At 43.8% G+C, this 72,089-nt stretch overlaps 2 protein-coding genes across 6 annotated transcripts; both read right to left on the bottom strand.

The window, feature by feature from the left end:
- Positions 1 to 17,547: 17,547 nt before the first annotated feature.
- LOC125523364 (BURP domain-containing protein 17-like) lies at positions 17,548 to 20,637 on the bottom strand. 2 transcript variants are annotated; one of them, XM_048688410.1, is made up of 4 exons: positions 20,477 to 20,637; positions 20,209 to 20,350; positions 18,663 to 19,643; positions 17,548 to 18,493 (listed from the first exon to the last, which is right to left on the bottom strand). In XM_048688410.1, the coding sequence occupies exons 1-4, from the start codon at positions 20,543 to 20,545 to the stop codon at positions 17,733 to 17,735; spliced, it is 1,953 nt and encodes a 650-aa protein (XP_048544367.1). In that variant the 5' UTR covers positions 20,546 to 20,637; the 3' UTR covers positions 17,548 to 17,732. The 2 variants fall into 2 exon arrangements, with proteins under 2 accessions (XP_048544367.1, XP_048544366.1); XM_048688409.1 differs by having other exon boundaries at positions 17,548 to 18,499.
- Positions 20,638 to 25,589: 4,952 nt separating this feature from the next.
- Positions 25,590 to 52,467, bottom strand: LOC125525670 (proteasome activator subunit 4). Of its 4 annotated transcripts, none has more exons than XM_048690669.1 (35): positions 52,114 to 52,467; positions 50,056 to 50,158; positions 49,858 to 49,970; positions 49,656 to 49,778; positions 48,642 to 48,743; positions 48,386 to 48,551; positions 36,260 to 36,376; positions 35,850 to 35,917; positions 35,664 to 35,765; positions 35,349 to 35,565; positions 34,973 to 35,200; positions 34,754 to 34,881; positions 34,541 to 34,658; positions 34,224 to 34,439; positions 33,996 to 34,145; positions 33,824 to 33,900; positions 33,522 to 33,739; positions 33,101 to 33,314; positions 32,910 to 32,989; positions 32,723 to 32,840; positions 32,475 to 32,645; positions 31,985 to 32,153; positions 31,868 to 31,911; positions 31,630 to 31,672; positions 31,406 to 31,551; positions 30,311 to 30,405; positions 29,226 to 30,151; positions 28,099 to 28,353; positions 27,923 to 28,018; positions 27,381 to 27,559; positions 26,943 to 27,024; positions 26,582 to 26,703; positions 26,389 to 26,481; positions 25,975 to 26,128; positions 25,590 to 25,893 (listed from the first exon to the last, which is right to left on the bottom strand). In XM_048690669.1, the coding sequence occupies exons 1-35, from the start codon at positions 52,272 to 52,274 to the stop codon at positions 25,852 to 25,854; spliced, it is 5,436 nt and encodes a 1,811-aa protein (XP_048546626.1). In that variant the 5' UTR covers positions 52,275 to 52,467; the 3' UTR covers positions 25,590 to 25,851. The 4 variants fall into 4 exon arrangements, with proteins under 4 accessions (XP_048546626.1, XP_048546627.1, XP_048546624.1 ...); XM_048690670.1 differs by having other exon boundaries at positions 29,253 to 30,151; positions 52,114 to 52,466; XM_048690667.1 differs by having other exon boundaries at positions 35,664 to 35,917.
- Between the last annotated feature and the right edge of the window lie 19,622 nt (positions 52,468 to 72,089).

Raw genomic sequence — 72,089 nt, forward strand, 5'->3', positions numbered from 1 at the left:
CGAAATCAAGAAATAGCATCAAGTGTTGATGGTTAACAAGACCACTAGTTTCAAGAAAAGGGCAAGAGAAAGAAAGGGAACTTCAAGAAGAATGACAAGCAATTTGCCACTCCCATGAATAAGCCCAAAGCTAGACCCAAGCCTGAAACTGAGTGCTTCTACTGCAAAGGAAATGGTCACTGGGAACGGAACTGCCCTAGATACTTGGCGGATAAGAAGGATGTCAAAGTGAACAAAAGTATGTTTGATATACATGTTATTGATATGTACTTCACTAGTGTTTATAGCAACCCCTCAGTATTTGATACTAGTTCAATTGCTAAGAGTAGTAACTCGAAACGGAAATTGCAAAATAAACAGAGGCTAGTTAAGGGCGAGGTGATGATGTGAGTTGGAAGTGATTCCAAGGTTGATAAGATCACCATCGCACACTCCCTTTACCTTCGGGATTAGTGTTGAACCTAAAATAAATGTTATTAGGTGTTTGCGTTGAGCATAATATGATTGGATCATATTTATTGCAATACAGTTATTCATTTAAGTCAAAGAATAATTGTTATTCTGTTTACATGAATAAAACCTTCTGAGGTCATACACCCAAGGTGAATGGTTTATTGAACCTCGACCGTAGTGATACACATATTCATAATATTGAAGCCAAAAGATTCAAAGTTAATAATGATAGTGCAACTTATATGTGGCACTACCGTTTAGGTCATATTGGTGTAAAGCGCATGAAGAAACTCCATGCTGATGGGCTTTTGGAATCACTTGATTGTGAATCATGTGATGCTTGCGAACCATGCCTCGTGGGCAAGATGACTAAAACTCTGTTCTCTGAAACAATGGAGCAAGCAACTGACTTATTGGAAATAATACATACTGATGTATGCAATCCGATAAGTGTTGAGGCTCGCGGCAGGTATCGTTATTTTCTGACCTTCACAGATGATTTGAGCAGATATGGGTATATCTACTTGATGAAACATAAGTCTGAAAGATTTGAAAAGTTCAAAGAATTATAGAGTGAAGTGGAAAACCATCGTAACAAGAAAATAAAGTTTTTGCGATCTGATCATGGAGGAAAATATTTGAGTTATGAGTTTGGTCTTCATTTGAAACAATGTGGAATAGTTTCGCAACTCACGCCACCTGGAACACCACAGCGTAATGGTGTGTCTAAACGTCATAACCGTACTTCATTAGATATGGTGCGATCTATGATGTCTCTTACCGATTTATCACTATCGTTTTGGGGTTATGCATTAGAGACAGCTGCATTCACGTTAAAGAGGGCACCATCTAAATCCGTTGAGATGACACCATATGAACTGTGGTTTAGCAAGAAACTTAAGCTGTCGTTTCTTAAAGTTTGGGGATGTGATGCTTATGTGAAAAAGTTTCAAACTGATAAGCTCGAACCCAAATCGGAGAAGTACGTCTTCATAGTATGCCCAAAAGAAACTGTTGGGTACACCTTCTATCACGGATCCGAAGGCAAGATATTCGTTGCTAAGAATGGATCCTTTCTAGAGAAGGAGTTTCTCTCGAAAGAAGTGAGTGGGAGGAAAGTAGAACTTGATGAGGTGATGACCCACAAGTATAGGGGATCTATCGTAGTCCTTTCGATAAGTAAGAGTGTCGAACCCAACGAGGAGCAGAAGGAAATGATAAGCGGTTTCCAGCAAGGTGTTCTCTGCAAGTACTGAAATAAGTGGTAACAGATAGTTTTTGTGATAGGATAATTTGTAACGAGCAACAAGTAACAAAAGTAAATAAAATGCAGCAAGGTGGCCCAATCCTTTTTTTAGCAAAGGACAAGCCTGGACAAACTCTTATATAGAGAAAAGCGCTCCCTAGGACACATGGGAATATCGTCAAGCTAGTTTTCATCACGTTCATATGATTCGCGTTCGGTACTTTGATAATTTGGTATGTGGGTGGACCAATGCTTGGGTACTATCCTTACTTGGACAAGCATCCCACTTATGATTAACCTCTATTGCAAGCATCCGCAACTACAACAAAAGTATTAAGGTAAACCTAACCATAGCATGAAACATATGGATCCAAATCAGCCCCTTACGAAGCAATGCATAAACTAGGGTTTAAGCTTCTGTCACTCTAGCAACCCATCATCTACTTATTAATTCCCAATGCCTTCCTCTAGGCCCAAATAATGGTGAAGTGTTATGTAGTCGACGTTCACATAACACCACTAGAGGAGAGACAACATACATCTCATCAAAATATCGAATGAATACCAAATTCACATGACTACTAATAGCAAAACTTCTCCCATGTCCTCAGGAACAAACATAACTACTCACAAAGCATATTCATGTTCATAATCAGAGGGGTATTAATATGCATATAGGATCTAAACATATGATCTTCCACCAAATAAACCAACTAGCATCAACTACAAGGAGTAATTAACACTACTAGCAACCTACTAGTACCAATCCCGGACTTGGAGACAAGAATTGGATACAAGAGATGAACTAGGGTTTTCAGAGGAGATGGTGCTGGTGAAGATGTTGATGGAGATTGCCCTCTCCCGATGAGAGGAGCGTTGGTGATGACGATGGCGATGATTTCCCCCTCCCGGAGGGAAGTTTCCCCGGCAGAACAGCTCCGCCAGAGCCCTAGATTGGTTCCGCCAAGGTTCCGCCTCGTGGTGGTGGAGTTTCGTCCGAGGAGATGGCTTATGATTTTTTCCTCATCGAAAGACTCCATATAGCAGAAGATGGCCATCGGGGGGCCACCGGGGGCCCCACGAGGTAGGGGGGCGCGCCCAGGGGGTAGGGCGTGCCCCCCACCCTCGTGGGCAGGGTGTGGCCCGGTGAACTTCTTGCGCTCAGTATTTTTTATATATTCTAAAAACGTCTTCCGTGAAGTTTCAGGGCTTTTGGAACTGTGCAGAATAGGTCTCTAATATTTGCTCCTTTTCCAGCCCAGAATCTCAGCTGTCGGCATTCTCCCTCTTTATGTAAACCTTGTAAAATAAGAGAGAATAGGCATAAGTATTGTGAAATAATGTGTAATAACAGCCCATAATGCAATAAATATCGATATAAAAGCATGATGCAAAATGGACGTATCAACTCCCCCAAGCTTAGACCTCGCTTGTCCTCAAGCGAAAGCCGAAATCGAAAAATATGTCCACATGTTTGGAGATAGAGGTGTCGATAAAAGTAAAATAATGACATGAGGGCATCATGATCATTCTTAGAACAGCAACTTACATAATTCTTGTCATATGATTTCTTATGCCAGAGTAATAATTCAATCACAATTTCAAGTATGAATCGTAAACTTCATTGAAAACTAACAAACTATAATCTCAGTCATTAGAGCAATTGCAATTTATCATAACATAAGAAAGAGTCAATATATAAGAGCTTTTCAGCAAGTCCACATACTCGACTATCATATAGTCTTTCACAATTGCTGACACTCACGCAATACTTATGGGTATGGAGTTTTAATCGGACACAGAGAAATATAGGGGCTTATAGTTTTGCCTCCCAACATTTTACCTCAAGGGTAATGTCAACAATAATAGTTCATGAAAACTCACATCCAATTAGCCATATATACCAGGATCTTTCCAACATACTGTGCTTGCCAAAAGATAAAATTTAAAAAGGAAGGGTGAAGATCACCAAGACTCTTATGCAAGGTAGGAGATAAAAGTAAAAGATAGGCCCTTCGCAGAGGGAAGCAGAGGTTGTCATGCGCTTTTATGGTTGGATGCACAAAATCTTAATGTGAAAGAACTTCACTTTATATTGCCACTTGTGATATGGACCTTTATTATGCAGTTTGTCGCTTTTATTTCTTCCATATCACACGATCGTATAAAGCTTATTTGCTCCCACACTAATAAGTCATACATATTTAGAGAGCAATTTTTATTGCTTGCACCGATGACAACTTACTTGGAGGATCTTACTCAATCCATAGGTAGGTATGGTGGACTCTCATGGCAAAACTGGTTTAAGGGTATTTGGAGGCACAAGTAGTATCTCTACTTGGTGCGATGAATTTGGCTAGCATGAGAGGGAAAGGCAAGCTCAACCATGTTGGATGATCCATGACAATATAATTTATCTCAGATGTAAGAAAACATAACCCATTACGTTGTCTTCCTTGTCCAACGTCAACTCTTTAGCATGTCATATTTTAATGAGTGCTCACAATCATAAAAGATGTCCAAGATAGTATATTTATATGTGAAGACCTCTCTTTCTTTATTACTTCCTATCAATTGCAACGATGACCAAAACTATGTTTGTCAACGCTCAACAACTTTTATTCATCATACTTTTTTATGTGAGCTCATTACTCTCCATAAGATCCATATGATCTCGTTGTTTCCTTTTTTTATTTATTTCTATTTTCTTTTATTCACTTAGGATCATGGCAAAATAATCAAGCCCTTGACTCAACACTAATCTTTATTATATATAGCTCACGGACTCGATTACATAGAGGGATCATAAAGCAAAACTCAAAACTAGATCATGCCATAAACTTTATTCTACTAGATCAAGATATTACCAAAAGGATCGAGCTAAGAAAAATGGTAAAGATAAAAGTGATGGTGATACGATACCGGGGCACTCCCCCAAGCTTGGCAGTTGCCAAGGGGAGTGCCCATACCAGATACTCAATTCTTCTTTGTTGGTGGAGAAGGTGATGGTTTTGTTGATGGCGTAGGCTTGTCGTCCTTCTTCCAAGGCATAGGCTCACCATCATAGAAGGATGATCAAGTCTCCTGAAACCTCAAATCTGCAGCCAAACTCATCCTCTTGAATCTATATTCATACTCACAGTTTTGATTTTGCAGGTCATAGATCTGGGCTTGGAGGTGCTCGATTTTCTCATGAAGCTTGAAGATGGCATCCCCAATGTCCTTGACGTCCAGCTTGTGGTTTTTGGTGAACTCTGTGATCATAATGTGATTGGAATCGAGTCCACGCTCCACCATCTCCTGACGCTTGAAAACATCTTGCTCCAATGCCTCGAGCCTTGCCTCCGTGCTTCCGGTCTTCCTTGGTCCTTCAACATCACGGATGCGCAACAACCCCTCACGCATCTCAATGGTTTGAGGGTGTTGCAGCACCTCCGTGAGGTAGGGTTTGATGACCTTCTCGAAGAAATGGTCCTTGGGGGCACTTGAAGACGACATGACGTCCTGGATCTGTCAGAAAAACAGCTCGAAACACAAACAGAGGATAATTGCGTGATACGGGAGTCAAAAACCCCGGGAGATTATATAATGAATTTTTACCAACCAAAATACGTATTGTGTACAAAAATGGAGTCCGGATAGCACACGAGATGCCCATGAGGTAGGGGGCGCACCCAGTAGGGTAGGGCGTGCCCTTCATCCTCGTGGAGGCCTCGTGTCCTTCCCAGACTGCTTCTTATTTTTCTATTTTCTAAATATTCCAAAACGGAGAAATATTGCCTTAAAAACTGTTTGTCGGTTTACTTACCGTACCACATACCTATTACTTTTCGGAGTCCGAAACGTTCAAGAAAGTGTCCCTTATGTATTCCTCCGGGGTTACGGTTTCAATAACATTGGTTTCAACATTTATGGGATTATCTGAGATATAATGTTTGATTCTTTGATCGTTCACCACCTTCGGATTTGTGCCTTCGAAGTTGTTGATTTTTATGGCACCGGAAAGATAGACCTCCTCGATAACGTAAGGACCTTCCCATTTAAAGAGAAGTTTTCCTGCAAAAAATCTTAAACGAGAGTTGTATAACAGTACATAATCACCTACATTAAACTCATGTTTTTGTATCCTTTTGTCATGCCATCTATTAACTTTTTATTTAAACAACTTGGCATTTTCGTAGGCTTGGGTTCTCCATTCATCAAGTGAGCTAATATCAAATAACCTCTTCTCACCGGCAAGTTTAAAATGATAATTGAGCTCTTTAATAGCCCAAAATGCCTTGTGTTCTAGTTCGAGAGGTAAGTGACATGCTTTTCCATAAACCATTTTATACGGAGACATACCCATAGGATTTTTATATGCAGTTCTATAGGCCCATAATGCATCATCAAGTTTCTTGGACCAATTCTTTCTAGACCTATTGACAGTCTTTTGCAAAATTAATTTGAGCTCTCTATTACTCAATTCTACTTGACCACTAGACTGAGGGTGATAAGGGGATGCAATTCTATGATTAACATCATACTTAGCAAGCATTTTACGGAAAGCACCATGAATAAAATGTGAACCACCATCAGTCATTAAATATCTAGGGACTCCAAATCTTGGAAAAATAACTTCTTTAAGCATTTTAATAGAAGTGTTATGATCAGCACTACTAGTTGGAATAGCTTCTACCCACTTAGTAACGTAATCAACAGCAACTAAAATATGTGTATATCCATTAGAGGCAGGAAAAGGTCCCATATAGTCAAAGCCCCAAACATCAAATGGTTCAATAACGAGTGAATAGTTCATAGGCATTTCTTGACGTCTACTAATATTACCAATTCTTTGACATTCATCACAAGATAAGACAAACTTACGGGCATCCTTGAAGAGAGTAGGCCAATAAAAACCAGATTGCAATACCTTATGTGCAGTTCTATCTCCAGCATGGTGTCCTCCATAAGCTTCGTAGTGACACTTGCATAGGATCTGTTCCTGTTCATGCTCAGGTACACAATGTCTAATAACACCATCTACTCCTTCTTTATAAAGATGTGGGTCATCCCAAAAGTAATGCCTCAAATCATAGAAGAACTTTTTCTTTTGCTGGTATGTGAAACTAGGTGGTATGAATTTGGCAACAATGTAATTAGCATAATCAGCATACCATGGAGCAGTATGAGAAGCATTTATGACATTTAATTGCTCATCAGGAAAGATATCATCAATAGGTAGTGGGTCATCAAGCACATTTTCTAATCTAGACAAGTTGTCTGCAACGAGGTTCTCAGCTCCCTTTCTATCAACAATATGTAAGTCAAATTCTTGTAGTAAGAGAACCCATCTAATAAGTCTAGGTTTAGCATCTTTCTTTTCCATAAGATATTTAATAGCAGCATGATCAGTGTGAATAGTTACTTTAGAATCAACAATATAAGGTCTGAACTTATCACAAGCAAATACAACTGCTAAGAATTCTTTTTCAGTAGTAGCATAATTTCTTTGAGCATTGTCTAGGGTTTTACTAGCATATTGAATAACGTTTAATTTATTATCAACTCTTTGCCCTAGAACAGCACCTACAGCATAATCACTAGCATCACACATAATTTCAAAGGGTAAATTCCAATCAGGTGGCTGAACAATAGGTGCAGAGATCAATGCTTTCTTAAGTATTTCAAATGCTTCTACACAATCATCATCAAAGACAAATGGTATATCTTTTTGTAATAAATTAGTCATAGGCCGAGAAATTTTTGAGAAGTCCTTAATGAACCTCCTATAAAATCCAGCGTGACCAAGGAAACTTCTTTACCTTTGATGTCCTTGGGGCATGGCATCTTTTCAATAGCATCAACCTTGGCTTTATCAACTTCGATACCTCTTTCAGAAACTTTATGCCCCAAGACAATACTTTCATTAACCATAAAGTGGCACTTTTCCCAATTCAAGACAAGGTTAGTTTCTTCACATCTCTGCAAAACTCGATCAAGGTTGCTCAAGCAATCATCAAAAGAAGATCCATAGACGGAGAAATCGTCCATGAAAACATCACAAATCTTTTCACAGAAGTCAGAGAATATAGCCATCATGCATCTTTGAATGGTAGCAGGTGCATTACATAAACCAAAAGGCATACGTCTATAAGCAAAAGTACCAAAAGGGCAAGTAAAAGTAGTCTTTGATTGATCCTTGGCTGACACAGGTATTTGGGAGAAACCATAATAATCATCTAGAAAGCAAAAATGTGTATGTTTGGATAATCTTTCTAGCATTTGATCGATAAAAGGTAAGGGGTAATGATCCTTTTTAGTGGCCTTATTTAATTTGCAGAAATCAATTACCATCCTATAACCTGTAATAATTCTTTGAGGAATCAATTCATCTTTATCATTAGGAACGACAGTAATACCTCCCTTCTTAGGGACACAATGGACAGGACTTACCCACTGACTATCAGCAACGAGATAGATTATACCTGCCTCAAGGAGCTTTAGTATTTCCTTTCTTACCACTTCTTTCATTTAGGATTCAGCCATCGTTGATGATCACGAACTGGTTTAGCATCTTCTTCCAAATTTATTTTATGTTGACATAGAGTGGGACTAATGCCCTTAAGATCATCAAGAGTATACCCAATAGCAGCACGGTGCTTCTTCAAAGTTTTCAATAATCTCTCTTCCTCATGCTCTAAAAGGTTAGCACTAATAATAACAGGATATATCTTTTTCTCATCAAGATAAGCATATTTAAGAGTATCAGGCAACAGTTTAAGCTCAAACACGGGATCACCCTTGGGTGGAGGAGGATCCCCTAGGATTTCAACAGGCAAATTGTGTTTCAGAATAGGTTCTTGTTTAAAGAATACTTCATCTATTTCCCTTCTTTCATTCATAAACATATCATTTTCATGGTCTAGCAAATATTGTTCTAAAGGATCACTAGGAGGTATGGCAATAGAAGCAAGACCAATAATTCCATCCTTACTAGGTAATTCTTATTCATGGTGTTGTCTACTAAATTTAGAGAAATTAAATTCATGAGACATATCATCTAAACCGATGGTAACAACATCCTTTTTGCAATCTATCTTAGCATTAACAGTGTTCAAGAAGGGTCTACCAAATATAATTGGACAAAAGCTATCTTGTGGGGAACCAAGAACAAGAAAATCAGCAGGATATTTAGTTTTCCCACACAAGACTTCAACATCTCTTACAATTCCCATTGGTGAAATAGTATCTCTATTGGCAAGTTTAATTGTGACATCAATATCTTCTATCTCGGCAGGTGCAATATCATGCATAATTTCTTTGTATAAGTCGTAAGGTATTGCACTAGCACTAGCACCCATATCACATAAGCCATGATAACAATGATCTCCTATTTTAACAGAAATAACAGGCATGCCTACCACAGGTCTGTTTTTATCTTTTGCACAGGGTTAGCAATTCTAGCAGTCTCGTCAAGGAAATGAATAACATGCCCATCAATATTATCAGACAAGAGATCTTTAACAATAGCAATATCAGGTTCAACTTTAATTTGCTCAGGAGGTGTATAAGTTTTAATATTGCTTTTATGAACCACAGTTGAAGCTTTAGCATGATCCTTTATCCTAACAGGGAAAGGTGGTTTCTCAACATAAGAAGTAGGAACAATAGGATCATTATAAGTGACGGTCTTTTCTTCAACTTTAATTGGTGCAACTACTTTTACTTGTATGGGAGGATGATATTTAAACCACTTCTCCCTAGGGAGATCAACATGAGTAGCAAAAGATTCACAGAAAGAATCTACTATTTCAGAGTCAAGTCCATATTTAGTGCTAAATTTACGGAAAACATCGGTATCCATAAAAGATTTAACACAATCAAACTTAGGTGTCATACCTGACTCCTTGTCTTTGTCGAGGTCCCAATATTCAGAGTTGCGTTTAATTCTTTCCAATAAATCCCATTTGAATTCAATAGTCTTCGTCATAAAAGAGCCAGCACAAGAAGTATCGAGCATGGTGCGATTGTTATCAGAAAGCCGAGCATATAAATTTTGAATAATCATCTCTCTTGAGAGCTCATGATTGGGGCATGAATATAACATTGATTTAAGCCTCCCCCAAGCTTGAGCGTTGCTTTCTCCTTCGCGAGGCCAAAAATTATCTATATAATTGCGATCACGATGAACAAGATGCATAGGATAAAACTTCTGATGAAATTCCAATTTCGATCGTTTGTAGTTCCATGGCCCCGTATCATCGCATAGCCTATACCATGTCAATGCATCTTCCTTCAAAGATAAAGGGAAGACCTTCTTTTTAATAACATCTCTGGGTACACCTGTAAGCTTAAACAATCCACAAACTTCATCCACATATATTGGGTGCTCATCGGGATGCTTTGTTCCATCTCCTGCAAAAGGATTAGCTAGCAGTTTTTCTATCATACCCGAAGGAATTTCAAAGCAGACATTTTCATTTTCAGTAGGTTGAGGAGCAACTCTTTGATCTACTGGTCGGGGTGAAGATACCCCGAACAAGCCCCTCAGAGGATTACTTTCCATGGTAACAAGTGACAGTAAATTTCAGCACACTATATAAATTTTTCCTTACCAAATTCCACCTACCAAAGGCGCTTCACTCCCCCGCAACGGTGCCAGAAAAGAGTCTTGATGACCCACAAGTATAGGGGATCTATCGTAGTCCTTTCGATAAGTAAGAGTGTCGAACCCAACGAGGAGCAAAAGGAAATGATAAGCGGTTTCCAGCAAGGTATTCTCTGCAAGTACTGAAATAAGTGGTAACAGATAGTTTTTGTGATAGGATAATTTGTAACGAGCAACAAGTAACAAAAGTAAATAAAGTGCAGCAAGGTGGCCCAATCCTTTTTGTAGCAAAGGACAAGCCTGGACAAACTCTTATATAGAGAAAAGCACTCCCTAGGACACATGGGAATATCGTCAAGCTAGTTTTCATCACGTTCATATGATTCGCGTTCGGTACTTTGATAATTTGGTATGTGGGTGGACCGGTGCTTGGGTACTGTCCTTACTTGGACAAGCATCCCACTTATGATTAACCTCTATTGCAAGCATCCGCAACTACAACAAAAGTATTAAGGTAAACCTAACCATAGCATGAAACATATGGATCCAAATCAGCCCCTTACGAAGCAACGCATAAACTAGGGTTTAAGCTTCTGTCACTCTAGCAACCCATCATCTACTTATTACTTCCCAATGCCTTCCTCTAGGCCCAAATAATGGTGAAGTTTTATGCAGTCAACGTTCACATAACACCACTAGAGGAGAGACAACATACATCTCATCAAAATATCGAACGAATACCAAATTAACATGACTACTAATAGCAAAACTTCTCCCATGTCCTCAGGAACAAACGTAACTACTCACAAAGCATATTCATGTTCATAATCAGAGGGGTATTAATATGCATATAGGATCTGAACATATGATCTTCCACCAAATAAACCAACTAGCATCAACTACAAGGAGTAATTAACACTACTAGCAACCTACTAGTACCAATCCCGGACTTGGAGAAAAGAATTGGATACAAGAGATGAACTAGGATTTTTAGAGGAGATGGTGTTGGTGAAGATGTTGATGGAGATTGCCCTCTCCCGATGAGAGGGGCGTTGGTGATGACGATGGCGATGATTTCCCCCTCACGGAGGTAAGTTTACCCAGCAGAACAGCTCTACCAGAGCCCTAGAATGGTTTCGCCAAGGTTCCGCCTCGTGGCGGCAGAGTTTCGTCTGAGGAGATGGCTTATGATTTTTTTCCTCATCGAAAGACTCCATATAGAAGAAGATGGCCATCGGAGGGCCACCAGGGGGCCCACGAGGTAGGGGCGCCCAAGGGGGTAGGGCGTGCCCCCCACCCTCGTGGGCAGGGTGTGACCCCCTGGTGAACTTCTTGCACTCAGTATTTTTTATATATTCTGAAAATGTCTTCCGTGAAGTTTTGGGGCTTTTGGAGCTGTGCAGAATAGGTCTCTAATATTTGCTCCTTTTCCAGCCCAGAATCTCAGCTGTCGGCATTCTCCCTCTTTATGTAAACCTTGTAAAATAAGAGAGAATAGGCATAAGTATTGTGACATAATGTGTAATAACGGCCCATAATGCAATAAATATCGATATAAAAGCATGATGCAAAATGGATGTATCATGAGGTAATTGTACCTTCTCCCAAATTGGAAAGTAGTTCATCACAGAAATCAGTTCTAGTGATTCCTACACCAATTAGTGAGGAAGCTAATGATGATGATCATGAAACTTCAGATCAAGTTACTAGTGAACCTCATAGGTCAACCAGAATACGGTCCGCACCAGAGTGGTATGGTAATCTGTTCTGGAAATCATGTTACTAGACCATGACGAACCTACAAACTATGAGGAAGCGATGATGAGCCCAGATTCCGCAAAATGGTTTGAGGCCATGAAATCTGAGATGGGATCCATGTATGGGAACAAAGTATGGACTTTGATTGACATGCGCGATGATCGGTGAGCCATTGAGAATAAATGGATCTTCAAGAGGAAGACGGACGCTGATAGTAGTGTTACTATCTACAAAGCTCGAATTGTCGCAAAATGTTTTCGACAAGTTCAAGGTGTTGACTACGATGATATTTTCTCACTCGTATCGATGCTTAAAAGTCTATCCGAATCATGTTAGCAGTTGCCGCATTTTATGAAATCTGGCAAATGGATATCCAAATTGCATTCCTTAAAGGATTTCTTAAAAAAGAGTTGTATATGATGCAACCAGAAGGTTTTCTCGATCCTAAAGGTGCTAACAAAGTGAGCAAGCTCCAGTGATCCATCTATGGACTGGTGCAAGCATCTCGGAGTTGGAATATATGCTTTGATAAAGTGATCAAAGCATATGGTTTTATACAGACTTGCGGTGAAGCCTGTATTTACAAGAAAGTGAGTGGGAGCACTACAGCATTTCTGATAAGTATATGTGAATGGCATATTGTTGATCGGAAATAATGTAGAATTTTCTGGAAAGCATAAAGGAGTATTTTAAAGGAGTTTTTCAAAGAAAGACCTCGGTGAAGCTCCTTATATATTGAGCATCAAGATCTATAGAGATAGATCAAGATGCTTGATATATTTTCAATGAGTACATACCTTGACAAGATTTTGAAGTAGTTCAAAATGAAACAGTCAAAGAAGGAGTTCTTGCCTGTGTTGCAAGGTGTGAAGTTGAGTAAAGACTCAAAACCCGACCACGGCAAAAAATAGAAAGAGAATGAAAAGTCATTCACTATGCATCAGTCATAGGTTCTATAAAGTATGCTATGATGTGTACCAGACCTATTGTGTATCTCACCATAAGTTTGGCAAGATGGTACAATAGTGATCCAGGAGTGGATCACTAGACAGCGGTCAAAAATATCCTTAGTGGAATAAGGAAATGTTTCTCGGATATGGAGGTGACAAAGAGTTCGTCGTAAAGAGTTACGTCGATGCAAGTTTTGACACCGATCTGGATGACTCTAAGTCTCGATCTAGATACATATTGAAAGTGGGAGCAATTAGCTAGAGTAGCTCCGTGCAAAGCATTGTAGACATAGAAAATTGCAAAATAAATACGGCTTTGAATGTGGCAGACCCGTTGACTAAATTTCTCTCTCAAGCAAAACATGATCACTTTTTTGGGTGTTAATCACATAGCGATGTGAACTATATTATTGACTCTAGTAAACCCTTTGGGTGTTAGTCACATGGAGATGTGAACTAATCACATAAAGATGTGAACTATTGGTGTTAAATCACATGACGATGTGAACTAGATTATTGACTCTAGTGCAAGTGGGAGACTGAAGGAAATATGCCCTAGAGGCAATAATAAAGTTGTTATTTATATTTCCTTATATCATGATAAATGTTTATTATTCATGCTAGAATTGTATTAACCGAAAACTTAGTACATGTGTGAATACATAGACAAACAAAGTGTCACTAGTATGCCTCTACTTGACTAGCTCGTTGAATCAAAGATGGTTAAGTTTCCTACCATAGACATGAGTTGCCATTTGATTAACGAGATCACATCATTATAGAATGATGTGATTGACTTGACCCATCCGTCAGCTTAGCACGATGATCGTTTAGTTTGTTGCTATTGCTTTCTCCATAACTTACACATGTTCCTATGACTATGAGATCATGCAAATCCCGGATACCGGAGGAACACTTAGTGTGCTATCAAACGTCACAACGTAACTGGGTGACTATAAAGATGCTCTACATGTTGTTGGGGAACGTTGCAGAAAACAAAATTTTCCTACTCGTTTCACCAAGATCATCTAGGAGTTCATCTAGCAACGAGTCATCGGATGCATCTACATACCTTTGTAGATCGCGTGCGGAAGTGTTCAAAGAACGGTGATGATGTAGTCGAACACGACGTGATCCAAATCACCGATGACCAAGCGCCGAACGGACGGCACCTCCGCGTTCAACACACGTACGGGACGGGAGACGTCTCCTCCTTCTTGATCCAGCAAGGGGGAAGGAGAGGTTGATGAAGATCCAGCAGCACGACGGCGTGGTGGTGGATGCAGGGCGTCACAGTAGCAGGGCTTCGCCTATACTACTAGAGAGAGACGTAACGGGGAGAGAGGGAGGCGCCAGGGGCTGGTGTATGAAATCCCTCCTCTCCCCCACTATATATAGGAGGGCCAAGGGGGGGGTGCGCAGCCTAGGAGATCTGATCTCCTAGGTGCGGCGGCCAGGGGGAGGATTCCCTCCCCCCCCCAAGGCACCCAGAGGTGCCTTCCACCACTTGGACTCCTCCCCCTTGGAAACCCTAGGCGCATGGGCCTAGTGGGGCTGGTGCCCTTGGCCCATGAAGGCCAAGGCGCACCCCCTACAGCCCATGTGGCCCCCCGGGACAGGTGGCCCCACCCGGTGGGCCCCCGGGACCCCTCCGGTGGTCCCGGTACAATACCGATAACCCCGAAACTTGTCCCGATGGCCGAAACAGCATTTCCTATATATAATTCTTTACCTCCGGACCATTCCGGAACTCCTCGTGATGTCCGGGATCTCATCCGGGACTCCGAACAACATTCGGGTTTCTTCATATACATATCTTCACAACCCTAGCGTCACCGAACCTTAAGTGTGTAGACCCTACGGGTTCGGGAGACAAGTAGACATGACCGAGACGACTCTCCGGTCAATAACCAACAGCGGGATCTGGATACCCATGTTGGCTCCCACATGCTCCATGATGATCTCATCGGATGAACCACGATGTCGAGGATTCAATCAACCCCGTATGCAATTCCCTTTGTCAATCGATATGTTACTTGCCCGAGATTCGATCGTCGGTATCCCAATACCTCGTTCAATCTCGTTACCGGCAAGTCACTTTACTCGTACCGTAATGCATGATCCCGTGACCAGACACTTGGTCACTTTGAGCTCATTATGATGATGCATTACCGAGTGGGCCCGGTGATACCTCTCCGTCATACGGAGTGACAAATCCCAGTCTTGATCCATGTCAACCCAACAGACACTTTCGGAGATACCCGTAGTTTACCTTTATAGTCACCCAGTTACGTTGTGACGTTTGGTATACCCAAAGCACTCCTACGGTATCCGGGAGTTACACGATCTCATGGTCTAAGGAAAAGATACTTTGACATTGGAAAACTCTAGCAAACGAACTATACGATCTTGTGCTATGTTTAGGATTGGGTCTTGTCCATCACATCATTCTCCTAATGATGTGATCTTGTTATCAATGACATCCAATGTCCATAGTCAGGAAAGCATGACTATCTGTTGATCAACGAGCTAGTCAACTAGAGGCTTACTAGGGACATGTTGGTGTCTGTTATTCACACATGTATTACGATTTCCGGATAACACAATTATAGCATGAATAAAGACAATTATCATGAACAAGGAAATATAATAATAATGCTTTTATTATTGCCTCTAGGGCATATTTCCAACACATGTGTCTCCGATGGTGTTTGTTGAGTTGGCATAGATCGAGATATCTCTGGTCCCTCTCGGTAATGCACATCACTATAAGCCTTGCAAGCATTGTGACTAATGAGTTAGTTGCGGGATGATGCATTACGGAACGAGTAAAGAGACTTGCCGGTAACGAGATTGAACTAGGTATAAGGATACCGACGATCGAATCTCGGGCAAGTAACATACCGATGACAAAGGGAACAACGTATGTTGTTATGCGATTTGATCGATAAAGATCTTTGTGGAATATGTAGGAGCCAATATGAGCATCCAGGTTCCGCTATTGGTTATTGACCGGAGATGTGTCTCGGTTATGTCTACATAGTTCTCGAACCCGTAGGGTCCGCACGCTTAACGTTCGATGATGATTTGTATTATGAGTTATGTGATTTGATGACCAAAGTTTGTTTGGAGTCCCGGATGAGGTCGGGGACATGACGAGGAGTCTCGAAATGGTCGAGAGGTAAATATCGATATATTTGAAGGCTATATTCGGACATCGGAAAGGTTCCGAGTGATTCGGGTATTTTTCGGAGTACCGGAGAGTTTCGGGAATTCGCCGGGAGAAGTATTGGGCCTTATTGGGCCATACGGGAATAGAGGAGGCACGCCAAAGTTAAGGAGGCGCGCGCCCTCCCATGGGTCCGAATTGGACTAGGGGGAAGGGGCCGGCGCCTCCCTTGCCCTTTCCTACTCCCTCTCTCTTTCCCTCTTTCTTCTCTCCTACTCCGGAAAGGAAAAGGGGAATCCTACTAGGACCTGGGAGTCCTAGTAGAACTCCCCACACTTGGTGCGCCCCCTCTAGGGCTCACCTCCTCCTCCTCCCTCCTTTATATACGTGGGTAGGGGACACCCAAAGGCACAACAGACAATCTCTTAGCCGTGTGTGGTGCCCCCCTCCACAGTTACACACCTCGGTCATATCGTCGTAGTGCTTAGGCGAAGCCCTGCGCCGGTAACTTCATCATCACCATCGTCACGCCGTCATGCTGACGGAACTCTCCCTCGGCCTCAACTGGATCAAGAGTACGAGGGACGTCACCGAGCTGAACGTGTGCAGATCATGGAGGTGTCGTACTTTCGGTACTAGGATCGGTCGGATCGTGAAGATGTACGACTACATCAACTGCGTTGTCATAACGCTTCCGCTTACGGTCTACGAGGGTACGTGGAGAACACTCTTCCCTCTCGTTGCTATGCATCACCATGTTAGATCTTGCATGCGTGTAGGAATTTTTTTGAAATTACTGCGTTCCCCAACAATAGCTTGTGCAAAACGTAAGAGGGAGCCAAGACTTGAAGGGGGGCAAATTAGTAGGAAAGGAGGGGCTAATCTCTAGTTGAAACACTAGTTACTCTTAAAGTCTAGCATTTTCTTCAATGAATGCACAAATTAGGGGGGGAGGGGCATGGCCCCTGTTGGTCTACACTAAACTCCTCCACTAGGAAGATAACCACTAATTTTGAAATTTTAAAATGAGCATAGGGCAGTATCAATGCTTCGCGTAGGACTATATCTGAAGCATGACACCTATACAAAAATCTTGTATGACACTCTATTTAATGAGAATATAGAGAGTTGTCATATCATAGCTCTTAGCATAAAAATCAAGACAACTCATATATTTTCTCTCACGAAGCACATTAAATGAGAGCACATTTAGATAGGCAATAAGATATAATCCATTAGAGGTACAGCTAGTATATATTTTTTGCAAGGGATCTAAGTATATATTTAACATATAGTGTGATACTCCCTCCGTCCGGAATTATTTGTCATGAAAATGGATATATCTTCATTCTGCAACAAGTAATTTGGGATGGAGGAAGTATAACTTAAGATAATAATGCATTGTGAGTGTCTTTAAATGGAAGGTGACCCCATAATTAACATCAACGTCACCAAGACACAACAAGCACACATTTATTTAGTACAACCTCGATACATGCACCTAGAATCGTCCATTTCATGAATGCGCCGCATCTCACACATACCTACACACACGTGTTTTCCAGCCTACCGGGCCGCCGCATGTGCGTTTCCGGGCTCGCCGGCCTGCACCCACACCACGCTTAGCTTGGTGAGGAAGTGGCACACAGCGACATCCCCTGGCTTGACGTTGTGCAGCGCAAAGAACGGGTGCTTCAGGCTCCATTGCGACGTGTCGAGGTGGCACACGGCCAACGCCTCCATTGTCGCCGGCGCCGCGCCCCCATCCACGCTCGCCAGCGTCACCGCGTACGCGGCGGTGGGGTTGGATGTGTGGCAGTAGTACACCGCATACGGGTACGTCAAGTCGTGGCAGGTCACGATCTCCGATGACTTGGAGAGCCTTCGGGCAGCCGTCACGTTGTACCTCCCCCGCAGCGCCGGTGTGCCCGGGGCTTCCACGGGAAGCTTGGCGGCGGAGAACGCACGGACGTTGGACGTTCCGAGAAGGGACGTCGTGAGCTCGCCGAGGGACTCGAGGGAGGTGGCGCATCCTGCTTTTTCGCCGGGGAGCGTCCGTGGGTGCTCACAGGTGTCCAGCGTCCACCGAATGTCTCTAATCATCCCAAGGGACGTTGGCGCAAACATCGCGACGATGTCCGGGAAGCGCTCGATGGAGAATGGAAGGGAGTCGGCGACGTGGCGGGGAAGAAGCGTCGGCAAGGAGTTGGTCGGCGGGATGGTCGGGGTGATCATTGACCCTGGCCGCAGCATGTCGCGGAAGAAGAAAACATCCGCCTGTCTTTTGTTCATGTGGCTATGAGAGTGAACATGGTGGCTCGCCTTTCCTGTTGCTTGAAACACGTGCAATAGTGAGAAAAAAATTTCATTTGAGAAATGATATTTAATCAAATAACCAGCTCTGTTTTCTGGATATTTATCATCACATGAAAAACAGTAAATTAACATGGAAATTCTAAAAATGCACGTTCTTCATAAGTTGTGCTTTCTCTTTACCTTCTATGTGTGCCATATGCCCCGTAGAAACGGTCTTTAGGTCATTTTCATGTTCCGACCTATATGACATTGTAGCTTTGTTTGGATCCACTTCATCTTTTGACCCATATGTCATTGTAAGTTTATTTGTATACTCTGCATGGTTTGACCCGTATGACATTGTAACTTTATGTGGATCTTCTTGTTGTTCTGACATATATGTCATCGTAGCTTTATTGGGATCATCTTCTTGTTGCGACCCATATGACATCGTAACTTTATGTGGATCTTCTTCTTGTTCTGACCTATATGTCATTGTAACTTTATTGGGATCATCTTCTTGTTCCGACCCATATGACATTGTGACTTTATGTGGATCTTCCTCTTGTTCTGACCTATATGACATTGTAACTTTATTGGGATCATCTTCTTGTTCTGCCCTGTATGTCATTGTAGCTTTATTGGGATCATCTTCTTGTTCTGGCCTGTATGACATTGTGACTCTATGTGGATCATCTTCACCTTGATTCAAGACTTCAATATGTTCATTTTTCCCTTCATCTAACCCATATGACACTGAGACTTCTTTTAGATCTCCTTCTTGTGCCACAAAGTCTCTATCTTTTGATCCATGTGACACAGATACTTCTTTTAAATTATTTTCACCTTTTGATTCATATGACAGAGAAACCTCCTTCACATCTTCTTGTGCCACGAAGTCTCTCTTTGGAACATCTTTGGCACCTACCCCATAAGACACCGAGACTTTTTCCGGTCTCTCTCCAACTTTTGCCCCATATGACACAGAGACCTCCTTTAAATTGTCTCCACCTTTTGATCCATACGACAAAGAGTCCTCCTTTAACTTATGTTCAGCTTGTGATGCAGTATGACTATGTTCTTCCCCTTGATCAGCTTCTGACTTGAGTTTCTTATAATATGGTCCGATTTTTCGTAGTCCTTTGACAAATTTGAGATCAATATCGTCTAGAGAGGCACGCACTGAATTCACATGTGGCAACCATGTTGATAGACTTATTAGTAGGTCAATTGTGATAAACCACAAGTCACATAAAATCAAATCCATGCAAAAACAACAAATAAAAAAACTACGGATAGACTATGCTAAATACTACTCCCTCCGTCCCAAAATGTAAGATCATTTTTGACACTGGGTTGCCTCTCTGAATATTAGACCTCTGAACATCAGAGTCATATATCACAACAACGAAATAAACCAAACTCGTGTTTGCGGTATGCATAGACACAAACAAATTGTTTATGCTGTGAATGACAGGCTACATTTAAACCTAATCTGTTGTTGAATATCCGGTCTCTATTAAAAGTTATGTTTAGTTTAATCTAATTCCCATTCCCCCCAAAAAAGGTATACCTTTTACTTTACAACTATATTCGATTTACAATTTTACACACTCGTGCGTATTCGGGAAAAAAAGGAAAAAAATATTTACACACTCAGCTTCAGACCAATTGTGAAATCAGGTCTACGATTTTAGAGAGAGAGAGAGAGAGAGAGAGAGAGAGAGAGAGAGAGAGAGAGAGAGACCTTCTTGTTGGACTAACATGTCGCTGACGGCTGGGGGAATTGGAGTTCCGGGAAGCACCGCCTCCCAGTACGCCCTCGGCGTCACCGAGTTCGTCGTGGCCGCATTGGCGAAGCTCACATGAGGACTGCCTCCTCCAGTAATCTGGGTGCATCACAACAAATAAACAAAAGACCGTTACAAGTCACACACACACACACACACGACGTACATAGGTATGCAATTCGTGTGTGGACAGAAATATTTGATGAGTGTGCCGTATGCACTCACCAGAAGAAGCGAGACGAGTGACAGGAGTACATCCATGGTGTGCGCGCGCTGCAGTGCAATGTGTTGCATCCAGTGCTAGTGAGTGATGGTGTGAAGCAAAGCAGCTGGACATGGGTCCTATTTATAGTCGTGATTGGGCAAGGAGTGGCATAGATTTACTGCTCAACAATCATACATATGCATTTCAAGCATCTTGCTAAATCCATGATTCATGAGGCATGCAAGGGCCAACGTATGACGGCATTGGACGCTGACGACTCAACCGTTTGCTCTCCTATTGTCGTACGTGGTTATTAAGAAAGAGCAGCGTGAGTTCCTCGTGTTCATTTCTTTATGGATATGGAGTATGTCAGATCTGGTGGACGCAAATATGCCCAAAGTGCCATATTACGGACTACAAAAGTCCAAGCCGAAAGGCCTTGTAGGCTTGTCTGGGAAAGGAAATAATCTGTTTGAAATGTGCTGAATATGATTCTACTTGTATTCCTTACATGGTTGAATTGGGTGGCGTTTTACGTACGTATAGTATTATATATAAGAGCATCTCCAGCAATCCTCCAGTATACCATTCCTAATACTAATAGGGTGATACTGAGGCAATCCTCTAGCAACCCAAAAGTTGGTACTTTAAACTGTTTGAGTGGTTCCCCGCAAAAAAAAAAAAAAAACAAAACAAAAACAAGAACACTGTTTGAGTGGTTAGCAGAAATTATTGCTTATCAAGAATAGTACTACTCTAGTAGCTGAATCTAAGAGCATCTCCACTCGCCCCCCCCCCTCCCAAACAGGCCCCCGGGGGGCCTTTTTTAGCGGCAAAAAAAGGCCCAACGACGCCCCTAGATCCTCGTTTATCGCCTGTTTGGCCCGAAATTATAACTGGCAAACACAAGTCGAACCCAGCGCGTCGGGGGGCTCCTGGGGCGTCGGCTTTAGCGAAAAGGCGCGTGGGCCCGTGCTGTCGGCGACACCGGCCAAATTCCCGCCGTTTTCTTCCCCCTTTCCCTCCATTTCCCTAGTGTCGCCCCCTTCTCCCCCGCCCTTCCCGCCATTCTCTCCCCGGATCCGCCCGTCATGCCGCCGAAGAAGTATGTCGCCCTTCGCCTAGCCGCGATTTCGTTCAACCAAAGCAGAGGAAGCCAAGGGCGCCAATGGCAAGACCCCCAGGCTTGTTGAACGCCGAGTGGAAGGCCGACATTGAGCGTCGGGAGGCGGTGACCACAAACCGGCGAAATAGGCTCATCATGAAGAAGGCTAGGGACGTGGCGGCGGCGGAGCAGCAGGGAGAGGTGGCTCGCGCGGGGATGGCGAACCTTTTACCTCAACAGGCCGGCCAGTGCCCCAAGCCGCATGGGGAAGCCAACAGAGCGCCGCGTCACCGTCACCGGCCAACTTATCGTTGCCGCTATGGGGGTACGTGGCCTCGCCTGGCTATGCCGACGGCGGCGCGCATGGCGGCTTCAACCCCAACATCACCTTCCCACATGGCGCGGCACTGCGCACATCCCCGGCCGGCTTCAACCACGACCCGCGTATCCCTCCCCCATGTTCGCGCCAGCCTCAACACCCAGTACAGCCACTCGCTGCCGACTTACTCAGCTTCGCTTGCGCCGTCTCTGCGTCGTGGCGCCCTCCCATTCACACATGGCTCGGCGGCACCGTTCAGCAGCACCGATGCCGACATGGACGAGATTATCACGAGCGGCTCGGTCGTTGCCGCTTCGTGCCCCGGGTTCCACACACAAGACGAAACTCTAGACGACATCGTCGATATCGAGGACGAGCTCGACGGCGCCGAGGAGGAAATGGAGGAAGAACCGGCGGAGGTGGAGCCGGCGCCCAAAGCGAAAAAGAAGAAGCAGGCAGAGCCTCGCCTGAAGTGGACGTCCAAGGAAGACGAGTGCCTCGCTGGAGCATGGAAGACCATCAGCATCGACCCGATCACCGGCTCGAATCAAAACGTCGACACGTACTGGATAATGATCAAGACGGCGTTCGACGAGTGCAAGTTGGTCGACCTGGACTTCGCCAACATCCACATGGACCGCGGCGAGAAGGCCATGGCGAACCACGGGGCGACAATCCAGACGGCCTGCAACAAGTGGCATGGGATTCAAGAGGAGGTCGCGGCTCGCCCGGAAAGCGGCGCCAACGTCGAGGGTTAGGTATGGCCATGGTTCGCCGGCCCAGTTCCTCGCCGTGTACTTCACCGACACTTTGTGTTTGGATGTGCAGATGGTTCGGATGTTCAACATGTTTCGCCAGGACAACAGCGACCAAGAATTCAAGTTCCTTCATGTGTTCACCAGGATCGAGTCGTGCGAGAAATGGACGAAGGCCAGGCTCGCTCTCACCAAGGCGAAGAACACCTACAACCCGGATGCGCCTGCCCCGCCGGCGGCAGAAGGGCGCCATGATGGCAACAAACGAGCCAAGGTGGCAAGGGACGCGGCACCCGCTACCGAACGGTCGTCGATCGAGCAATGCATCGAAGATGCTAAGAGCAACGCCGCCAAGAGGGATTAGAAACCCGACGCGAGGTGGTCGGCGTTGATGATGAAGCAGGACGCCAAGCTCGACCTTCTTAGGACCAACGTCGTCGTGAAGAAGAGGAACACCAACCTGGCGTTCTTGATGGGGGGAGACACGTCGACGATGGACGAGCAGGTGAAGGCGTGTACCTGACGGAGCGCGGCCTCATCTTGAATCAGATGTCGGGACCGTCGGCGACCACCACTCCTACGCCAACGCCAACGCCGAGCCCGAGCAATGGAGCTGCGCCCACGCCGATGCCGAGCCTGAGCACTGGAGCTGCGCCCATGCCGACGCCGAGCCCAAGCACTGAAGTTGTGCCCACGCTGACACCCACGCCGACCTCGGCCAGCCCTGCGGCAGAGGAGCCTACCGCTTGAGCTCCACGTCTATTTGTTCCTATCCTTTTGATCGCCGGACTTTGGCTGATGTTCGATGTCAGCCCTGTGGCAGGATGAACGCCGACCTGTGGCATGATCGCCAAACTGTGTCGTTTTTTGTAGTGGGAAATGGACTTTGAATTTTATATTCGTTTTGGGGGCCGAAACCCGGGGGCGCGACTGAGAACTCGGTCGCCCCAGACCGAAAAAAGCGCCGGCGCAAACGCCAAAACCCTTCGCTGGGGCGAATCAACCTGTGGTTGAGTTGGTTAGGTGGACAGTGGTATCCCCAACCCACCAGGGTTCAAATCCTGGTGCTCGCATTATTACTGGATTTATTTCAGAATTTCCGGCGATACGCTTTCAGTGGAGGGAGACGTTCCCGTCGACGACGAAGCGCCTACGGTGACTTCGTAAATCTCAAGATGATATGCCGGCTCAGTCTCTCGGAGGTGCTCATAGGGGTAGGGTGTGCATGTGTACGTTCATAGGGGTGAGTGTATGCGCGTGTATATGAGCGCTTGTGTCTGTACTGATGCTAAAAAAAAAAACCTTCGCTGGGTGCGCTGGGGGGCAAACTGGAGATGCTCTAAGATTCGTGAGCAGCACAAGCTCGGCTGGCTGACTCAAGGATCAAGTATGCCGATGGCATAAACCGGACACACATGGTCATTCAGATGTCCATTTTCGACTCCATTTTAGCTAAGAGAAAGATACAACTAATGTGTTTTTAGTTCTCAGGCTTTTTGGTTGGCTGTACCTTTCGTTGTTCTTTCAGCCAAAGGATTCTCCTCGATCTGGCAAGAGCGATCTTTCCCCCTAAAGACTGATGACCAGAGCCAAGTATGCTGATTCCTGCAGAAAGTGGGCCTTTTGTCTTGTCGAAAGAACTCAAATTTCTTTTCAAGTGTCTTAGCTACGATGCGCATGCATATCTCCCATTGCCTGATCTAACCATAGTCTATAAACAACACACCATGCGGAACTCGTTGTTGCATATTCAATTTGGAAGGCCGATTGGCTAAGATCTGATAAGGGATACTGCATCCTATCATCAGGCAGCAGGCAGCTTGCGGCGGCAGGGTTAACCGCGATGGAATGGAAGGACCAAGACTGAGAAATAAAGTAACCACAAGAATATATTTTTTTAACACAGTATAATCTCAGATGCTCACATAGAAGCATCAATTGATATAGAGAACGGCGTAAAAAAAAGACAATGCAGTCGATCCCGTTGTTCTAGAACATTCTTGGCATCGGGTACAGCCAATCAGACATTGCAAAATTACAGTTTACCAATGTGTTGCCCTTTGCAGGACATAACGGACCGCCCGAGGTTGGGGCCGGCTAGCATGAGTAGTAGGTAGGCACACAGTTCGGCATGAAAGCAAGGACAATCAGCCGCCGCGGCAATGACAGGATGTCATGTCGGCCATGCATGTGTGGTGACAGAGAGTGACCGGACACCGGAGGGTGCCGGCTACTGTGCAGGGAAGGACTAGACGACAGGCGTGAGCGATTTCGCAGAGCGGGAAATCACGGCGGGACCGGCGTTCTGCTGAAAGCTATGATCAGCTATATGGATGCATATGGTGGTTGGTGGAGCTACGAGAGGCATGTTTGAGTGAACCATGTCGTCTCGAACAAGTGAAATGTATCGCAGAGGGCCTCTTTGATTCGTAGGAGTTTTTCTATGCTGGTGTTTGATTCGTATGATTGTTTCCTATAGGTTTGCTTCTTAATAACTCTTTGTACTACGTACATTCGATAGGAAATTTAGAATCGACTCAAACCTCTTCAAAGAAAAATCCTTTCGTAGCATTCAGATGAGATGACATTGCAATTCTATGTTGTTCCTATTCCCACGTTTTCAGATTCCTACGAATCAAAGAGGCCCTTAACTCTTTGTAGATGGCGCAAATCAATCTATCTCCTAGTACTGCCAAAATGGCACGCTATCCAAACTGCAACTAAGGCATAGTAATGTGAAATATAATCGCAGAAGCCCAGTATCCAAACTAAAACCTTGAATTTTTGCTAAGCAACGACAGGACATGTTGGAGGTAAAGACCACATGCTGCACCAGGCATTACCAATACCAAATCAGCAGACTATTTCGCCTACTATTTCTAGTAGGCGAAACCGCCGTGCGTTCAACTAGCAGTGCGCCTGCGAGTTCTTGCCCGCTTCTGCTATCCCGGTGCTTAGCAAAAATAATAATAACTGCAGAAGCTCATTCCATATATATACTCATTCAAGTCCATATATCAAAGCTATCGCCTGTATGAAGGAAAGCCTTTATTGACGAAACTACAATACACCTTATGCAACTATGGATATATGATCATCACTGGCAGTTCATCGATTGAAAATAACATAAAAGTTTTCTATCACCAGTGCAACTAGTCTTCCTCCTGGCCAAATTCATAAAATCTGCTATCACTGTATTGGTATCAGTCTCTGAATCTAAGCAAAGTACGATGACGAGGACGATGTATCCCGGAGGACCTGCAAGCGCAAATTGAGCAAAACTGTGAGAAATGACATCAACGTGTGCAGCAAACCAGCAATTGAAGATATTGAGCTTGCCTCCAGTTCGTCTTCTGTGAAGGCATCCTTCTGGATGCTCCAAGTGTCGGCGTGTGTCCTCTTAAACTCAGCAACAGCCTTTGTCACAGTAGATTTCACAGGAGACGGCTCGCGGATGAAGTGGGCCAGTAGTGTTACATGACCAGGAAGCCAGCTGCAAAGACCAGGGCTGACGTAAGTGTGGGTTATGGAGCAATAGAACTATCAACAAATCTGTTGCTGATGCCACCTGCTATCAACTCGCTCTGTAAAGAAATATAAGAGTAGATCACTACTCTAGTGATCTAAACGCTCTTATATTTCTTTACAGAGGGAGTACTATGCAACAAATAAGGTACTCTAGTGATCTAAACGCTCTTATATTTCTTTACAGAGGGAGTACTATGCAACAAATAAGGTAAGGCCAGCGAGTACCTTGGCATGTCGTATGGGACAGAAAGCACCGAAGCCGTCAGAGCAAGTACTGCACCATGTATGGTAGCAACAGAATGGCCGGACTTTGGAGTTCTGCAACATGAAAAACATTCACATGTATTAGCCAATTATCTGCTCAACAATCGGTGACACAAAATACTACAGTAATATCAGAATTCAGTACAAAGTTTACCTTCTTCTCGTATCAAGGATACGTTGGGCTTGTGCATATGATCTATCACGGAAATCCTTCGATAGATCTTTATCTATACCCTTCATTAAGCTTGCAAGAACACCAGCAGCATGCTCCCTGACCTGAGTATAGAATGGTAAAGTTCATACAATTAGCAACAGGTATCTTCACTTAGAGGACCTTTAGTAAGAACAACACTCATATGTATCCATTATACCAAGGAAAAGGCTAGAAGTAGAAAGATCGATATTCTTAGTGCTTTTCATGTCAGGAGTACAAATTGTACACATTTCTTGAATAACACAACAGGTGGAAAGAAAATGTTGAGTGAGTCAGAGGCCAAATAAAGATATATACTTGCCTCAACTTGGTTATCCACAAGTAACTTCTCAATTGTTTGCCAAATTTGTGATTTCTCTGAGCCAGAAAGAATGAATGTGTGCCTGTGACAATTAACTTTCGATTAGTTCCAAGACCACTGGGAGAATCACAAAACCACATGACAACTAAGAAATATTAACCCATCAAGAAGACTAGATCTGCAAGTACAAGATAATGTAAGTCTCTATCATCCTCAATGAGAAAAATACGTCATAATACACTTCACAAGTCACGCCACACTACCATAGAAACAGTCAGTGAGCTGTTTGCAGCAATGACCTAGGTTTTGACACTGCCAGTGTAGTATCAAAGGTAAGTTTTTCACACTGAGAATAAAACTAGAGAAGAACACATTGCGGACTAAAAAAACATTTATTCTAATACTGGAAAAATAGCAATCAGAAGAGAGGGTATGAACCTGTATGTAAAGGTCCTGAGATATGATAACAACGCTGATCTGGTTCGCCAGTTGGGATCACTGACTGAAGAAAGGATAGCCATAATAGCTGTTTCAAGAAAAGGGCGCGGCAAAGTCCGCCATTTAAGCAATTCAAAAGCTGACTTTGCAAGCAATGACAAATCTTTATTTGATGTTTCCTGCAAAAACATAACAGGGCAGTCAAATTGTTAGAATTCCTAATTCTAACAATTGCTAGTACCTGTCTCCACAAAAAAAAAAAGATGACCTCCTGGAAGGTTTAAAATATTTTTGTCTTCTCCTCAAAAGAAAATCTCAACTTTCAAGAATTTTAGTAGGTAGGATCAAACTTCAGTTTTTCTTCAGAAAGATAGAAGGATTACTGGACTTCTAAGATATGGTTAGCAAATCAAAAGAGAAAATTCTTCCACTTCATTATTCTTGTTTCTCTCAAAACACCACGAAAAACGAGTGTACAGGTAAAAATTCCTTTCATGGAAGATTGGGTTATGTCACTACAGCGAAGTTACCACAATGCATACCTGTAATGATAGAACAGGGTAGAAGAGTGCAATAATAACATCTAGTAGAACGGAAGATCTCCCAGACTTCAGAGATGCAATCATGAAATGGAAAATCTGCAAAAGAAAAGCATAAGCCTAGAATGAAGCAACGGAATAGTACACGTATCAACCTGGAGAAAGTTATGAAATAACACCGTTTCCATTCTTTTAGCGTCAGCCTCCTCTTTATTGTCCAAGCCATTCACAGTGGATGAATCGGATGCCAATTCAAGTTGCTTAGATTGACTATTGTTCTGTATACTCACAGACAACTCAGTAACTCCATCTGTCAAACGCTTAGACCAATATTCATTTCCGGTTTGTTCTGTCAGGACTCCCGGTGAACGTGCACCAGCTAATCTCACATTCGAGCATGCGACACACATAGCAACACCAATCGCCTCTCTTACCTGGAATCAAAATGAAAGGAAATGGATAAGAGTTTGTTTTCTTTCGAGATAACTATATTTCTTTACACATCTGGGCTCCATTTATTATCAAAAGCTTGTCGTTACTTCAGAAAATTTTGACAGTGCCAATTGGGAATGAGATGGGGAGTTTAGCGGGAATTTATGGTGAGTAGCCATGGCAATTTGATTCTGCCATAACCTTTGATAGGCTTGAATCTGAAATGTGTGGCAGTATGTGTTTATTTCTTTTCATTTTTTTCTTGGTACGCTTGCTCTATCCATATTGCATTTTTTTTCCTCTTTTATATGGGGGGGGTTGAGAACTAGTATGGTTGCGTCCTTAATTTGCAATTAATAATATAGGCTACATTTTCAATTGAGATTATAGGGTTCCACTTGTGGCAGCAGCAATGAAATGAATTTATTAACCAAATTTCACATGCAAAACGTGTTTTGTCAAGTAGCTGAGAGCTAGCAAGGATACATCTGAACAACTGACAATTATGCCAGTCACCCACCAGAAGAGGGTCCGAGCCTATAAGCGCTTTATGTATCTTCTGGTTCGGACACATCTGATAATTATGCCAGTCACCCACGAAGATAGTCCAAGACTTAATATAAGTGCAATCCAGTTTACAGGAACCTAATCCAGCACATAGCAAGCCCGATTACACAATATCATACCATTGATATAGACCCTGAATCCTAGTGAAGGGTGCTCAAGAACATGTTCTATACAACATGCAACACTCAATTAAGTCCTACGACAGAAGGGCAGCCGATTTTGCTAGATATGTCAAGGAAATATTCTTTAGGTGTGATCATAGTATCAACTTCATTAAAGACAATGGAATTAGAAAGGAAAAAGGTACCTCCACATCGAAGTGATCTGACATTACCTGTGCAGATGAGTGACTCATATTGTCAAGCAGTTCGTTGAGAATTGTAACGTGGTACTGCTCCTCTGCTGGGGACATTTTATGTGGAGAAATTTCAATTAGAGCAACAGACAGAAAAGAATATCTCTTGGCAAGTACACTAGTTGCTACAGACTGAGGAACTGCTGTACATAAGCAATCTAATACTTTTTGCCTGAGAACAGGAGCACGAGTTCCAGATCTTTCTTTGCCAGTAACAGCATATCTAATGCAAGATGCCCATTCAGGAACTGATTCCACAGATGGAGCTAACACAACCTTCTGCAATTGAAGCATCAACCAGTCACTCCCAGACTCCAAATCCCCACTGACATCAGAGTGAAGCATGCCCGCCATAGCTTCAGCCGCCACACATTGCCTTGATCTTTCTTTTGAACTCAGAAATTCTTCTAGTGCAGTCTGAAGTGAGGACATTACTGGCATTCCGCATTGTTGTATAAGCCTTTTGAATATCTTAGCAAAGCTGGAATAGAATGTGCCACCGCCCACTAAAGAAATCCAACTAGGGGTACATGGCCATGAGGCAGAGAAATCAAAATAGAAGTAAGTGATTGCTTTATCAGATCCGCTTTGAAACGATGAAGCACCATAACTTGCTTTTGATGAACCATCACTATCAGAAATAATATGTACATGTGAGAGACTGTTTAGTGTATCATTCATGAATCCTTCCTCCTGGATTATGTCATTCAGAAGCCTTCCTGTTGACAAAATATTGCATTCTTCAGGGTGATCTAATGATTGTTGTGAATCTTCCACAGATGCCTTGTGAGGTGATCCTTCTAATAGTGTGTTCAGAGCAGATATTGCAAGCATCCTTGAGTGGGGGAGTTGACTCTTCAAATTTCTTAAGAAATGACCTAGCATAAAACAGATATTTTAAACAATGAAGGACAAACCCATGACTACGGAAGTTCTTTCAGGAATGTGCAGCTGGAGAAAATGACAATGAAAATATGGCATACATGTTCATTTCAATGTTACGAAAAGAAACTACAAACAGGAGAAGCTGTGCATACCAGCAGTCTCTGCCAGGATTTGTGAATAAATGTCAGGCTCACTTCTAGATGCCAAAATTAGCAACAGAAGTACTCTATTAGCCATCAGGTTGTACCTGGAAGTATACAGCTTACAGGTTAAAATAAAATGTATGTAAATAGCAGGGAAGATAGTCATTTTATTCCGACAGAATGGCATGACAGTTATTATTGAGATCAAATTATTGGGATGAATAAGGAATAGTAGATTTCACGCTATTGTCTTTGTAGGAGTGCTACTACATACGGAAAGCTTCTAATGACAAATCAGTTCAGAAGAAAGCTTTAGAGAATTATCAAATTCCTCCAGTTCCACCAGAATTATGAGAACCATGTCCCATCATCCCATCACAATTCACACGCCATGTTGCCAACAAGAAATGTTGTGCTCAAGTAGCCAGCTGCATATATGGTTACAACATATTCAGACCTCCCAGCGTACAGATACACCCTTTTTCCATACACCCTGCATCATCTTGTTGGGGCACGAGATTCTATAATTGTTGCAACAATGCAGCTATATTGCAGTCTTGCAGTTACAGAGCAACGCTTTGGACAAACATGTCAACAGATTTGCGGTTCTTGTAACAACAGAAATACTAAGTTTCGAAGTCAACATAAACATGCATCTCGGAAAAGGTAAGACATATTTAAGCTGACCAGCTTCTAGTACCATCCAAACTGCACAGTGGTCTATATTGAAGTATATGTGGATTGCCCAACCATTTCCATCAGTTCGGACGTATGGTTCTACTGGTTGGTGCATAAAAAACTTAATACGGCATCAGAGCCAAGAGGTCTCAGGTTCAAGTTTCGGCTTCCGCAATTTAGATGAAAAAATTGCTTGCCTTCTTTCTGCCCACTTTTAGGCCATATCAAGCCTCACGTGGAACTCGTAAGAAATTATCTATGGTAAGATTAAATTAGAGAACCAGAAAAAATAATAGAGGGAATTTGTTTGACATATTTGTCAAAAACAGAGAGGTCTTAGGTATTTTTCAAGGTAAGAAAAAACGTAAGTGCTAGATGTTAATACAGATGCCGCAGTTTTTGGCATAGAGTTGGCATATAGCTTACCTCCAATGTAGACTGTTAGTCTCAAAGCCCAAAGCATTAATTTGAGAAAATAATCCAAGAAATCCTGGCCTGTCAGCCAGACTTTGAGAATTCTTGAAAAAAGACCTTGATATTCCAGAGAAACGTATGTTGTATTTCACAAAGAGCTGTAAACATCATATACAGAATATTTAGTGGCAAATATCATGTTTTAGTTTTCTCCGTCTTATGTTTATGAAACTTACCTCAGTAATAGCTTTCTGACACTTTATCGATTCATGATGAGAGCTACAGAACAAGAAGATTAGATTTAGTACATACATATCAATAAGGTGCTCTTTTAACAAAGGATACTGCATGCTTCTCTTTCCTTGTTTGTTGAGTGTTAAATACTCATTCTTTTGTGTATGTGTAAAGAAACAGTACTGGTAGTTCTAAGCTATTAGAAACGATTAGGGAAAACCTAGAGTATCTGCCAATTACCTTCCCAAAATTCCCATGATAAATGAAGAGAGGGAAGCAGAATCCTACATTGAACAATTATGTTAATATAATTAAAATCACTGATATAACTTATATATGATTGTGAAATAGACATACAGTTGTCAAGTGTCTCAAAACAGTCTGTGATGCGAGAATGCTGCAAGAACCAAGCACCACATGTTCCAGGGCTTTCGAATCACGCAAATTCTCAGTCAGGGTAAGAACACAATCAGAAATTAGAGAAGGCCAGCGCTTCAGCATTTTTGTTAGCGATCTTCCAGCATACCTGGAAACATGGTAACAAAGTAAAGTAGGTCACTGATGTATGACCACATAACCCTTTGATCGAAACTTCATTTCTGCTATGGGGTCATGATCAATATCAGCCAGATAAAGAAAACTACGAACAAATCAATATCCACAACTGTGCGTTGTTATATTCCAAAAACAGAGAAAAACAGAAACATACAGTAGTCAGAATCAACAGTTTCTCGAGTTACTATGTATTATGCTGATGGTAATATTCGAACGAAAATACATACTAACAGCCTAAACAGAAGTTGCAAGCTACATGTCACATGTAAATAAAGAGGGAAAGAGAGCTTACGAGCGAACAGTTTCATAGTTGTGTAGTGAGAGATCTAGGAGATCCTTCACCAAATTAACCATGAGGCTAGACGGAGATACATTGGCATTTGTCCGGTATCTGTGGTATGATGATTGTGAACATCTCCACGTATTATGCAAGTGTGCTTTATCGACAAGTGCCCATCTAGGTCTAATAGAAATAAGAGACTGAATTTCAATCGCAATCCATGTAATGGAATCAGACTAGAAAGTAGGACCAATATATACCTCTTTTTGCCCTGAGCATGGAATGGAACAATAAAGTTGCATTGAGGCTCAATGATGGCAGCAGACTCTAATTTCCAAGCTTGAACATGACTTGACCATTCATCATATTCCAAGCTACCTACAGCAGTACACTGTCATGTAAGCAGTCAAAAGTACAGTGTGCAAGTTTCTAAGATAGCTATCATACCATAGTTCACCAAAGCATCAATCACGCGTACTACAAGTGCTAGGAGAATACTATCATCAGTTCTTTCCTTTAATAAGTACCTGTTAAAAGAATTGTGAATGCTGAGAATAAATAAACTTGCAAATGATGAAAGCAAATAAGCTTTAAAATGATTAGTAAGTAGAACTGGGTGCAGTACGAATGTACATTACCTGCATGCTATGTGCACAAGTTCTGCAGCCTTTTCACGCATCTCTGAGCTGCCAACGGTGCTACCAGAAGATCCTGCAATAAAGAAACTGGGCTCTACTACATTGGACCTCCCATCTTTATATGATGGACGCAGTTCAGGTAAGCACGACATTACACCCTGCAATGCAGAATGAATGCGCAATAGCGTTATTTTTAGGTGCTCCTTTTCATCTCCTGCCAAAAGAACAGAATAACAGGGTATCAAGGGGACACTCGGACAAAGAGAACAATGACAAAAATAAGAAAAACAACTTAATTATTAACATAGATTGGTGTAATCAGCTTCCTGTCAGATTAGCATACATGCTTTAACATATGCATAACCAAGCCGGAAAAAAACATACAGGGTTATCTCGTTGGTCAGAACAAGAATATATGTACCTGTCTCAGACTGAACTTCCATCTGGCAAATAGTCAAAAGCTCTTCCACAGCCGACTGAAAATGAAATTCTAACAATTCGTTTGCAAAAGATAGTTCATCTTGACTGGGATCATGCCACTTCGGAGGAAAATTAAGCATTTCAACGTCCCTGTCCTGATGAGCTTTTGAACAACCCCATGGCTCAATAATATTAGCAATGGACTGACAAGAAAATGGCCTATAAAATAACAAGATTTTGTTGGATAACATCTTTTAAAGATCAAATGATAAAATCAGACAGATGTAAATAAGCTAGACATACTTATACTGATCTAGTGGATAAAATGAAACCAGGCTTCCTAGCACAGAGCGAAGGAGATGATCACCAGCTCCATTGACCTGATTATTCCAAAAGGGAATTCATCATTTCAAAGTGTAACATATAATGGGTGACTGTCTGTCGAAATGTATGAAAGATAAGAGGAAATATAAACCTTCCATGAAGGGGCCTGGAATGCAGACATTATTACGTGCTTTAATTCTTCTCTATAGCTCAGTAAGACAGGACCCGCATAACTGATGGATATAGCCAAAACCCTCAGATAGTAGTCCAATGCTGTTTCTAGAGCAGGAGAAAGTGTAGCCTGCATGTGCATACAAGGCAGCTGGTGTGTAATGAATGTAAGAGCTCAACCAACAAATGTTACAGGTTTTGAACGAACCTTAGTAGACATATTGTTAGGAACTTCTCTTCCAACATAACCTGTTGTGGGGGTACCTTCGAAGGAGGACATGATAGTCATTAAGATAGGCTTTACAAGGTAGACTGAAGCCTCCTCAGGATATGAATGAACACAGGCACAACAAAGAAGTCCAACTTCTGAAGTGGCACCAGGAAGGATATTTGCATTGACAAACTTGGCAATTTTCTTAAGGGACTGCCAATTGGAAAATCAAGAAGCATGAGCATGACAGAAAATTCACATGTTAAACCTTTTAGGACAAGGAGGTGGAGCATTTAATTAAAAAAGCGCAATACCTGATTAAATAAGGTTTTTGATAACTTTCCCAGAACTATTTCTAGCATGCAAAAATAGTGAGGGCTGTCCTCGACGAGAAAAGTTCCCGGCATGATTGAGGTCTGGTAACCCTCCGCGCTGCCACAACAAAAAGAGAAAGATATCATTTAGCATGTCCTCCAAAAATAATTCAGTAGTAATGACAATTTAAAAGTTTAGCAACCACAGCTTACATGGCACTACTTGATTCCAGATTCTGAAGCACAGAAAACAGCCGACAAAAGAATTCATCTAGCCAATCCGATAGAGAGGAAGTTTGGAGGAAAGCAGGCACATCATCACTAACACCAACTGTAGCCAGCTATAAGCACCAAACAATGGTTAACTAAATGCTGCACGGCAATATCATAAACCAGTGTGCAAAGACAAGGTTAAATCATATAAATACTTACATTTGAAAATATTGAGCCAATTAATTGCATCGTAGCTACAGTTTTAGGTGGATCGTTGGCATCCATACCAAGCAATGCATTTGAAAGGGAAGTGACAATAAGATCATAGAGTGTATCAATCATGCTACTATCACCAGATTGAGTTGAGCATAAAGAACTTAGAAGAAGCGCCCGTCCAGAAAATGCGACAGATGTGACAGCATTCTTTAACTGGTGGGTGGCAGTAGTCTGTCAGGAAAAAGTAAAGTCGTTAGCTTGCTTGCGAGTTAACTGAAAACTATAAATATTGGCATATTTTAGGGCTCCTGCACGTCGTAATGACATCCAAGCTCAAGAAAAATAGTAACAGGTATGCTGCATGTGTTGCCAAACTTACTGTCTCCAAGGCTAGTTGGAAGTTCGTTGCGACAAACGGAAGCACCAAGGATGGCTCGACATAAGACAGGATTGAAGTTGCAATGGATACTGTTTCAGCAAGAGAATCGTCCTTGCTGTACTGACCACGATCCAGTAATTTCAGCACTACTTTGATAAAAACAGCTCTCTCTTCTTTTCCCAAACAGAACTGCTCATTTTTCTCATCCATTGTGTCACTGCATTGCCATTATTAAATCAGATGATGCAAGCAATAAAATTCTCATGTGGCACAAGATACTTCAAGCTGCAGCATGAGTTAAGATTGATCACTTACAATTGTTCATGTTGAAGACGTCTTTCAAAGTAAAAAACAAGATACCGCAGAAAACGCTCCAATGAGTAGGTCCAGCGACCCCCATTTGATGGATGATAGAATCTAAATGCCAGAAAGACATAAGTTAAAACAAAATAAAGAGCCAGTGCGACAAGCAAAAAGAAGTACAAGGACCAGAAGACAAACTGTTCTAGAAAATTTATGAGCTTCTCAAATTGTTCCAGTGCCAGACTTTTAGGCTTCAAAAGGTACACCTGCAAACAAAAATAAAAGATAATATTAGTCGTATCTTGCTTTGGTTAAACAATGCAACAAGCCGTAATGTTTACAAAATATCATGCTGTAGTATTTTTTTTCTATGGCAAGTTTGTTATATATGAACTAAAACATGAATAGCAGGGATAACTTTATCAGCAGAATACACCATAAATTATTAGCTAGTGACTGAACAAGTGGTTAGAATCATAAGAAAGTTGGCCCCATTATTCATGCATATTTTATGCCGATACCAAGACATCAAATATTAAAGGCTTAAGTGCATAAAATCTTCCACAAGCTGTCAAGAAAAAATAGTTGAAAGGATAAGGATAGCTTACAACAGACTTTGCAATTGCCTTGGAAGGTGATCTGGTCTTACTTGAGAACAAAAATCTTGTGTTCCTAGGCACCTCCACTGGAAAAGGGTACGACCCATTCCCACTGGATATAGGAACCTAGCAACAGAGACAAAAATATATTAATGATTGTGGAAAAGATTATGTAATCCTACTTTAATGGATTTACCATACATAATGCTACTTTAAATCTGACAGCTGAATAACATATGACGAACGTTGTGATATACCAACTGTATGAATATTTTTGGTATTTACAGTAAACAAAATCTAAGTACCAACTAGATTTGGCTTCATAACACTGAAGAATGAATATAAGCTTGACTCGGATTAGCAAGAAATTTGATGACATCCAAGAGAACATTGCACTCGCCTCAGTATTTGTGATGCGGAGCATCCCAAGGTCATCCCCGTGGACCTACCATCGTCTCATCAAGTGCCTACCGGACCCATGACTCGATCACGTGCAAGAGCCCTTGAAACCGAGATGACATCTCTCCTCTCACAATTCCACTTCGATGCACATGAAGCATGGCTACTACCTCATATGGATACTTTGTGCATACTCAGGTACAATGGAGAAGCTAAGGAGCAAGGACAAGAAGAAGAGGAAGATGGACGAGAAGACGGAGAAGAAGAAGGGCTGCCGGAAAAGACCCAGCCACCGGACGACCGGCCGAGACCGGACGTCCAGCGCCTGAAGCATCTGCCGAGTCCCAGCCAGCGGACGTCCGGTCCAGACCGGACGACCGGTGCCCCGACACCCGAAGCAAACGAGCGAACATCCAGTCCAGACCGGACGACCGGTGCCCCTGCACCGAGGCCAATGAGCGGACGTCCGACCCCGACCGGACGACCGGCGCGACCGCACCCAAGCCGAAGTCAGCGGAAGTCCGGAGCCTCCGGACGTCCGGCACCCCCATCATAGAGCGGAACCAGCGGACGACCGGAGGACACCGGACGTCCGGCAGCTCCTGAGACACCGGACGACCGGTCCCCAGCGGACGTCCGGTACCTGTCTGCGCACAGTGTTCGGGCCTGAGGCCCATGTACCCCTTCACTTCGCCCCCATTTGCACTTAGACTATAAATAGACCCCCCATTCATCCTAGCTAGGGTTAGCATTGGTTTAGCTCATTTGAGAGATAGAGCATTGCTCATCCATATCGGATCTACTCCTCGAGAGAGACCGCGACCCCTCTTCGGAGAAGATCCACCTTGGATTCAAGACCTCCTTGCGGAGAAGATCCCCTTGTGGATTCAAGACCTCCTCACGGAGGAGAACCGGTTACCGTGTATCGTCCCTAGTTGTCTGTGGATTCGTGTATCGTTCTATGTACTCAAGGATCTAGCCCATGTGTGACTTATTCGTGTCAGTTTAGTGATTTCCTCTTGTGTTTACCTTCCGTTCATCCTCGTGTTCTTCGTGTTTTTTCCCCGGGATCCGCTCCTTTCGTGAAAGATCGGGCTATAGGGTCTCTACCCTACATCATCTTGGTATCATGAGCCAGGTTCATCACGATTTCGGAGCCCCCTCTTCGTTTTTCTAGCTTGATTTTGTTGTTTTTCGTCCTAATCCGAAAATCCCCACAAAATTAGCCCTAAAATTTTTTCTTGTGTTTTGTGAGTTTTGATGATGTTTTGTTGGTTTTGATCCGTGAATTTGTTGCGTTGCAAGTAGATCTAGCCTTCACCCACCATCTCCACCTCGAAATCCCTCCCAAATTCCCCATATTCCCCCCAAAATCACCTCCCGGATCTAAAATTTCGGTTGACCCCGACCACCGGACGACCGTCACATCACCGGACGTCCGGCGACCCAGGAAGCACCGGACGTTCGACCCGACCGGACGACCGGCGACTGGACATCCGTCCACTACCGGACATCCGCTACACCACCACCGACTTTCCGCAATCTTTGCCAATATCCCAACCCACACCACCACCTAACCGATACCTACTCCGACGATTTTGATCGCCTTTGGTTTTGAGAATTTGAGTTGCGGTACCGTATCCTTTTGTGTTTCGGCTATCTAGGTACGGTTCGACATCGACACCACCGCCGCTCATTTTCGCCACGGACGCGTCATCAACACCGGTCATCAACAACGACCACCTCGACTACGACTTGGTATTCGTGCCACCATTTTGACACCATACCGGAAGCAAGACCGGTAACCTCATCTTGGTATTGGACATATCACTCTTGCCATTACATTGATAGCCATCATCGCCTTACTCCTTTGCATTGCTTACCCATCGAGACTAGCCATTGAGTATTGCCGGCAACGAGACTTATGCACTTTAGTGATCATACTTCCCATAGCATACATACATACATCATTGTTGCCTATATTGGTATCATCTCTTGTGTCACTAAGTTGTCATCGCATGCTCACTTACTATCTTGGTTCGTCAAGCATTGCATGAGAAAAGAGCTCAAACATCAAAGAGCCAACCAAGCTTTTAAGCAAAGAGCTTTTAAGCAAGAACCATAGCATCATACAACAATAAGATTGTCATACTCGATCATCTTGGATCATATCATAGCAACACCTTGCATAAAACATATTTGGGATAGAAGTAGTTGCATTTTTGCTAAGTAGGTTGTGCACAAGTTCTTGTATCCGCCTATCGTGCAATCGTGCTAGCGTCTCTCTAGTGTTGTGCAACAAGAGCATTTTTTGTGGATTCCACATTTTGGCTCACCCTTGGTTGCACAACCCCACTTATCTTTTTGCGTGTGTGTTTCTGTGTACCGTATATGCTTGGTCTACTTGTTACATCGCATCTTGCGAATCTTCTCCAACATTATTGAATCTTGCTTACATTCACATTAAAAATTGTGCCACCATCCTAACCAAGCTCCACCATAAGCTTTTACTTGTGTAGGTGTGAGAAACCGACGAGAATTCGTACCAATTGGGCTATTTCCTTGTCCTACATTGGAGTGATCATCGATTCACTTTCAACTTCGGTCAAGGTACATTTGGTATTCGTTCTTCTCTTTCTACCACTCACACTTGTCTTGGAATGATGGATAGGTCAAGTACTTCTACCAACCCACTCTTCATGGAGCAAGACGACGACATGAACTCCTTCGTCACCAAGAGTCATCTCTTCGGTGCACAACGTGCTTTGCATCAAGAGCAACAAGCTATGAGTGAACGCATCGACAACCTTGCCGCCGACTTGCGACTTTCCGAGCAACGTACAAGGGACTACTTCGACCACAAGCTCGACGATCACAAGCAAGAGAATGACGCAAGGATGGACGAGAATCGCGCTTTGTTGCTCAACCGCTCTTCTTCCACTTCAAGAAGGAGCCGTTCAAGTCGCCATTCCGACTCAAGTACACCGACTTCGAACACTCTTCGTCGAGCCGCGCGCACTGACAATCAAGCAAACCTCAATCCGCTTCGGGACACCGACTCTCAAGAGCGCCGTCGACGTCAAGCCGAAGAAGCCTTTGCGCTAGCTCGAGAACGGCAACAACAACGCCAACATGAAGAGGAAGAACGCGCGCGTCTACACCAAAATGCACAAAATACCGAGGCTCAACGTCAAGAACAACAACTCCGTGACGCTCAAGCACTTGAGACGCAACAAGCTCTACGTGATGCGAGTTGAGCCGTTGCCGACCGAGGCCGACAAGCCCGTGAAGAAGAGGAAGCACTTCGCGAAGAACTTCATGAACGACGATTTCAAGCTCACATGCATCGTCTAGTTCCCCCTCGAGCTCGACGCGTTCCTCCACAAGCTCGCCAAGACCATCAAGTTCATCAAGAGCATGAAGACAATGGGAACCCTCCGCGTCAAGAGCACCACAAGTTGGACAATCATCTACAACATGGGCGTCATCATCCCCGACCCCAACACAATGAAGAGCAACGCTACGGCAAGCTCAAGTTCACCATGCCCAAGTTCAACGGAAGCAACGATCCCGAAGAATACCTTTCATGGGCATTGAAAGTTGACAAGATCTTCCGTTTGCACAATTATGAAGAAGAGAAGAAGATCGCAATGACATCCCTTGAGTTCCAAGACTATGTTCTCATTTGGTGGGAACAAGTCATTGAGCGCCGCGAGGCAAGAGGTGATCCACCCATCACTACTTGGGCACAAATGAAGGATGTCATGAGAGCACGCTTCGTGCCTACCTACTACAACCGCGACCTCTTCAAGAAACTCCAACAACTCAAGCAAGGAACCAAGAGCGTTGAAGAATACTACAAGGAGATGGAGATTGCAATGATAAGAGCCAATGTGACGGAAGATGATGAGCAAACTATGGCACGTTTCTTGAATGGACTCAATCATCCCATCAAGAAGATCGCCGACTTCCAACCATACTCAAATCTCATCGAGCTCGTGCACCAAGCTACCAAAGCGGAACGCCAAGTGCAAGATGATTTCAAGTATGCCAAATTCTCATCCAAGTCATACGGCTTCTCCAATAACCAAGCTTCAACGACGCCAACACAAACTACAAGACCGTCTACTTCCAACATCGACAAGTCGACTTCCAAGAAAGCTTCGCCTACTACAAGCAACTTCAAGCCAAGAGCTTCATCATCAACAACCCCTACCGATGAGACCGTCAAGACGAGTTCCCTCAAGTGTTTCACTTGCGGCGGACGAGGCCACAAGTCCTATGAGTGCACCAACAAGCGCACCATGATCTTCAACGACGATGGCACTTATGATTCCATGAGCGAAGGAGAAATGGAAGCCCTTGAGCAAGTCGCTATGCACCGCCAAGTGAACAATGAAGAAGAACAAGTCTTTTGTGATGAAAACTCAAGTCCCGCACTTGTTGTCTCCAAAGTCTTGACTCTCCAACATCACCAAGAAGAAGACCAAAGATGCACCATATTCCACACCAAGGCCGGCATCAATGGATGATCTGTCAAGGTCATCATCGATGGAGGGAGTTGTCACAATCTCGCAAGTGAAGAACTTTGCTCCAAGCTCCAATTGCCCAAGACGAAGCATCCACATCCATACAAAGTGCAATGGCTTAGTGACTCCGGTACCATCCAAGTCGAGCACCGAGTACAAGTCTCTTTCAAAATCGGCGCCTACGAAGACACCTTGGAGTGCGACGTCATCCCAATGACCGTTTGCCATCTTCTCCTTGGACGACCATGGCAATTCGATAGAGGAGTCGTCCACAATGGGCGTACCAACCACTATAGCTTCAAGATGCAAGGAAAGGAGTTTGTGTTACGACCTATGTCTCCAAGCCAAGTGATCGCCGATAAGCAAGCCACCCATCGTGGAGAGAATGGTGAGAGAGTGAACCACCAAAAAGAGAGTGAGCGCCACAAGCCCAAATTGAGTGCCTCCACGATGAGCGAAAACAAGAACTTCGTTCTACTTGCCACCAAACGTGAGATGAGAGAAGTGTGTGAGAACCCATCTAGTGTCCTACACTACGTCCTCGTGTGCAAGGACAATACAACACAAACTAACACTTCTCACACTCTTCCTCTAGTGTTGTCTTCTCTTTTGCAGGAATTTCAAGATGTTTTCCCCGATGAGCTACCTCCGGGACTACCTCCACTACGAGGCATTGAGCACCGCACCGACCTCATCCCCGGAGCACCACTTCCGAACAAAGCTCCCTACCGCGTCAAACCCGAAGAAACCAAAGAAATTCAAAGGCAAGTAAAGCATCTCATAGACCATGGTCATGTGCGTGAAAGTTTGAGCCCTTGTGCCGTACCGGTCATTCTTGTGCCAAAACGTGACGGTAGCTTTCGCATGTGCTCCGATTGTAGACCTATCAATGCTATCACCGTTCGTTATAGGTATCCCATTCCACGCCTAGATGATATGCTAGATGAGCTTAGTGGTGCCACTATATTTTCCAAAATTGATCTTAAGAGTGGTTACTATCAAATCCGCATACAAGAGGGTGATGAATGAAAAACCGCATTCAAAACCAAGTTTGGTTTGTATGAGTGGTTAGTCATGCCTATGGGTCTCTCGGAAGCACCGGGCACTTTTATGCGCCTTATGAATCATGTCTTTCGCCCTTACATTGGTATATTTGTTGTGGTTTACTTCGATGACATTCTTGTGTTTAGCAAATCTATCCAAGAGCATGTCACCCATGTTCGCACCGTTTTGCAAACTCTTAGAAAAGAGCGTCTCTATGCTAATATGGAGAAATGCCTTTTGGTGTTGATAAGCTCGTTTTCTTAGGTTTTGTGATCTCTTCTAAGGGTGTTCATGTAGATGAGTCCAAGATCAATGCTATTAAGACTTGGCCGCAACCAACCAACTTGCATCAAGTGCGTAGTTTTCTTGGTCTTGCGGGTTTCTATCGTCGCTTTGTGAAGGATTTTAGCACCATTGCTTCGCCTTTGCATGCTTTGAGCAAGAAGAATGCGCCGTTTATTTGGGGACCATCCCAAGATACCGCATTCAATGAGCTTAAGAATTTGCTTACTCATGCTCCCGTGCTTGCTTTACCCAACTTCGACAAGCCTTTTGAGATTCATTGCGATGCTAGCGGTAATGGCATAGGAGGTGTGTTAACGCAAGAGAAGCGACCCATAGCTTACTTTAGTGAGAAACTTTCCGGAGCGCAACTCAACTATCCCATCTATGACAAAGAGCTATATGCTTTAGTCCGTGTTTTACATGAATGGGAACATTACCTTCGTCCCCATGAGTTTATCATTCATACCGATCATGAGACCCTCAAGTATCTCAAGGGTCAAACTAAGTTGAACAAGCGTCATGCTAAATGGAGTGAATTCATTGAGTCTTTTCCCTATGTCATCAAGTACATCAAGGGTAAAGAAAACATCGTAGCGGATGCTCTTTCCCGCATATGCATGCTAGTCACGCAACTTGAGTTAGATATCATTGGCTTCGAGCATATCAAAGAATTGTATGCGCATGATGAGACTTTTGCCACTCCTTATGCCAAGTGTTTGTCGCATACATCGTGGGAACGCTATTACATCAAAGACGGCTATCTTATGAGAGCTAACAAACTTTGCATCCCCAAGTCGTCCCTTCGTTTATTGCTTTTGCAGGAATCGCATGGAAGAGGATTAATGGGACATTTCGGACGCGACAAGACGTTCACCACGCTCTCGAAGAGCTACTTTTGGCCAAAGATGTTTCGGGACGTCAATCGCTTCACCAACCGATGTTCGACATGCCGCAAAGCTAAGTCCAAAGCTCAATCTCATGGTCTCTATATGCCTTTACCAATTCCATACCAACCTTGGGAGGACATAAGCATGGACTTTATACTTGGTTTGCCAAAAACTCGCAATGGGAAAGATTCCATATTTGTCGTTGTGGACCGTTTCTCCAAAATGGCACATTTTATTCCTTGTCACAAGATAGACGATGCTTCACATGTTGCTAATCTCTTTTGTAGGGAAATATTGCGTCTCCATGGTGTGCCAAAGACAATTGTCTTGGACTGCGACGTCAAGTTCCTTAGCTACTTTTGGAAGACCCTATGCGCCAAGCTCGGAATCAAGCTACTCTTCTCCACGGCGTACCATCCTCAAACCGACGGCTAAACGGAGGTGACAAACCGCACACTCTCTGCTCTACTTCGAGTACTCATCAAGAAGAACATCAAGGAGTGGGAGGAGTGCCTACCTATCGCCGAGTTCGCCTACAACCGAGCAAGACACTCAACAACCGGCAAGTCGCCTTTCGAGGTCGTTTACAGATTCAACCCATTGTCACCATTGGACATTTTTCCTCTACCACTCCAAGAGCGCATCAATTTGGACGCAAGTGCGCGTGTGACACATCTCAAGAAGATGCATGAAGATACAAGAAACACCATCGAGCGCCAAGTTCAACGCCTTGCGACCAAGCTCAACTTCAACAAGCAACCTATGGTCTTCAACACTGGTGATCAAGTGTGGCTACACCTTCGCAACGACCGCTTCCCACAAGAACGCAAATCCAAGCTTCGACCACGAGCGGATGGACCCTTCAAGGTGCTTGCACGCTACAACGACAACGCTTACAAGATCGACCTCCCGCGCAACAAGTACAACGTGAGCGACATCTTCAACGTCAAAGATCTCTCTCCCTTCCATGGTGATGAAGATTTTGATCCGAGGACGGATCTTCCGTAAGGGAGGGGAGATGATGCGGAGCATCCCAAGGTCATCCCCATGGACCTACCATCGTCTCATCAAGTGCCTACCGGACCCATGACTCGATCACGTGCAAGAGCCCTTGAAACCGAGATGACATCTCTCCTCTCACAATTCCACTTCGATGCACATGAAGCATGGCTACTACCTCATATGGATACTTTGTGCATACTCAGGTACAATGGAGAAGCTAAGGAGCAAGGACAAGAAGAAGAGGAAGATGGACGAGAAGACGGAGAAGAAGAAGGGCTGCCGGAAAAGACCCAGCCACCGGACGACCGGCCGAGACCGGACGTCCAGCGCCTGAAGCATCTGCCGAGTCCCAGCCAGCGGACGTCCGGTCCAGACCGGACGACCGGTGCCCCGACACCCGAAGCAAACGAGCGAACATCCAGTCCAGACCGGACGACCGGTGCCCCTGCACCGAGGCCAATGAGCGGACGTCCGACCCCGACCGGACGACCGGCGCGACCGCACCCAAGCCGAAGTCAGCGGAAGTCCGGAGCCTCCGGACGTCCGGCACCCCCATCATAGAGCGGAACCAGCGGACGACCGGAGGACACCGGACGTCCGGCAGCTCCTGAGACACCGGACGACCGGTCCCCAGCGGACGTCCGGTACCTGTCTGCGCACAGTGTTCGGGCCTGAGGCCCATGTACCCCTTCACTTCGCCCCCATTTGCACTTAGACTATAAATAGACCCCCCATTCATCCTAGCTAGGGTTAGCATTGGTTTAGCTCATTTGAGAGATAGAGCATTGCTCATCCATATCGGATCTACTCCTCGAGAGAGACCGCGGCCCCTCTTCAAAGAAGATCCACCTTGGATTCAAGACCTCCTTGCGGAGAAGATCCCCTTGTGGATTCAAGACCTCCTCACGGAGGAGAACCGGTTACCGTGTATCGTCCCTAGTTGTCCGTGGATTCGTGTATCGTTCTATGTACTCGAGGATCTAGCCCATGTGTGACTTATTCATGTCGGTTTAGTGATTTCCTCTTGTGTTTACCTTCCGTTCATCCTCGTGTTCTTCGTGTTCTTTCCCCGGGATCCGCTCCTTTCGTGAAAGATCGGGCTATAGGGTCTCTACCCTACATCATCTTGGAATAGTGCACTATAGTACTTCAATAGTCTATAGTGGACAAGGTGTGGTTGGTACTATATTGGCGAAAAACAGTTATCGGGAGCAATGAATCTAATGATGATACATGGACCTCCATGCCCCTTAATACAATATAATGGCCTTTGTACAGACCTCTAACTATTAGATTTTTTTCGGCAAAAGCGGTCAACGTATGTAGCCTCCAAGACAAGGAAAGCTCCATGTTTCCTTGTATGTTATATTGCTTTAGTCTTGTTGTGACTTTGCTCATCTTTTATACACTCCATCATTTATCATTTTTTCCCATTATTCCTTCTTGAAAGTAAGGCAAGTTCTACAGGACGGCAGTTCGACCCGCAATGTTGTATGGCTCTGAGTGTTGACCGACTAAAAGGCGACATGTTCAACAGTTAGGTGTGGCAGAGATGCGTATGTTGAGATGGATGTGTGGCCACACGAGGAAGGATCGAGTCCGGAATGATGATATACGAGATAGAGTTGGGGTAGCACCAATTGAAGAGAAGCTTGTCCAACATCGTCTGAGATAGTTTGGGCATATTTAGCGCAGGCCTCCAGAAGCTCCAGTGCATAGCGGACGGCTAAAGCGTGCGGAGAATGTCAAGAGAGGGCAGGGTAGACCGAATTTGACATGGGAGGAGTCCGTCAAGAGAGACCTGAAGGATTGGAGTATCACCAAAGAGCTAGCCATGGACAGGGGTGCGTGGAAGCTTGCTATCCATGTACCAGAGCCATGAGTTGGTTGCGAGATCTTATGGGTTTCACCTCTAGCCTACCCCAACTTGTTTGGGACTAAAGGCTTTGTTGTTGTTGTCGTTGTATTCCTTCTTGAAAGTATTTTAAGAAAGTGGAAAACATTCTGTTCGGGAGAAATCATCAAAAAAGCAAAAATTTCTGTATGTTGTTTTTCCATACTCATCTTTTCGACCCCTTCCTTCACTTGATCATCATTGTTTTGATGTTTTCACTTTTTTCTCATTATTATTTCTTCATGAATGCAGTTGAAGAAAGTTAGTTATTTAGTTTCAGAGGAAACATCTCATAAACGAACAAAACAGATGTCAGTTTCTCGCCTTCAGCAGATGAAAAATTACCGATAAGATGATGGTATTAGTTTTATCAGATCTGGAAGCTTTACTCTGAAGTTATATATTCTTTGTATGTTTTGCAAACACAAGCATGCCGCATCGTCAATATCACCGATGCCTATTATAGAAACACTCGGCTATGCTTCCAGCACCTCAAAAGAAAACTTTGGTCCACCTTCATGTAAGAGTGAAAAACTTGGATGGAATCCGACAGGCCAATTGCAACAAATAAATGGAACTAGTAACAGCTTCATTCCAATGGACACATATTCCAACCCATATGAAAGCTTAAGTAAGTTGCACAACAAAGACGTATAAGATGAAACACAAATACTTCATATCTCATGCACCTTGCACGGTGTTGCCGGTGCATTCAGATCCCGTGCGCCCTCGCAGTGGCCAGGTGCGTAGGTGGCGATATTGGGCTGTAGTCTAGTGCGAGTGGTGACTGTGGAGGCTATGGCCATGACCACCATGAAGTGGTGGATCGGTTGCGCAGCAGCCTGAAAGCGATCAGCGGTGAACCAGCATGTGGTGCGGCAGCACGACCTCTACTCTTTGGCCGGCAGCTACGTCAGGGTTGCATCTGGCAAACTTCTCTGATCCCGACACAAGCAGAGGGCTTGAGCGGGATCCAATGGCACGTCGAGGGACACACGATGAGCCAGCTAGGACAGCAGGCACCGGTCAGCAGAGATGGTGGACAACAGTATTGGTGAATCAGCGCGGAGTATGCGTTTTCTGTGGGTAAAAACCCTTGGTCAGCCTCTTTGGTCAGATCAAGAAACATTGGCTTACGTGAGTCGTTTCCTTCCCAAGATGTGTAGCTCGAAGCTCCTCCGGGGGTGATAACCACAGGATTGACCTTTTATAAAAAAACTCAGCAACATCGACGTATGAGCTGCAATCCCTTCTTGACGGCGCGTTATCTTGGAGTATCATGTACATCGCTTAGTCCCAACTATTTTACCAGAGGAATATGGTCCCCGGTAATAGGTTAGTGGTAGATGATAGAGATGTTGGCTATCCTTCAGTTTTTCGTTTATTGTAAACCGTTGTGTTCAGTCTTGATACTTGGTATCTTTTTAATGAAATTATGGTTGTATGCATCTGAGGATGCAGAGGCCAGGAAGCTTGTCCTTCCTTTTCGGAAAAGAAAAGCTTGATGTGTCGGAGGATTCTCCATGCATGATGCGCTATGATGGTGCCCACAAATGTGCAATCACCTGTTGTTGGAAAGTGCCTTTAGCATGGTCGGTTGGAGCAGCAACTTCCAACAGACGCTCTTCATGGGAAAAAAAATTATAACCGCTGTGTGGCACATATGGGAAGTACAGGCCTGGCGCAGTGGTGAAGTACTCCCCACTTGTGCCAAGAGGTCCTGGGTTCAACACTGCCTCTCTGCACTGCACTGTGCAGGGGTAAGGCTTGCCTCGTATAATCCTTCCCCATACCCCATCTGGTGTGGGAGCTTCTAGCACTGGGTCTGTCCTTTTTGTGTGGCATATATGGAAATAACACAATGTGAAGATTTTAGACAGTGTCACGCCCAGTTGCCATGTCCATGGAACATTTTTTTAGGAGAGAATAGCTGGGTTGATTCTGTTGCCTATTTTTTCGAGTCGCTGGTGTATGTAAACTGTTTGTACATCTCCACCCACCCCCACCCCCACCCCTCCTCTCCACCGTCAGGGCCTTCACTACAGTCTCCCCATAAAAAAGGTACATAAGAATTCAACCTGAAAGCCAGACATACCTCAAACATGTTCAAGTATCTTGTAAACAATAGCGGCAGAAACTTCTCCCATTCAATGGATCTGGAATTTTTTATGCAACGTGCTATGATGGCAGCCCATTGGATATCCCAGAAGTTACAATTTGTGACAGAGTCCCAAATGTGTAGACATTGTGCAATCCAATCACTACAAATCAGTGTCATAAGTTAGTTAAAAGAATAGATGTTTGGCAACATAAGGAAGCTCATTGATCAAATATGTGACCGTTTCAATTACGTCGTAAAGTGATCCTGGTTCCTCGAGTTTGCAGGAAGAAACAGCCTAACAAATCCAACACCTTCAAATGCTGAGTTATGCCATGGATTTTCCAGCAACGGCCTGTGGTTCCAATACAGTATCAGGTCAGGCAGTTCTATTTCGGCAGAACTCACCAAGCACAAATTTCCAGTTGTGGTGATAAGAAACGATTGATACACTTTGTGCTATTTTTCGAATTTATACAATACTAATAGTATAGAAAACAATAACATTGATAGTAGCAACAGAAGGAACAAAAAAACAGTGCAAATAAAACACAAGCATTCAGCTGCTTATGGATATTTCCTATAGGACTTATCATTTTTTTTAGATTCTATTGGGCCTATCATGGAAAAGGGACAGCGATAATCGCATCATAGATTTCTAAAATAGCAGAATCATGACACTCAAGTCTCTAACCTAGCACAGGTGTAGCATAGCACTCGGAAGTCCCTAAAGTTCTCGCAGATCCCAAACTTGCATGGGCATTGTACATGTCTCCAAACTTGCTTATAATCTAGCATGTACCCAAATATGCATGGCTAAGCACCATTTCTCCATTAACAAACAGTATGAGAAGATATAGCAAGTGTTACCCTGTCGCTGATTAGAAAACAATGATTCCTTACCTTTTGGTTCCATAGTTGAGACAAGATAACTACTAGTACTACTTAGATATTAGCCTTAGGGAATAAGATAAAATTTGTTAGTGAAGATTGCTAGGAAAGTTTCAGCTAAGCGATGGATGCAAGTACATCTTGTTAAGGAAAGGAATAAATAAAGGTTATCTAGTCTCCCTCTCTTATTGAGCCGGTCCATCAAAGGACATGAGTTCCAAGTTGGATTTTGACAGGATTTTCACCAATTCGCATTTTCACCGGATAATATGCCAATGAATCAAGAAAGATCAAAGCAGCATAGAAGCAAGAATGCAGAAGTATGCGGGAAAAAATAAACACGGGTGCTGAATATGCCAAACAGAAACTGCCAAACCTGAATTCCAACCAAATCTCAGCAGCTGCACCTTCAGGAAAGAAAGTCCTAGAGGCATGTACTAAGCCGGTGATGGTCTCGAAGTGTTGCTGCCTTACTTTCCAGCCCTCAGGGCCCATGTTTCTGAAATAAACATGACATTCACCATGTTAACTCATGTAGTTCTTTCGACACCAGAAAATATGTGTGTTCAGAACTGTACCTCTTGAAATGGGTTTGTATCAATGTCTCGTAAAGCGGCCTCCATTGCACATCAAGTGAAAGTCTCTCCGCATGCTTTTTGAAAAGCCTGATGAGCAAACCTCCCCATTTTATCTGGTTACCAATTGTTTAGTGTATATCACCAAAGAACAAAAGATCTTAACTATACATAGATAAATCATTAATTGCAGGCCATTACCTGGACAACAAACTTATTCTGCGATGCATGAAATATTCCAAACCCAAGCTCTACAAGAGCATGTATGTCCTCAGGAGCAACGTCACTCTTTGCTTTGATAAAACTAAATCCATAAAAAATCAAACATCAACATTTGCTACATAAATCCTGATAATTAACCAAATTCAATTACATTGTTAGTATGTTACAACAAAAACAAGTTGTGCCCTTCCAAGTATAGCCTCACTTCAATATACAATTGAAATTGCTGTGTTAGAGAGAAAGGGAAAATGTGTGCCACATAACATAAAAGTGCCATTATAATCTCATGTGTACTTCAATATATTAACCAGTGTTATGAAGTGAAGGGTTTTGTATAAGGTCATGTTAAGAATTGTACATGTTTATCGTTGCATATTCATTAATTGGAGACTCATGTGGAGTCACGGCCTAATTCCAAAGACGATATCCTCCCAAGGCCCCACATAGAAAATAACTATAAATTCCCATGTAAATTAAACAATATCTGAGGCACTCACATATTAAAAATGAAAATCAAATCCATATATCTAAACTGTGTATTGTGTGTCTTAGATCTCATATATAGCCCATCAACTTTGCAGTTTAATTCATTGGCCCCATCAACAAAATAAATTATATATTTTACTCAAAGAACACATGTTCACAAAACACATGCCCAATTAATAAGTCATAGTCGTTATAATACTACTTCACAGATCAATCCAGAGTATTAATATCACAACCCAATACAATTTTAGAAAACACAACTTGGGCAGACATTGCATGTAAATCTGAATGAGACAGGCTATAACACAATTGGAAAAGCATACAGTGTAATATAAATATATAATACAGCTTTTATCGCAAAATAAATTAACTTTAAAGCACAAATAGGGCAGCCCGGTGCATGTAGCTCCCGCTTGCGCAGGGTCCGGGGAAGGGTCTATTGTACACAGCCTTTCCCTACATTTCTGCAAGAGGCTGTTTGCAGGACTTGAAACCGTGACCTCATGGTCACAAGGCAACAGCTTTACCACTACACCAAGGCTCCCCTTCCAAGCACACAAGCACATTCAAAATCATCTAAATAGAAACTGAATTGAAGCAATATGATTGCTTTTCTCTACCGTATGTAACCAAAGTAACTGTTCCGTATATTGAATGGAAATACTTTTACAAGAATCTTAGGTTTTTCTACAGATGTACTTCCTACAAATCAAATGTGACAACGACATTTTTACAATTTATATGTTTTGGAGTTGCTCGCGGTGCAGAGAAACAGGTTGAAGACTACTTTATCCAACTGTGACAAAATCATTCAAATTGAAATATACAAAGGGGCAGAATATAGTGTATATCCATCTTTGGGTACTAATCATCAGGTGGGTCACAGTCTATTAGATCGCATTTGCACTGATTATATTCAAAAGAAAGCATAAATAGATATTTACAAACAGACCCTAACGCTTCAGTATTTGCAAAGAAACCAATGACAGACCGAGAGAGATAATTTCAGATGGACCCTGCCTCCTGGCATCCCTCAATCTGATCCACCAATCACATATGACGAACACCGCTACATGCTAGTGCCCAAAAGAGTTTGTAGTAGCTAATTAGCATCTCATGAACTAATTAATCATCAAAACTTTTGTTAAGATGCTAAAGATGGCAGGAAAAGCTCAGAAACGAGCTTGGTATTGGAGCTTAGGCCGTGAGCCTTGTGGCAAGTGTTTTACCCAAAAGCAGAGTCACAGTACAGAAATGTACGCCAATGACAACTAATTCTGACTATGTTTTCCAGTAGCGGACTCCATCGTACAAGCGCTCATCCCATTCACGGCTTAGCCGAACAAGCTCCAGAGAGTGGATGCCCAACAATTCCACAACCGCGAGCCCCAAGCTAACCCTTCACACAGTCATGGAAATGGAATCGCTCAAAACCTCTCCGGATTACGAGAGCAACGCGACTGGCGATTGTGCATATAAAATCCCAAAAGCAAATCGAATCGCACCGCATCGAATCGAATCGGTACGGAGGAAAGGGCGCGAGGGAATTACAGGTCGAACACGGAGATCCACTTGAGCGTGGCGTAGGCCGAGTCGGGGTCGTCGGGGCGCCACGCGTCCTTGGCCGCCCGCACCGCGCCGGCGAAGGCCGCCGCCTCCCCCCGCGCGGCATCCGCCACCGCCGGGGGCAGCCACGCGTTGTAGAGATGCATCGCCGCTGTGTGCTTGCGATGCAAAGCGAGGCGAGGCGAGGCGGAAATGGGTGACGGGTTTCTGGTTGGGGTTTAATCGGGTAGAGAATTTATGAGCGGCCGGGTTCTTTCTTCGCCTCCAAGACGAGCGAGGGGGAGACGACGACCAAAGAGGCCAGAGGGCGACTTCGGCGACCGGTGCTCCGCGGCCAAGGCAGGGGGGCGCTGCTGTTATCAGTGACGCAGGCTCTGGGGCTGCGTGGACCTGGTGTACGGTGGACTTCTGAGTTTCTCTTTAGTTTAGAGCATCTCCAACAAACGCGCAAGGCTTGCGCGCAATAATGTCTTTACAGCGTCAAAATGATCAGTTTTTACGCATAGCTGAGCGCTGGCTCCAGTGGCCGCCCCAAATATAGCGTGCGCGAGCCGCTCCAGGAGGCACTAAAAAAATAACGCGCGTGCCAGCACAAACAACATATGTACTTCAAACAAAACCAAAAAGATCAAACACATAAAATTAAATCAACAATAATAAATAGTTCAATTTTATTACAATTCAAACAAATAGTTCATCTTTCAATACAACAAATAATTCAACAATACAACATCGAACATACAAATCATCATGCGTTTTGTCGACTCTCCCTTCTCAAAGAGGAAGAAAGCACAAGTAGTCAAGACCAAAACTGCACCGACTTGGAAAAAGAAAAAGTCTGCTGCTGCAGATGAGCCGGCGGCTAGGGGCGAGTCGCCACAAGCTGACAATCAATCAGAGGTAGAGCTTGACACCCTTGGCCATCTCCTTATTGGGCTTACTTACGCCTCTTATTCTTAGGGTGAAGTCGCCACAAGTTGACAATCAATCAGAGGTAGAGCTTGACACCCTTGGCCATCTCCTTACTAAGCTTACTGACGCCTCTTATTCTCAGGGTGAAGTCACCACAAGCTGGGCTGATGATGTTGAGATAATTTCCATCTCCTCCGGCTCGGAATCCTTGCCTCCCAAGATCACTGGGCAGTTATTCGGCAAGTAAGTTTTTCTCATCCGAATGCTCATTTAGACCTGAACTTTATTTTTAAGAAAACACAACACGAGTCGAGGCGCCAAACTAGAAGTGGCGGCTCTGGAGATCTAGTGGCCGAGTTAACTCATGAACCATCTGCTCGCAAGTGGTGTAACGAGGTGCCAAACAGTCCAACTCCTTCTTTACCCAAAGCCGGCCTTGTTAGGCAGCCTCTTAGTCCTTCTAACTCAAATTATCAGGAGTCATCACCCTCATACGGCGAGTCAACTGCTTCCAAGCGGCCACCTCTTGTCATTAATCAAGGGTAGACTTCTTTTATATCATGTACCACTTAATCATTCTTAGCATCGCATATATCATGTACCCAAGGGTCGGGTTATCATGTCAACGGTGAGCCGGTTATTTCCAATACATCCTTTATGAAAAGAAATGCCATGCAGCCCCCAAGGGGCGGCTCATCTTCATGAGAGGAATCGGATCTTTCCATAGTAGTATACCTTAAAGAATTAACCTGTAGCCCCCAAGGGTTGGCTCATGTTTATGAGATGAGCCGGGTCTTCTTATAGTTTTGAAGGTAGAAAAAGGATATGCATTAGCCTCCAAGTGCTGAGTATATTGCTTGCAATCTGTTGGGACTTCTCCTTTGAAAGTGAATTGGTATAGCCCCCAAATGATGGGTTAGACATTGTTGCCGACTTACTTCAACATTTGTTAAATGACTTATCTCCTTATTCTGCGGGAGGCTCTAAGTACGGCCGAGTCAAATTTGACTGGCTTAAGAAAAAACTTTGAATCTGAGCAGGCTCTGTGAAGCAAGGCTGAATCAAGTTTGAAGTCCTCTCTGGAGGAGTTGGAGAAAATCAAGGCAGACTTTGAATCAGAAAAAAAGTCCTTTGAAACTGAAAAGGCCGCCTTGATCCGACGTGCAGAAGCCGCCGAAAGCCAATTGGCACCGGTCACTGAGCAATTGGCCGGCTTAAAGCACCATATTACTCAAATGACCCAAACTATATTTGGTAAGTTATCCCACAACTTATAAAGAAAATTTAACTCACCTGGCAAGTCATGCATAAGTAATATCCCGCCTGGCGGCTCACATACCGAAACTTCTATGCAGGTGATAGAACTTGCGGCCTTTAGGATAGCATCATGAAGCTGAAAGATGTATACTCTCTTACAAAGCAGTTATACACTAGAAGCATGCGGACCTTAAAGGCAGTAATGGGCGAAAAGGACTTGCCGCAATTCATAAAAGATATGTTGAAGAAGCTGAAGGAAATACGCCCTAGAGGCAATAATAAAGTTGTTATTTTATATTTCCTTATTCATGATAAAGGTTTTATTATTCATGCTAGAATTGTATTGATAGGAAACCTAAATACATGTGTGGACACATAAACAAATATTGTGTTCCTAGTGAGCCTCTACTAGACTAGCTCGTTGATAAAAGACGGTTAAGGTTTTCTAACCATAGACAAGTGTTGTCATTTGATAACGAGATCACATCATTAGGAGAATGATGTGATGGTGTAGGATCGAAAGTATGTCTAGAGGAGGCAATTAGACTACTTGATCAAATAAAAATCTAGCCTTTTCCCAATTTTAAGTCTTGGCAGATTTTAGCAACTTAGCACAAGTCAAGCAATCAACCTACACATGCAAGTCTAAGAGTATAGCAACGGAATGTAAAACATTTCATGTGAAGATAAAGGGAGGAGTTTGGAGGGAGCAAACGCAATGTAAACACGGAGATTTTTGGCATGGTTCCGATAGGTGGTGCTATCGTACATCCACGTTGATGGAGATTTCAACCCACGAAGGGTAACAGTTGCGCGAGTCCACAAAGGGCTCCACCCACGAAGGGTCCACGAAGAAGCAACCTTGTCTATCCCACCGTGGCCATCGCCCATGAAGGACTTGCCTCACTAGGGTAGATCTTCACGAAGTAGGCGACCTCCTTGCCCGTACAAACTCCTTGGTTCAACTCCACAATCTTGACGGAGGCTCCCAAGTGACACCTAACCAATCTAGGAGACACCACTCTCCAAAAGGTAATAGACGGTGAGTTGATGATGAACTCCTTGCTCTTGTGCTTCAAATGATAGTCTCCCCAACACTCAACTCTCTCTTACAGATTTGGATTTGGTGGAAAGATGATTTGAGTGGAAAGCAACTTGGGGAAGGCTAGAGATCAAGATTCAAATGGTTGGAATGGAATATCTTGGTCTCAACACATGAGTAGGTGGTTCTCTCTCAGAAAATGAATGCTGAAGTGTAGGCATGTTCTGATGGCTCTCCTTATCAATGAAGGAAGGGTGGAGGGGTATATATAGCCTCCACGCAAAATCTAACCGTTACACACAATTCACCAAACTCGGTGGGACCGGATCAGAAAACTCGGTCGGACCGATTCAGTTCAAAATGTGAACGTTAGGCTTTTCGGTGGGACCGACATGTCAACTCGGTAGGACCGATTTCATTAGGGTTAGGGCATAATGTAATCTCGGTGAGACCGATTACACAAACTCGGTGGGACCGATTTTGGTAATAAGCTAACCAAAGAGTTGGTCAGGCAAACTCGGTGGGACCGAATCGCTCATTTCGGTGAGACTGAAACTTTACGAAAGGGAAACAGAGAGTTTGCATTGCGAACTCGGTGGGACCGATCACTTATCTCGGCTGGACCGAAATGTTACGAAGGGAAACAGAGAGTTTGCAATCCCATCTCGGTGAGACCAAGATCCTATAGGTGAGACCGAAGTGACTAGGGTTTGTGACAGTGACTATGTCAAGTGAACTCGGTGGCGCCGGATAGAATATTTCGGTGGGACTGAGTTTGACTTTTTGGTTTGGGACATATGTGGATATGAGAAAGTGGTTGAGGGTTTTGGAGCATATCACTAAGCATTTGAGCAAGCAAGCCATTAAGCAACACCTCATCCCCTTTTAATAGTATTGGCTTTTCCTATGGACTCAATGTGATCTTGGATCACTAAAAGTAAAATGTAGAGTCCTGAGCTTGAGACAATATGTGTCCCTAGCATTTTGAGGGGTCCACATTCCTAATCCATGCCATGAAAATCATTGAACTTTCTGAAATGATCATCTTGAAATAGTATTAGTTCAATGATCTATATGTTGTTAATAATTACCAAAACCACCCAGGGATAGTTGCACTTTCAATATCCCCCTTTTTGGTAATTGATGACAACATATAGATCAAAGCTTCGACAAATGATAATAAGATTGAAATACATCATCACTTTGAGAAGTATGTGATAAGCAAGAGCTCCCCCTAAATTTGTGCACTATTTAAGATTTGCTTTTGAATGCAAATGCACAATCGATTAGGATCATGAGTCACTCTTCCATGTCACATACACCTTGGTGGAGCACTCAAAATGATATGAATTAAAACATGCACTCATCACCAAGCAAAGTGAATGATCATATAAGGATATAAAGGATAATGTCATCCAAGCAAACATTAAAGTAGCATATGATCAAACACATGATCACACAAGTATCTCACACAGACATAGAGTATCAACCAAGCACACAATAAAGTTCAACCAAAAAGCAAGAGAGACAAAGAAGCAAAACACACTCTCTCTAAGCCTGTGATCTATACATTTCTCCCCCTTTAGCAACAAGTTACCAAAAAGTTCGGAAATGCATAGTGCTATGCGTCTCTCAGGCTTGGTCTTCGGGAGGTGAGGTAGAGAGAACTCCAAGGATAAAGGCATCAGTGGATGATGTTGGAGCTGGTGGAGTAGGTGTTGGAGGTGGTACTGAAGTTGTCGCTGGTGCAGATGAAGTAGCTCTTGTATCTGATACTGGCACTGCAGCTGACCTCTGACTCCTTGGCACACACTGAAAAGCATTTGTAGTTGCCTTTCCTCTCCTCTCCTCAGCTTCCTCCTGGAGCTGCTTGACTGCAGTCTGTATCTCAGTCACCTTGAGGTCAAGATCATAGAACTTGGTCTCTACAATCCTCTACAGGCTCTCCTGATTCCGAGTCAGGGTGGCCAAGCCCTTCTCAATCCTCAATATAGCTTGAGTTAGATAACCCAATTGATCTTGTTTGCTCTTCAGGAACACCTGAGATTCTTCCTCGGCAGTTAGCATCCTTGCAGCCTTTTCTGCCTTTTCCTTGACTCTCTTCTCTTGTGCTTGTGCTGATGAAGGTTCATTCTCATTAATTACAGCTTCATTATCTTCAAAATCTGGGTATAAGGGTAAATGCTCCTTATCCAACAAGTAAGTACATGTCCCCATCTTTGAGTTGATGAGCACCTGAATGTGTGGAGCATACCCACAAGATCTCTTCTGGTCAGCAGCTGTCCTCTTGATTGTTTCCACAATCAGACTCATGACCTTGAATTTTTGTGGTACATCAAAGATTTGCAGCAAGCTGATGGAATGTCCCTTATCATCTTGTGATCTCCAGATTTGGGTAACAGAGTATGCCTTAAGATGGTGTTGATAGTGGGCAGACCAGACAACAAATAGTGCGCAGATCCAAGCTTGTGTGTCTCCAAAGCTTTATCGGGGATCTCCTTGTACATATTTGCCATTGAGTTGTGGTCCTTTTTCTTCTTGGAATACACATCCAAATCATATTCATGTTCCTCTAGGGCATTGATCAACTTGGCCCATTCATCCACAGTTGATTGGTACCTCGTACCTTCAGACATCCACACTATCCTCCCATCTGGATAGAAATGAGCAGTGGAGTAAAACTGCATGATTAGCTCATCATTCCATTTTGTGAGCTCTTGTCCAACAAACTTGTCAACTCCACAAGCTTTGAAGCTTTCATGTGCACCTGGGAAGTGATCTTCATTCTCATCAATGAATTCTCAATCAACCCATCTCATATCACAGACAATTGGCTTCTTGTCAAGCAAAATGGTCTCATAGAAGTCTTGTTGTTCTTTGGTGTGGAACCTATAGTCCACTACACTTCTCCTTCTTATAGCATATGGATCAGACTGCCTCCAAAATCTCAATCCTGCATCCTTTCTGATGTTCATGTACTCAGCCACTGGATGAGTGTCATTGTGATCTGGAATCTTGGGTTTCAGTTTTCTCAGCACTTGGGATTCATCATCTTCTTCAACTTCAGGCACTGGGGCCTTGTTCTTCTCTTCAGCAGGAATGTTTCTAGTGCTTCTCTTGGGCTTAGAAGGCTTCTGAGCTTGAGTTGTTGCTTTGGGAGCAGTTTTGGGCTTTGATGTTGCAGCCCCTGACTTGATTGCATCTCCCATGAGCCTCTGAGACTTGGGAGCTGGAGCAACATCCTCTTCCTCTTCATCTTCTTCTGGCTCTCTCATTATGGAAGATCTACCAAGCACTCTGACAGTGGTCTTCTTGACCCTCTCCTTCCTCTTCTTTCCCTCTCCAGCAGCCTCTCCAGTTGGCTTAGAGGTTTCAGCAGCTGAGGCTCTGACCTTTAAGGTTGGCACCCTCTTGGTAGGGGCCTTCTTGTGCAAACCAGGCTTTGTAGTTGCAGCAGTATCATACTCTTTCTTCAGCACCTTCTTCTTGGAGTTGACTTCCTCCTCAGTGGCCACGTAGGCCTCATCTTCAGAATATGAGGTTTTCTTCTTCCTTGACCTGGTGGCTGCCTTTGGCAAATTACTGGGAGTGCTCCTGCTGACATCATCTGAGGTGCTTGAGGGACTAGTTCCCTCATTCAATTGCACTGGCTCTTCAGATCTGTTTTGGCTGTCACTTTGGTCAGACATCTTGGCAATCACACTGGTAGCAAACCTTGTGAATAGATGTAGATGAGGTAGAATGGATGAGAATCACAAAGTGCAGAGTTTTTTCAAAACAAATGAGTCAAAAACTTAGTTTTAGTTCTCCACAGAAAGCATTTCGGAGCTACCGATTTGTTAAACTCGGTGATACCGAAGCAACTTTTGGAACATAAACTAGTGAACTCGGTCAGACCGAGTCACAGTTCGGTGGCATCGAGATTGCTAGGGTTTCACAGAGAGTCGAACTCGGTCCCACCGATTTGCAATTTTTGGTCAGACCGAAAACGCATGTGCAATGGCCTAAGCCAAATCGGTGAGACCGATTTCTACAACTCGGTCGGTCCGAGATGAGTTCGGCGGAGACCTAACCCTAAATTTTCGAATCAAATCTAACCTAAAGGATGTTTTCTCTGGATAGATTGTTTTCATACGTGGAAAAGATCATGGTGAATCAATGTGCTAGGAATCGGAGTAAGGAAATAGCACAAAGTATCGAACCCATACCCTAGTTCGACGGGAGTTCGCTACGGCTACAACGGCGGAGCAAAATTCGGTTGACGGTGACGGAAACCAGCGATAGGAGGTCGCTGGCGGCGAGGAGACGATCCGGAGACCTGAGGCGGCAGAGCAGGACATGCGCGGGATGAAAGGTTTTGGAGGAATTTCCAAAATTCAACCCGTCGGTATATATATCCCGACCCTGTGTCGGTGTGACCGAGTGGAACAACTCGGTGGCACTGAGATGCAGAATCGCAAGTGGTTATTGCAACTCAGTGTGACCGAAAAGTTCAAATCGGTTGCACCGAGATGGAGAACCTAGATCAACTTGGTGAACTCAGTGTGACCGAAGTGGATGACTCGGTCATACCGAAATGCACAAAGAGGTTTTGGAAGTTTAAGCCTATGATGAATCGGGAACTCCGAGTGCTCCTCACACGGAGTGGTTCGAATCTGACTTGATCAAACTTTGTGATGTAGCATGAATAGAGTTTGAGACGAGAAAAGCATAGATAGCTAGAGGAGGTTCTTAGGCATTCTCGTCCATCCATTTGGCAAAAGGGAAAAAGGCAAACAATCAAAGTAACAAATGGATGTCCTCAAATGAGTAAAATATGCAATCAACATGATCACTCAATACAAAAATGAAATATGTGCCAAAGCATGCACAAATATTCTAGCATCTATCAAGCAATTGGCGATGACTAGGTCATCTCTATATGAGTATATTGACTTAGGATTCAAATGAGAACATTTGATCGTAGGTCATACTCATCGTTTAAGCACAAGTGGGGTTACCACTTTTACATAAAGCATTGTTGTGTTCACACCATTAGAGTTGGTTTAGCTCAATTGATTAGAGTAAAGCTCCCCCTAGATGTGTTATCCCCCCTAAGAGGGATGAACTAACCTTGGGTTTTGTCGATGATGACTTCATGTAGATGTTGAAGATGTGGATGCTCAATGTTGATGTCGATCATTTGGAGCAATCCATTGGAGTGAGTTGCACTTTCAATACCTACACGGGTTAGTCCCACAAGGAACAAACAAGGATATCCACAGACATAGAGTGATGTACACACAAGATGATGTCCATGAAACCATTAGGTTACCCTGTCCCTTGTCTTACCAACAAGAGGGTTTGTGACTCCTTGAACTAGTGCAAGATGTGGAAGTTGTTTGCACTTGTTCTCACCAAAGTGATATGAGTGAAGTATGTTGGCGGAGTCACCCTCAAGAACTTTCTAGTTATTCTTCTTCGGGATCCACATCATTTTGATGGGAATCCTTGGAGTTGTAGTCGTACTTGATGTAGTCTTGGGAACCCACTTGACCAAGGCCTTAGGAGTTTCTTCAAATGCATCAATCTCCTCTTGGAGCTTGTCCTTGCCTTCTTTGCTTGTGGTCTTGTGGTGGAAGATCATCTTGAGCTTGTGTTCCTTGGAAAGAAGTAGGATCATACTTCTATTGTGGAGGAACAAACTTCGTCTTGGGGTATTGATCTTCTTCCCACTCAACTCCATTGGCATTGAACTTTCGTTCAAAACCAATACCTTGATTCTTCCGGTGCCTTCCTTGCTTGCGTACAATTTCCTCAAATTGCTTACTTCCGGCAAGACTCTTGTAGACACGTTTCTCTATAATTCCCTTCAATAGGCTATTTTCTTGCTCAAGTGTAACTTGGCTAAGAGAATCATTAGTGGAATCAAGAGAACTACTAGAAGCAATAATATTGGATTTAACATGATTGTTGTTACTACTAGAAGAATAATATTTCTTACTCTTGTTGCTAGATTTAACTTGTGGCATGTAAGTAGACAAGAGTAAATGCTTGGCAATGTAAGAAGAACTTTTCTTGCGAAGATCATCATTGATTGCCTTTAAGAACCCATGCTCTTGCTCAAGGTTGAGCTTTTCAAAGCGTAACTTCTCATGAGTCTTTAAAAGTTCTCGATGATCTTCCAAGGTAGTTTCATGAGCTAACTTAAGAGTGTTTAGTTCTTTAGTCAGAATCTCAATCTCCTTATCATCGTCATTTGTTTTACCTTGATTAGCATGATTAATAGCAAGTTCATCATAGTTTTCATCACTAGAGTTGTCAACAAGTAAATCATCATCACCTAGCAAATCATCTTCATCACTATTGAAATCAACATACTCGGGGTGTGATACCTTTGGTACTTTAGCCATGAAGCATCTTCCAATTCCTTCATTTGATGAGTCAAATATGTCATAGGAGTTGGTTGAGACAAGTGCTAGACCGGCAACACCTTCATCTTGAGTATATTCGGAGTCGGAGTGATAACTTCTCTCGGAGTGATTGTCGGAGTCGGAGCCGGATACCCATTCACCAACATGAGCTTGATGTCTTCATTTTGTGTAGCTCCTTGACGATTTGTCCTTACTTTCCGAATCCTTGCTTCTCCATGATGTTCTTCGTTCATAACGGTCATCTCTACTCCTTCTCTCTCTAGGTGGTGATTCTTCTCTTCTACTTCTCCTTTTGGGTGAATCTTCTCTTCTTTTGTAGGGAGTCGTACACTCATTGGAGTAGTGTCCGGGTCTTCTACAATTGTAGCAATTACGTTCACGACTTGAAGATCTTTTGTCATTGTAGGACCTTGACTTGGAACTCCTTTCTTTGCTTCTACTCTTGTAGAACTTGTTGAAGTTCTTCACCATTAGGCTCAATTCTTCATTGAAGGCTTGTTTCTCACTTGATGATGTAAGAGCATCACATGAGGCTTTGTAAGCACCACTTGACTTGTTGTGAAGCTCTTCCTTATCCTTGAGTGACATCTCATGAGCAACAATTCTTCCAATGACTTCCGTTGGCTTGAGATCTTTGTAATTGGGCATCATTTGGATCAATGTGCACACGGTATCATATTTTCAATCCATGGCTCTTAGGATCTTCTTGATGATGAATCTGTCGGTCATCTCTTCACTTCCTAAGACGGCAATCTCATTTGTGATGAGAGCAAGCCTAGAGTACATTTCAGTGACACCTTCACCATACTTCATTTTGAACTTTTCTTGACTTTGAAGCACATCCAATTTGGATTCCTTGACGGAGTCAGTACCCTCGTGCATATCAACCAAAGTATCCCAAATTTCCTTTGCATTCTCAAGACGGCTGATTTTGTTGAATTCTTCGGGGCACAATCCGTTGAAGAGAATATCACAAGCTAGAGCATTGTATTGCAGCATCTTCAACTCTTCCGCGGTAGCTTCACGGTTTGGTTTTCTCCCATCAAAGAATTCACCTTGCAAGCCAATACACACAATAGCCCAAACGACGGGGTTATGTCCAAGAATATACATTTTCATCTTATGCTTCCAACTAGCAAAATTTGTACCATCAAAGTAAGGACCTCAACGGTGGGAATTTTCCTCACTAGACGCCATACTCTCCTAGGTTGTGAAACCAAGGCTATGATCACCAAAAGCTATGGAAATCAAGGCAAATGGAGACCAAAGCTCTGATACCACTTGTAGGATCGAAAGTATGTCTAGAGGGGGGGTAATTAGACTACTTGACCAAAAAAAATCTAGCCTTTTCCCAATTTTAAGTCCTGGCAGATTTTAGCAACTTAGCACAAGTCAAGCAATCAACCTACACATGCAAGTCTAAGAGTATAGCAGCGGAATGTAAAACATTGCACATGAAGGTAAAGGAAGGAGTTTGGAGGGAGCAAACGCAATGTAGACACAAAGATTTTTGGCGTGGTTCCGATAGGTGGTGCTATCGTACATCCACATTGATGGAGACTTCAACCCACGAAGGGTAACAGTTGCGCGAGTCCACGGAGGGCTCCACCCATGAAGGGTCCACGAAGAAGCAACCTTGTCTATCCCACCATGGCCATCGCCCATGAAGGACTTGCCTTACTAGGGTAGATCTTCACGAAGTAGGCGATCTCCTTGCCCATACAAACTCCTTGGTTCAACTCCACAATCTTGACGGAGGCTCCCAAGTGACACCTAACAAATCTAGGAGACACCACTCTCCAAAAGGTAATAGACAGCGTGTTGATGATGAACTCCTTGCTCTTGTGCTTAAAATGATAGTCTCCCCAACACTCAAATCTTTCTTACAGATTTGGATTTGGTGGAAGGATGATTTGAGTGGAAAGCAACTTGGGGAAGGATAGAGATCAAGATTCTAATGGTTGGAATGGAACATCTTGGTCTCAACACATGAGTAGGTGGTTCTCTCTCGGAAAATGAATGTTGAAGTGTAGGCACGTTATGATGGCTCTCCTTCACAATGAAGGAAGGGTGGAGGGGTATATATAGCCTCCACGCAAAATCTAACCGTTACACACAATTCACCAAACTCGGTGGGACCGGATCAGAAAACTCGGTCGGACCGATTCAGTTCAAAATGTGAACGTTAGGCTTTTCGGTGGGACCGACATGTCAACTCGGTGGGACCGATTTCATTAGGGTTAGCATAACGTAATCTCGGTGAGACCGATTACACAAACCCGGTGGGACCGATTTTGGTAATAAGCTAACCAGAGAGTTGGTCAGGCAAACTCGGTGGGACTGAATCGCTCATTTCGGTGAGACCGAAATGTTACAAAAGGGAAACAGAGAGTTTGCATTGCGAACTCGGTGGGACCGATCGCTCATCTCGGTTGGAATGAAACGTTACGAAGGGAAACAGAGAGTTTGCAATCCCATCTCGGTGAGACCGAAGTGACTAGGGTTTGTGGCAGTGGCTATGTCAAGTGAACTCGGTGGCACCGGATAGAATATTTCGGTGGGGCCGAGTTTGACTTTTTGGTTTGGGACATATGTGGATATGATAAAGTGGTTGAGGGTTTTTGGAGCATATCACTAAGCATTTGAGCAAGCAAGCCATTAAGCAACACCTCATACCCTTTTAATAGTATTGGCTTTTCCTATGGACTCAATGTGATCTTGGATCACTAAAAGTAAAATGTAGAGTCTTGAGCTTGAGCCAATATGTGTCCCTAGCATTTTGAGGGGTCCACATTCCTAATCCATGCCATGCCAATCATTGAACTTTCTGAAATGATCATCTTGAAATAGTATTAGTTCAATGAGCGTGTATGTTGTGTCACAACCCTAGAATTTGGTTGCAGATAGTGGCATTGCATCCATGCATCATGTTTAAATTCAAGAAACTTGAATTGAGGAAATTTGAAAGCCTCAAAATTTTAGTTAAAAGAAGGGCAAATAACCCTGGAAAATGCATCCAATGTTTCCAAAATGCTCTGCAATGATGTTTAATATTTTTGGCAAGGGTTTTGGTTCAAACAAAAAATATGGAACATTTTTGAGGAATTATTTCGGCCATTTGGATTTAAATCAATAAACATTTGAGTTGGATTTAATTCTTCTATAAAAGAATTGAAAGTCCACTAATCCTGAACACCTGTGAGTGGCTTTGAATATATTGCATCAAGCCACATAAACATTTTTAGAAGCTACTAAATTATTTGGTTTGTGAATGAAATTAAAACAAAATTGAAATATTAGAAAACAGAAACAGAAATGTGAAAAAAGAAGGAAACTAACCTGGCCCAGCTTACCTGCACCTATAGCAGCCCAACACCGTTGCTGGCCCAGCCCGCCTAGGGCACCGTGGTCATCTTCAACCTCTGCCAATAGGCAGAGGCGAAGTCGCACGCGCGCACGCAGAGTCCTCCACCTCCTGCTTCGCCGTGGCAGCCTCCTCGGCCTTCGAACCGCGCCATGGAGACACCCAGCACCTTCCCTCTCACTCCCCCCATCTCTCTGGTGCCTCTCTCCCTCTCTAGCCCTGCTCCACACGACCACCGACAGCCGCACCGGCCACCGCTGCCGCTCGCGTGGCCATCGCCATCCCCTTGTTGCACTGCCATGCTCGGGAGCTCTGCGCCGACCTCGCACACGTCCCCATCGTCGACAACAACCAGAGGAGCACAACATGGCCGCCATCGGCGCCGTCTTCGTCCTCTGCCCCAACGGCCGTCCTCGTCAATTTGCAGCAACCCGACCGTCCCCGACCTCACCGACGACGCCATCGGATGCGCTGTGAGCTCCGCCGCATCTCCCCTCTCTCCATTTGCTCACCCCTTGCCGTAGTGCCTTTCCCCGCTGTCACCAAAGCTCGTCGGCGCTGCGTCTGTCATCACCGTCAGTAGCAGCCCCGCGTGGCTAACCGGAGCACGCAGGCGTGCTCAGGGAGCTCCTAGGAGCCCAACGCGACCATCAGCTCACTCGCTAGCGCGCTGCAGTCCTCGCGCCCGTGGAGCCGTAGCTCCGGCCACCGCCTCGCTCGCCGCCGATGCTGCTCCCGGCCACCCCGCAGCCTCTCGTCATGTCCTTTAGATGCGGATGAGCAAGAGGTCCTCCCAGTGCCCTCAGCGCACCGAGCCGCTGCCCCTAGCGCCACTCCGGTGAGCCACCGCCACTCTGCTTCGTCGCCGTCGTCTAACCGTCTGCGGTTTTGACGTGGCACCATCACTAAACGCTAATGACTTTGCTAATTAACCCCTAACCCACTTACATATGGGCCCGATGCCCTTAATTAACAGTAGTTTAGTTTTTGATTAGTTTTAACTAATAACCGTGCCCACCTGTCGGCGACCTAACTAGCCCAAGGTCACTGACCAATGGGTCCCATAGGTCAGGGTTTGACCTGGCCGACCAGTTGACCCGCTGACATCACCCTTGCACAATGCTGACGCAGTAAAGCTTTTCTGGGATTTTAAATAAATCAGAAATGATTTATTTATTTCAGAAAATAGCTAAAACTTCTAAAAATCATAGAAAATAATCTATAACTCCAAATGCAATAAATTATATATGAAAAATTATCAGAAAAATCCAAGGAATCTGATTATGGCATTTTCATGAATGTTTGAACAACTTAACCTCACTGTTTAGTCCAAAACATGATAATGCACTATTTGAATTCATAGTTTGAATTTGATTTTGAACCTAGTGTTCAAACCAACTCCATTTAACTTGTTGCTAGTTGCATTAGCTCAATCAACAACATATTGCCATGTCATGATCATGCATCATATTGTTGCATCGCATTGATTGTGTTCTTCCTTGCTTGCCGGTAATTGTCCCCTCTCGGTAGACACTGCTCCGACGCTGTGATCGTTCACACTGATGAAGACTCAATGTTATCTTCAGAAGTGCCAGGCAAGAAAAACCCCCTTGTTCATTCCGATACAATCCCACTCTCTTAGGACAACAACGATTCATCTGTTACTTGTTGCGGTAGCTGAACCCCTTTATCCTTTGCATGACCTGTCATTGCCACAGTAAATAGATGAAACCCACTAGCATGAGTAGGAGTTGTTTGAGCCCTGATGTGTCTACTCATTCATGCTTGTTGTCATGCCTGCTATTGCATAGAGTTGTGTCAGGTCTGATTCATCGGAAATGAATCGGAGGTGTGTGAACATGTCCTACTGTGTGTGAGCTAAGTGTGTGAACACGTTTTGTTAAAGGTAGCAGTGAGAGGCCATGTAGGAGTACATGGTGGGTTTCTCATTGAAACCGTCCTCAGGAACTGAGTTCTGTGTTTGTGATCCATGAAACAGTTACTACCAGGCATTGGGCCCGAAACCAATGGACCCTCTCGGCTTCTTGATCACCCTTGTCCTCTGTCCAGGAGTTGCAACTAGTTTCTGGTGTTTATAGGATATGTGTTGGCGGCCGTGCGTAGCGCTGACCCTAGGGGTGAGCTATGATGCGGTAGATACACCGTGGCACGGTGTACCGGGCGCCCATTTGGTGTCTCGGGAACCCTGTTCACATCGTTCGAGGCCGTATGTGGAAACCTCGGCCGGACTGCCTGCGGATGGAACCTGGATAGGCGATAAACCTGGACTAGAGACTTGAGTGTTTAGGTAGGCCGTGGCCGACACCCTCGTTGGGCTTCCGCTTGAAGGTTGCCGAGTACATGTCGTGTAAACGGCGGTAAGTGGCGAGAGCGTGTGTGAAGAAGTACACTCCTGCAGGGTTAACATCATCTATTCGAATAGCCGTGTCCGTGGTAATGGACTTCTGGGTTGCCTATAACAGTTCATAGACAAGTGAAAGTGGATACTCTAAAACTCGCAAGATAAGTGTGAGTGCTATGGATGGCCTTCTCGTAGGGAGACGGGAGTGGATCCATAGTAGTGTATTGAATGGTGAATATGTGGACTCGTGTGCGCCACCTTGAAAGAGTTGCTTGCAATCGTAGTTCAGGTTAGCCATTGAGTCAAAGCTGGCTTGCTGCAGTTAAACTCCACCACCCCCTTTGTTGATACCGATGCATATGTAGTTAGTTCTGATGTAAGTCTTGCTGGGTACATTTGTACTCACGTTTGCCTATTTTATGTTTTGTAGAGAGACGTCAGTCTCGCTAGTAGTTCCGCGTGGACTTCGACGTTTAGCTTGATACCTCAGCTACGATCTTGTGCCCTCGGCAGGATCTGGTAGATAGTCAGGCTTCTCAGCCTTTTTCATTTGTAGATGTCTGTACTCAGACATGTTAAGCTTCCGCATGTGCTTTGACTTGTATGCTATGATTGTTGGGTCATGAGACCCATGTTTGTAATATCTCGCTCCTCAGAGCCTAATGGATAAATACTTGAGTTGTACGGTTATGTTGTGATGCCATGTTGTATTTACACATATCGAGCATATTGTGTGTATGATTGAAATGCTTGGTATGTGTGGGATCCGACAATCTAGTTGTTTATCCTTGGCAGTCTCTCTTATGGGGAAATGTAGTCTAGTGCTTCCATGAGCCATAGTAGTCCGCTACAGCCCGGTTCACCGGAGTCCTGTTAGCCCAGCACTACTGCTCAGGACACTTGACTGGCCGGCATGTGTTTCACTTCGTTCCTATGTCTGTCCCTTCGGGGAAATGTCACGCGGTGACATCCGGAGTCCTGCCTAGCCTGCTATAGCCTGGGTTCCCGGAGTCATGTTAGCCCAGTGCTACAGCCCGAATTCACACGCTGCTGACCGACACGCTCGATGTGATTCATGTATGCCTGTCCCCATAGGTTAGTGCCGCTTTGGGTTCATGACTAGCCATGTCGGCCCAGGTTCCCTGTCATATGGATGCTAGCGACACTATCATATACGTGAGCCAAAAGGTGCAAACGGTCCCGGGCCATGGTAAGGCGACACCCGTGGGAATACCGTGCGTGAGGCCGCAAAGTGATATAAAGTGTTACCGGCTAGATCGATGTGACTTGGAATCGGGGTCCTGACAGCCAGCGTTGGTATCAGAGCCTGCTTGCCTGTAGGATTACCAAGCCAAACCGGTCGAAGTTGTGTCTAGAAATGCTTTAGTTATGTAGGGGAATTGATTGTGGAAGGGAACATAAGGCTCTTTTTACTCCTTTACCTTATGCCCTCTAATCTGAGTCATTCTCTTCTCATTCTACGCGGGTTAAGAAACTAGGCCTTCTCATCTATCTATCAGGATGACGTGTTACTAATCCGTAGACTTATAGGATTGTTGGATTGAAGCCTCAGTTCCGTTCCTACTACTTCCGTATGTTGACAGTTGATTTCAGAACCTTGACATTTTGTTGTTGAGTGGTTATGCCACCATTTTTGCAGGATGTCTCAAATAATTTTGAGCATTTACAGCCGTTATGCTGTCCGAGTCATCCCAGGTCTCTACATAGTCTGATGCAATTGCAAACCCCTTCCTCCTGTTCCTGATGTCCATTTGGGCCAGATTAATCACACTAATCGGTGAGTTAAGGTACTCTGTTGCCTCGACATATATGTTGGAGCTATTATTATGACCCTAGGTGTTTTAGGGAGTCACCTAGTAATCTAGCCATGTTTTGTGTTCCGGTGTGATAATTCTGGCCACCATTCTCGAAAGCATCTCGTGATGCCATTTAGTAGTAGGTATTCTATTCCTGGGTTGTTGAACCCGAGATTCACCCTACTTACCTCATGTTGATAGTGTTGCTAGTTCCTTTAGGATATTAGTAACCTTTGCATTAGTCCTCGAGGTCCGTGGTATTTTCCTTCTTCCAAATACTATGAACCACTTATGGCAGAAGTTTGTTGGATCAAAATATCACAACAGGAGGGCTCTCGATGAGTTCCCCATTCTATATTGTGACTCTGCCAATCCTACCTCTCTGCATGGGTTATCCGGAAGAAACCTGTTGAACTTGATTCGACATACTAATCTATGCATCCACAACTCAGAAAGATATATGTCCCCTTGAGTTGTCCATCTTCATTTGTTATTCTGACCATCGTCTATCAATTGATAGTCAGGAGTAATTGTGCACTCGTGTTATCGATGTTTATTATTCTTGTGGTACGTTAAGCCATTCCATTTCAGAATAATTAGGAGAAACAAACTCCAGTACCTCATCCATATCCAGGATTGGGTCAAAGTAGTTGTGTTCTGCAGATCAAATGCCAATCCAGCTTTTGCTCTGTTCTACCCTAGAGTATTACCCCCTTTATGTCAGGATTGTCATGAGAATTGCACCCTCTCTCATGAATTCTTGACGCAGTGATACTTCTTACCATCATTTTTCATTCCTCGGTCCCGTGTTGTCGCAACCGGAATGCCGGCAAGTGAGTCCTGATGTGTGAAATCAATACTCCTAGCAACTCCGTTGCTTGGTAGTTAATGGACAATATTTTCATTCTTAGCGTGTTGGATATTAAATCATCATTCTAAGATTTATTGTGCTACCTAGTCCATTTCCCTGGTGAACTCTTCGATCAAGAGTTGGGACTGTGTCTATCCTTGCTTATTTGATCATATCGTCTTGCCCTGACAAGCAAGATTTTTCTCGAGCTTAATAACATATCGGTGGTTCATGATTTCCGAAGATCTTCTCGGAAGTATTACCTGGTTGTCACCTGATCGGTATGTTGAGTTCGTGATTAAATGGGTTTTCTTATAAATCACCCCTTCTCCAAGAATCTGTGTTGGATATCCCTGAGCTAGTTGGTTGAGCTAAACAACAACTTGGAGAGTTGGAAGATAAAGCTTGTCTGACTTAGTTCATGTTAAGGGATATCTTTTTGTGTGTGTGCGTGTTGAAGAAAGATGATATCTCCATCGATTGGTCCTCGTGATCAGTTGTTGGATCTATTGCCTTGTCAAAACCTTGACTTGAGTATGGGCTATCGTCAAGTCAAATCAGAACCAACGATGTTCATAATGTTGTCTTACTCATGGTTGATCCCTCGAGCATGCATCATTACATCTTCTGGTCTGACCAATACTATCACTGTGTTCACATGATGGTGGAAGTCCAGTGATATGGAAATTCGGATGAGTTGCTGTTGAGCCCATTAGCAGCATTCTGTCTTCCCCCATGACTCATGTTGAACATCAACCTAGTGTTGGAAACTTGTGTAAGCATTTCTTCGTGTTTCGTTCATGAAGCATATGTTTGGATGAAATAAGCGACTTTCTCTGATTCATGTGCATTTGGTGCAAGTTGCCGCTATAAATTCGAGAAAGCTTGTTTTTGCTCCCTCTAGAATCATCCCAAGTTAGTCATGCCTATGTGCGAAGTACTCTATGGTATGATAGGCTGGCCGCCTCCATTCTGTATGTGTTCCTAGCACACCAAGCCACTGATTGATTTGTTCAAGGAGAAGAAGTTCCTTCTTAAGAGCTAATGATGACTTATGCAAGGACTTTGTTATCCTTGATGATGGTTCCCCACCTGAACTCGGTAGTGTTTTATTATAAGACTACTATGTGGTCATGCTTGTATGGAACAGCGTGTTCACCAGTTTGTACAAAACCAGCTCATGTTTTGGAGCTTACTATCGTAGTTCATTCCCTAAGAATCTCACAATGTCATCTCGTCGATTTGTGTTGCAAACTTTAATTTTTCTTTCTAGACTCGATGAGTTTGGAATGTCCTGACACCAACCAGATCTGAATCTCAGGCATATGTGATGGTTGGAACGTTTTCCCAAGAACTATAATATTGGTCTCATAACCGGTAAAGTGGATGTCGTGGCCAACACACCCAACCGGAAGACCTATTATTGTAGTATCTTGATTTAGAAAGTTGGCCACCTCCCCATAAGGATTTCGTAGGATTTACCCCCTGGATGTCCCTTATGGATTTTGTGTTCCTGAAGTCCGACCTTTACTTGATGTTCTAGATATCAAACCATATCTATGATTGGGATACGCTAGTACCTCAAGGAGAACATTAGAAGCGGAGTGCTAAATGTCTCTCGGTCGATTATCCAGATTTTGTCCCCTTGGCCTTGCTAAGGTGAAATCTGAGAAAGTGTTATCTTCCTTTGCATCCGCATCCTCCACCAATATCCATCATGGTGGTATGTTGTGTTGCCAGGATCCTTGTCACGGATATTGGTAAAACCTTGATGAATATGGAAATGCTCAAGTTCTTGAGAGCACATGCAAGCACTAGGATTTATCTTTGGCATTAAATGGGATCCGCTCTCAGTTTTCTCGGTTATGCTATAACCATTCAAACAGGGGAATCACTCTCGTCTGTTGATCTTTTTACCAGTCACTAGAATCATTCCCAGTATTT

This window comes from Triticum urartu, chromosome 7, assembly GCF_003073215.2.
Source record: "Triticum urartu cultivar G1812 chromosome 7, Tu2.1, whole genome shotgun sequence".
NCBI lineage: Eukaryota > Viridiplantae > Streptophyta > Magnoliopsida > Poales > Poaceae > Triticum > Triticum urartu.

Excerpts from the sequence above, each read along its gene's own strand:
- LOC125523364 (XM_048688409.1), bottom strand. The coding sequence starts at position 20,545 with ATGCAACACATTGCACTGCAGCGCGCGCACACCATGGATGTACTCCTG. Across the intron at positions 20,351-20,476 it reads CACTCGTCTCGCTTCTTCTG|ATTACTGGAGGAGGCAGTCC; the intron begins GTGAGTGCATAC and ends TGATGCACCCAG. Across the intron at positions 19,644-20,208 it reads CATGTTAGTCCAACAAGAAG|TGCGTGCCTCTCTAGACGAT; the intron begins GTCTCTCTCTCT and ends ATGTGAATTCAG.
- LOC125525670 (XM_048690667.1), bottom strand. The coding sequence starts at position 52,274 with ATGCATCTCTACAACGCGTGGCTGCCCCCGGCGGTGGCGGATGCCGCG. Across the intron at positions 50,159-52,113 it reads TGGATCTCCGTGTTCGACCT|TTTTATCAAAGCAAAGAGTG; the intron begins GTAATTCCCTCG and ends TTATGGATTTAG. Across the intron at positions 49,779-49,857 it reads ATACAAACCCATTTCAAGAG|AAACATGGGCCCTGAGGGCT; the intron begins GTACAGTTCTGA and ends TGTTTATTTCAG.